General features: G+C 46.8%; 5 pseudogenes; all 5 read left to right on the forward strand.

The window, feature by feature from the left end:
- The first annotated feature begins 19,714 nt into the window (after nucleotides 1-19,714).
- On the forward strand, nucleotides 19,715-40,198 carry LOC119358285 (annotated as a pseudogene).
- A 947-nt stretch (nucleotides 40,199-41,145) lies between these two features.
- Nucleotides 41,146-42,331, forward strand: LOC119358287 (annotated as a pseudogene).
- A 1,655-nt stretch (nucleotides 42,332-43,986) lies between these two features.
- LOC119358288 lies at nucleotides 43,987-46,884 on the forward strand (annotated as a pseudogene).
- A 17,765-nt stretch (nucleotides 46,885-64,649) lies between these two features.
- Nucleotides 64,650-66,006, forward strand: LOC119358289 (annotated as a pseudogene).
- A 6,078-nt stretch (nucleotides 66,007-72,084) lies between these two features.
- Nucleotides 72,085-72,089, forward strand: part of LOC119358290 — a 547-nt pseudogene continuing 542 nt past the window's right edge.

Below are 72,089 nucleotides of genomic sequence, written 5' to 3' on the forward strand. Positions count from 1 at the left end.
CTGGTCATGAGTTGTGTCCCACATTGCACCCAATGTCCAGGAACTATCGCTATGGTTTTGAAAGATCATAAGGCTTCTCTGGAAAATGAAATATACACTTCTACCCCTTTCTAGGCGAGAAGTGGTTAATATATTTATGTATGTCCCAGATAGAAGGACATAATAATAGTCCTATCGAAACATGGGTTTTGGAAAGGACGTCAACATTTGATACAAACCAAGGCTCAATAATCGGTTTCATTTTATGGGACCAAAAATCACTGCTAAACACATGCAAGGAGAGATAAGTATTGTGACAATACAAGATACCGGGGGAACTCATGTGGAAGCACAAGAAGTGATATAAGGTAAGTTTGTATTATATGTTAGTAAGTACTATTCTATTGTCTTCCTCCTTTGGTACTTGCTTATCATTGACATCAACCTTGTCTTCTTTAAGATCAATGATCATATTCTGTTCATCCTCTTGATGCACGAGTAGACGATGGCCTATACTTTCAGCGTCCTCCACTAGTACTTGTGGAGAAAGCCTTAGTACACATCCTCCTCCTAGATTATTCGGTGGCAACTTACATGTTCATTATCCTCAACTGAACTACCACGTCGAGGAATACATCCTCGACATCCTCCTCATGCCCAGAATGTCAAGGCATCTCTCATTATCCTCCTCCTTGCACAAGAGATAAAGGCTTCATTTCCCATCATGCTCCCAATTTTGGGCTAGAATATGTTATGCCCTTAATAGATCATGGAAACAACAACGGTATTTCTCCTCACCAACAACATTGGATGTTTAGCGAACGATTTGAGAACGACTATATTGTAGCAGCTTCACAAAACTTGAGTCCACCCAGCTGTTCTACTCCTCGTCATGAGTTGTGTCCCATGTCGCACCCAGGGTAAAAAATTGGTATGGTTTGGAAAGATCAGAAGCCTTCTCTAGAAAATCAAACAACACTTTTCCCCCTTTCTAGGAGAGAAATGGACCACATACTTATGTATGTCCCGAAGAGAAGGACATAATAACAGTCCTAAAAAAATATGGCCTTTGGAAAGGCACGATAACAGTTGATACAAAGCAAGACCCAATAATCGGTTTCCTTATACGGAACCAGAAATCAACACTAAAAACAAGCAAGTGAGACATAAGTATTGTGACAATACAAGAAACTGGGGGAAATCATGCGGAAGCACAAGAATTGATATATGGTAAGTTTGTATTATCTGTTAGACCACATAATTGTAAGTCTTATTCTATCATTGTCCTCCTTTGGTACTTGCTTTCTCTTGGAAAGGCACATCACCAGTTGCTACAAACGAAGACCCAATAATCCTTTTCGTTGTACTAGACCAAAAATCACCACTAAACACATGCAAGTGAGAGACAATTATTGTGACGATACAAGAAACCAGGGGAACAAATGTTGCATCACAAGAAGTGATATATGGTATGTTTGCATTATCTATTAGACCACATAGTTGTAAGTCGTATTCTATCGTTATCCTCCTTTGGTACTTGCTCATCAATGACATCTTCCTCCTCTTGTTTCAGATCATGATTATACCCTCTTCGTGCTCTTCATGCATAGTAGATGATGGCCTATATTTCTGGCGTCCTCCTCTGGTACTAGCGGAGCAAGGATCATATTGTTCATATCCTCCTCATGGACTACTAGGTGACGATTACATGCTCGACATCCTCAACCAAGCTACCAGGTGAAGGGTTACATCCTCGACATCCTTCTCATGCCCCAGAATGCCAAGGCATCTTGCATTGGCATCCTTCTTGCGCAGGAGATCAAGGCTTGATTTCCCAACGCCCTCCCAATTTTGCACCAGAATATTTCAAGCCTTAATAAATCATGGAAATAACCACAGTATTTCTCCTGACCAACAACGTTTGATGTTTAGCGAATGAGTTGAGACTGAATATATTATTGCGGGTTTACAACACTTGATGCCACCTAGCGGTTCTACTCTTGGGCATGAGTTGTGTGCCATATTGCAACCAAGGTCCAGGAAGAATCGCTGTGGTTTTGAAAGATCGGAAGGCTTCTCTCTAAAATGAAACATACACTTCTCCCCCTTTCTAGGAGAAAAGTGGTTCATATATTTATGTATGTCCCATATAGAAGGACATAATAATAGTCCTATAAAAACATGGGTTTTGGAAAGGAACGTCAACACTTGATACAAACCATGACTCAATAATCCATTTCGTTGCATGGGACCAAAAATTCCTAGGAAAAACATGCAATGGAGAGATAAGTATTGTGACAATACAAGATACCAGGGGAGCTCATGTGAAAGCATGATACGTCTCCAACATATCTATAATTTTTGATTGCTCCATGCTATATTATCTACTGTTTTGGGAAATATTGGGATTTATTTTCCACTTTTATATTATTTTTGGGACTAACCTATTAACTGGAGGCCCAGCCCAGATTTGTTGTTTTATGCCTATTTCAGTGTTTCGAAGAAAAGGAATATCAAACGGAGTCGAAATGGAACAAAATCAACTGGAGAAGTTATTTTTGGAAGGAAACCTACCGGATAGACTTGGACCCTATGTCAGAAGATGAAGGAGGAGCTCACGAGGGTAGGGGGCGCACACGCATCGGTTCCGACCCCTAACTCAGAGCCTATTGCACCAATCGAGGATGAGCGGTTGGATGTCACCTCGGGGGCTTCGATCTCAAAGGCGATTGAGCCGAACGCTAGCCCCGCGCTCTGCATGATCCGTGACTCCGAGGATCCGGACTCCTTTCCGAACTCCGACCCCCCCGCGCCCCTGCCGATCGAATCCGATTGGGCACCGATAATGGAGTTCACCGCCGCAGACGTCTTTCAGCACTCGCCTTTTGGCGATATCCTGAACTCTCTCAAGTCTCTCTCTTTATCAGGAGAGCCCTGGCCAAACTAGGTCAGCGAGGATGTGATACGGACGATGAAGAAATTCAAAGCCCACCCACCACCCACTTGGTAGCCACTGTCGACAATTTAAACGACGTGCTCAACTTCGACTCCGGAGACATCGACAGCATGGATGACGATGCAGGAGATACCGACGAACCAACGCCCATAGGGCATTGGACAGCCACCTCATCTCACGATGTGTACATGGTGGACACCCCTAAAGTAAGCAACAACGAGGAAAAAGGGGATGGGACGAGAGATCGACTCCCCGAAAAGCAATCAAAGCGTCGGCGTAAACGCCGACCTAAGCCCCGCCTTGACAAAAACCCAGCCATAGAGCAGGACGAGCCGGTAGACAACAAGCAGGCCTTAGAGCAACCGTCCGAACAGGGCAACACGGATAGAGAAACTGAACATCCCTCCTCCGGCGAAAACGGCATTCCGGACGACCTCACGCCGGATAAACCTACGGAGCAGAAGAATCTCCACGAGAGGCTCGTTGCAACTGCACTCAGCCTAAAAAAGCAGAAGCGGAAGCTAAAAACAGCAGAAGATGCACTCCGGATTAGATGGAGCAAAGTAATCAATACCGCAGATAAATACGGCGACAGTCGCCGCACTAAAAGCTATCCTAAAAGAAAGCTACTGCCTGAATTCGACGAAGAGGCCCTAGAGCCCTCACATTCAAGAAATGAGAAAGCCACACGGTCGGATAGACGACCCCATAAAGCGGCAAGCGGTGCCGCACCTAAATCGGCATGCGACCCACTTAAGGATTCGCATCATGGCCCAGTCAGGTCCATTTATGGGCCAAGAAAGCAAGCTCTCGTAAGCAACGCTATGAAGCCATCATCAGAATTCGGCACACCCAAATACAGGGGCGCCGCACACCCCCTATGTTTCACCGATGAGGTCCTGAACTATGAATTTCCAGAGGGATTCAAACCCGTAAACATAGAGGCATATGATGGAACAACAGACCCTGGAGTTTGGATCGAGGATTATATCCTCCACATACACATGGCTAGAGGAGATGATCTCCATGCCATAAAATATTTACACCTTAAGCTTAAAGGGCCAACCCGGCATTGGCTTAAAAGCCTTCCCGAAAACACAATTGGAAGCTGGGAAGAGCTCGAGGATGCTTTCCGAGCAAACTTTCAAGGGACCTATGTCCGCCCTCCGGATGCAGACGATCTTAGTCACATAACTCAACAACCCGGAGAATCAGCTCGGCAGTTCTGGAATAGATTCCTCACTAAAAAGAATCAGATAGTCGACTGTCCGGACGCCGAAGCCTTAGCATCTTTCAGGCATAACGTCCGAGACGAATGGCTCGCCAGACACCTCGGCCAAGAAAATCCCAGAACAATGGCCGCACTAACAAGCCTCATGACCCGCTTTTGTGCAGGGGAGGACAGCTGGTTGGCAAGGTGCAGCCCCAGCGACCCAAGTACATCCGAAATTAGGGATGGAAACAGAAAACTGCGACGCAACAAGGACCGTCGCTGGACTAAGGACAAAAGTCCGAAGAGCACGGCAGTCAATGCAGGATTCAAAGGCTCACGACAAAATCAGGCAAAATCGCCCCCACGGGATAACAGGGACGATCCATCCAACCTAAATAAAATTCTGTACAGGATATGTCAGATACACAGTACTCCCGGGAAGCCTGCTAACCATACCCACAGAGACTGTTGTGTTTTCAAACAATCCAGCAGACTCAATGCCGAACACAAGGGGCTCGACACACCAAGCGAAGACGAGGACGAACCCCAAAAGCAGAGCACCAGGAAACAAAAGAACTTCCCACAAGAAGTAAAAACAGTGAACTCACTTCACATAACAAAACGTGCGGCGCCCGTAAAGGTACGCACCACACGGCCCATCCCCAAAGGGTCCTGCCACTGGTTGTCAAAACCGATCATCTTCGATCAGCTAGATTATTCTAGAAATATAAAGAATGTAGGCTGGACTGCCTTGATACTCGACCCAATAATTGGCGGACTCCAGTTTTCAAATGTCCTTATGGACGACGGCAGTGAACTAAACCTGATATATCAGGATACAATCCAGCACATGGGGATAAACCCAGCAAGAATCCACCGCAGCAAAACCTCCTTTCAAGGGGTAATACCTGGTCTGGACACCCATTGTATGGGTTTTCTCCGGCTCAAAGTCATATTCGGCTCTGCCGATAACTTCCGCCGCGAAAAGCTGACCTTCCATATAGTCTCGTTCTCAAGTCGCTATCAAGCACTACTGGGACGCGAAGCTTTCGCTCGCTTTAACGCAATACCGCATTATGCATCTCTTACGCTTAAGATGCCCGGTCCACGAGGAATCATCTCTTTGAAGGGGAAGCACTAAAGTGCGCCTCCCCAAGCGGAGGACTATGCGGACACTTTTACAGCCCCACAGCAAAATGGCCTCACCGGCCAAAAAACTTCGAAATAGGTCATTCAAGACCACGAACGCGGATAGACGAGTTCGGTGCAAAATCATCATTGATGCAGGCCTAGAGGCCACATACCCCCGCACTAGGGGCTCCACGCATATACAATAAGAGACAATAAAGCTCAATCTTATATATTTTACTTTACACTTTGTTTATTTTAAACTTTTTCGGCACGACCTATTTTCAACTCAGTTCCTCTCTTTTACAGATGAACGTCGTGCGGCGCCCGTCCAGGATACGGCACAATGGAGACACATGCGTAGACGTGCAGTAGGGACCCGTCCTAAAGGATTCTTTTTAGATTAAGACCCTGCGTAAACCTTTTTTACTGTCTCTTGTTGCTACACATCCCCTGATTTTTTCTTTCTGATATAACCAAGGAGGAGGCTGGCGTCTTGGCATGTGGCCACGTCAGAATTTTTGCACGTACCTGGACACTAGGGGCTTTTTTAATAATAAAGAGTGTTGTTTCGCCCGCACTCATAAAGACCGAACACCTTAGGGAGTGTTCGGCGTCGCGAGTTTTGGCATTATATGCATCAGCTCCGAATCATGTCTTTGGTCAGATGTTGGGTTGCCCGGCTCCTGAGTTCGGCTACCTTACGTTCCGCTCTATCGGCTAAGGTAGCACCAGGAGAACTACTGCGATTGTGCCCCGGTTCGGCCGGGCGAGCACCTGAGTAGAGAAAGCCGAAAACTGACTCTCATGATGTAGCGTGAGACTGGTCAGCCACTCGATGACCTATCGGAATCTATCGGATTCCTCCGCTTTAACGAAGGGCCGCTTCTCGGTCAGGAACATACGCGCCCCGAACTCGGGCGAGCGCAGTCGCCACCAAGGGGCTACCTAAATAGTCTCACTGTTAAGCTCCTATGGCTAAGTGAAAGTGTTAAAGCATTATAGTCCGGTTGCCTGGCCCGCTGCGCTATCACCTCCTTTGTAGGACCAGGATGTTGGGTTAAGTGTGAAAATGCGTCTTCTGCGAGCACCCCCGCACTATGTGCGTGGGGGCTGGAGCCAACGACTGCCATCTTTCAGATTTTGTATATATATATATATATCTTAAAACGGCCGCACAGGAGGTGTTCCCAATACTTGAAGGCACAAGTATAAAAAGGCCACTACAGTTTATCAAAATATTACTTTATAATTACATATGCTATCATAACATAGCATCTTTCGAGCACTGCGTCTCTATTACACGAGCGCCTTCAAGGACTTCCTGAAAATAGTGCTCGGAGGGTACTCGGCTTTTGTCCGAATCTCGGGACGCAACAATGGTGGTCTCCATCTCTGCCCAGTATGTCTTGACATGGGCAAGAGCCATCCTTGCGCCCTCTATGCATGCTGACCTCTTCATTGCATTAATACGCGGCACCGCGTCAAGGAATTGCTGCCCCAAGCTGAAATAACTCTTCGGCTCCGATCTCCCCGGCCACAGATGACTCATGACGTACTTCATGGCGAGTCCGGACAACCTATTCAGTTCGGCCCATTGAGCGAAACGATCATCCACTGCCAGCGGACGCTCTGGATTGTGAAACTGCGACCAGAAAAGCTTTTCCACTTCGCGATCTTTCTGATCTCGAAAGTGTTCGGTCGCATCAGCAGCACTCGCTGCCAAATCCAGATAGGTATCCTCCACACTCCACATCCGGTCCAATGGAGCAAACTTCGGATCGCAAAATTTCCTTCGCAGCATAAAGGGCTTTCCAGCCGCAATCTGTTTGGCCTGACGCAGCTCCTCCTTCGTAGCTCTCATCACAGAGCGCGCGTCCTTGGCATTGGCAACGGCCTTCTCTAAGTCCGTCTGTTTCGCCGGGTCTTCTTTCTCAAGAAGTCTGCAACGGTCTGCAGCACTCTTTAACTTTTCGGCCATCTTGACCATCTCTTCCTTGCTTCGGCAGTGAGCAACCTGTTCAGCTCTTAGCTCTTCAAGGGCTTTCTTGGCAGCCGCATCACTTTCTCTGGCTTGTTCTTTAGCTCGGGCAAGTTCTGCCCTAAGACTCTCCATGGCGGCCGCACCATCTGCGTCAAGCATACACATCGTAAGACACTGGCATAAAACTCTTCTTACCTGATGCCGCCCGAGGAATTACATACCTTGAGCCTCATCAAACCGCTTGTTGACAAGCGCGATGTCGGCATCTACCACGTCCAGTTGCCGCTTTAGTTCGACAAAATCATCAGTTCGGCTTGATTCCGGACACCCTGCCGCCTACATTCAAAGGCGACATCTTAGACCTGGGATTATGATCCTCCGCGTGCCGTCATTTCTTGACGAAGCGCAGAGTCTCAGGGGCTACTATCTACACAGGGCGCATCCTATGCATGCGCAACTGACAAAAGTGTACATTATCTAATGTACCTCAAAACCTGTCAGTACACTTTTGACGGTCTCATGCAATCCGCTCTCTGCAGATGAGATCCTTTCAATCACCGTGCCCATCAATGCACGGTGCTCCTCCGAGATAGAAGCTCGCCCCAGCAGAATCTTTAGCTCCTTCGGCCGAGCACCAGACGGTGCCGGACTTGTCCCACGACCTCTTTCGAAGGCCGGACGCAGAGAACCTCGGGGGGCCACATAGCTATCTTCCGCCCCTGCCGGATTCGGAGAAACCCTCCGCGACGACACCTTAGGGTCGCCCGCCTCGCTAGGCGGCACGACAGGGGGAGGCGTCCCACTCTCCATCATCTCCGGAAGGAGATCCCCCGAAGACGAGCTCTGCTGAGAAGGGCTGAGGTCCGAGCTACAAGGTAAAAATTCAGTTAATCTTCTCATATCTAAATCAAGGATTTCCCTCATCCCTCAAAAGGAAAATCTTTCTCTACTTACGGCTCGCTGGAGGGCTGATCCCCTTGAGGGCGTAGTCCGGCCAAGGAACTCCCCGGCGTCGGACCCTCTGACGAGGATTTTTTGCCCCGCTTCGAGGCCATGGTTTCCGGGTCATCAGAGGCGGCTCTCTTATTCCCCTTAGGAGAGGAATTGTCGATTCCTCCCTTCGGAGCAGCCTCCTTCGAGGAGGCCATAGTTTCCTTGTCCTCCCCCTTGCTTCCCTCCAAAGGCATTATCTCCAGCATCCTGACCAGCACAGGATCCGGCCTGGTTTCGGGAAGGGGAGCCGGACACCTGATCAGCTTTGCCTTCGCTATCCACTCCTGTTTAAAAGGACGGCTCTTTCAGGGGCAAGTTTATGACAATTATACGGATAGAAGGTCTGGGCACAAGGTTGCTTACTTGAGTATCCGGGCGATTGCAGCTTAGGCCTGCATCCTCGGTTAAATCCGGACACATCTCTCGTGATCCGAAGAACAGTTTATACATCTCCGTGGGTGTTGCGCCCATGAAATTCTGGAGAGCTCGCGGTCCCTCTGGATTAAACTCCCACAGGCGAAGGGAGCGACATTTGCCGGGCAATATTCGGCGAATCAGCATGACCTGCGTCACCTTGACCAGGCTAAGGTCTCCTTCCAAGAGATCCTTAATGCGTCCCTGTAACAAGGGCACGTCTTGGGGCAAACCCCAATCTAACCCTCTGTTAACCCATGACGCTAGCCGTGGTGGGGGACCCGAGCGAAAGGCAGGAAGCGCCACCCACTTGGTGCTCCGGGGAGTGGTGATATAAAACCACTCTCCTTGCCACAAGCCTAGCTCCTCTTGAAAAGAGCCCTCGGGCCATGGAGCATCATCATTTTTGCTTATAATAGCGCCTCCGCACTCTGCGTGCCGTCCCTTGATCATCTTCGGCTCCACTTTGAAAGTCTTGAGCCATAATCCGAAGTGAGGGGTAACACGGAGGAACGCTTCGCATACAACGATAAACGAGGAGATATGGAGGATGGACTCCGGAGCTAAGTCGTGAAATTCTAGCCTGTAATAAAACAGCAGTCCCCTCACAAAGGGATTCATCGGGAAGCCTAACCCCCGAAGGAAGTGAGACACGAACACTACGCTCTCGCCGGGCTGGGGACTGGGGATAGCCTGCCTTTGAGCAGGCAACCTGTGCGAAATTTCGGCGGTCAAGAACTTAGCCTCTCTCAACTTTAGCACGTCCTCCTCCGTGACGGAGGAGGGCATCCATCGGCCTTGAAGGTCGGAACCGGACATTGTTGAAGGTCTGAGACACCCGGAATCTGGAGCCTAGGGTGTTGGAACTCGAGGCGACGGGCGAACTTGTTTTGGGATTGGAGAAAAGGAGTAAGGCCCTGGTCTCTTTATAAGAGGTTGAATACCAGGAGCCCTCCCCGTAACCATTTGGGACTCGCCTTTAATCGAGAAAACATGCTAACGGGCACGGTTGGGTTACCCACGTCCGTATTGATGAGAATCCCGTAAAAGGGGGGTACACGATCTCTGCTTTGACAAGACGTGCCAAGGAAACCGCCTCGCAAAACACGCTAAGGTGGAAAAGTGAAAACGATTCGAGTGAGGGACTTGGCTGTAGTGTGTTGACGTACTGCGGAATACGTCAGCAGATTTGATTTGTGTTAATATTATTCTCTCTATGGCAATATGTGGAAGCTTATTTTGCAGAGCCGGACACTACTCTTGGTGTTTACAATCTTCTATGAAGGACTTGGAGGAGGAACCCGCCTTGCAATGCCGAAGGCAATTTGCACGCCGGACTCGTCGTCATTGAAGCCTGGTTCAGGGTCTACTGGAGTCCTGGATTAGGGGGTGTTCAGGTAGCCGGACTATACCTCCAGTCGGACTCCTGAACTATGAAGATACAAGATTGAAGACTTCGTCCCGTGTCCGGATGGGACTTTCCTTGGCGTGGAAGGCAAGCTTGGCGATGCGGATATTCAAATATCTCCTACCATTGTAACCGACTCTATGTAACCCTAACCCCCGGTGTCTATATAAACCGGAGGGTTGTAGTCCATAGACAATCAACTCCATATACAACAATCATACCATAGGCTAGCTTCTAGGGTTTAGCCTCCTTGATCTCGTGGTAGATCTACTCTTGTACTACCCATATCATCAATATTAATCAAGCAGGACGTAGGGTTTTACCTCCATTAAGAGGGCCCGAACCTGGGTAAAACATCGTGTTCCCTGCCTCCTCTTACCATCCGGCCTAGACGCACAGTTCGGGACCCCCTACCCGAGATCCGCCAGTTTTGACACCGACAGTGATCAACTTGCGGGTTCCACCCATGAACCTATGCATAGGGGTTGGCACACGTTTTCGTCGTGATTCTCCGATACAAACTTTGGGGCACTCATTGAGGTCCTTTGTGTTGGTTGAATATATGAATATGAGATTGTGTGACGCATATCGTATAATCATACCCACGGATACTTGAGGTGACATTGGAGTATCTAGGTGACATTAGGGTTTTGATTGATTTGTGTCTTAAGGCATTATTCTAGTACGAACTCTAGGGCTGTTTGTGACACTTATAGGAATAGCCCACCGGATTGATTGGAAAGAATAACTTTGAGGTGGTTTTGTACCCTACCATAATCTCTTCGTTCATTCTCCTCTATTAGTGACTTTGGAGTGACTCTTTGTTGCATGTTGAGGGATAGTTATGTGATCCAATTATGTTAGTATTGTTGAGGGAACTTACACTAGCGAAAGTATGAACCCTAGGCCTTGTTTCCTAGCATTGCAATACCGTTTACGCTCACTTTTATCATTCGTTACCTTGCTGTTTTTATAATTTCAGATTACAAGTACCTTTATCTACTATCCATATACCACTTGTATCACCATCTCTTCGCCGAACTAGTGCACCTATACAATTTACCATTGTATTGGGTGTGTTGGGGACACAAGAGACTCTTTGTTATTTGGTTGCAGGGTTGCTTGAGAGAGACCATCTTCATCCTACGCCTCCTACGGATTGATAAACCTTAGGTCATCCACTTGAGGGAAATTTGCTACTGTCCTACAAACCTTTGCACTTGGAGGCCCAACAACGTCTACAAGAAGAAGGTTGTGTAGTAGACATCAAGCTCTTTTCTGGCGCCGTTACCAGGGAGGTGAGTGCTTGAAGGTATATCTTTAGATCTTGCAATCGAGTCTTTTAGTTTCTTGTTTTATCACTAGTTTATTCTATAAAAGAAAACTATAAAAAATGGAATTGAGTTTGTCTCATACGCTTCACCTTTTTAATATCTTTCATGAGTATGATGGAAAGGATAATTGTGCTCAAGTGCTAGAAGAAGAAATCTATAAAATGTTCGGCACTAAATATTTGAATGGCAAGCATGATTGCAATGTTGTTAGTATGAATTCCTTGAATATCCATGATGCTAATGATATGCAAAGCCACAAGCTTGGGGAAGCTATGTTTGATGAAGATGATATTTTTTGTCCCCCAAGTTTTGATGAGCAAATTTATTATGATGAAAGCATGCCTCCTATCTATGATGATTATTGTGATGACACGTATGCTATAAATAATAATGATAACCATGAAACTTGTCATCTTGATCTTAATTTTCAATCACGTGATAGTTATTTTGTTGAGTTTGCTCCCACTATTATTCATGAGAAGAATTTTGCTTGTGTGGAGAGTAGTAAATTTTCTATGCTTGTAGATCATGAAAAGAATGCTTTAGGTGCTGGTTATATTGTTGAATTCATTCATGATGCTACTTAAAATTATTATGAGGGAGGAACATATGCTTGTAGGAATTGCAATAATATCAAGTTTCCTCTCTTTGTGCTTAAAATTTTGAAGTTTTGCTTGCATTACCTTCCTATGCAAGTTGATTCTTGTTCCCACAAGTTGTTTGCTCACAAAATCCCTATGCATAAGAAGTATATTAGACTTAAATGTGCTAGTCATATTCTTCATGATGCTCTCTTTATGTTTCAATTCTTATCTTTTATGTGAGCATCATTGAAATCATCGTGCCTAGCTAGGGGCATTAAACGATAGCGCTTGTTGGGAGGCAACCCAATCATCGTGCCTAGCTAGGAAGTCTTGTTGATCATGCTGTCAAAAACAGAAACTTTAGCGCTCACGAGAATTGCTGCCATTTTTTATTGGAGAGTGATATTTAGTTAATTCTTTTTGAAGATGATTAATAGATAAATTCCTCAGGTCCAGAAATTTATTTTCGAATTTTATGAGCTATATAAGTATACGTTTGATTCATATTACTACAGACTGTTCTGTTTTTGACAGATTCTGTTTTTCATGTGTTGTTTACTTATTTTGATGAATCTATGGCTAGTAAATTTTTTTATAAACCATAGAGAAGTTGGAATGCAGTAGGTTTAACACCAATATAAATAAATAATGAGTTAATTACTGTACATTGAAGTGGTGATTTATTTTCTTATACTAACGGAGCTTACGAGTTTTCTGTTAAGTTTTGTGTTGTGAAGTTTTCAAGTTTTGGGTAAAGATTCGATGGACTATGGAGTAAGGAGTGGAAAGAGACTAAGCTTGGGGATGCCCAAGTCACCCCAAGGTAATATTCAAGGATATACAAGAGCCTAAGCTTGGGGATGTCCCGGAAGGCATCCCCTCTTTCGTCTTCGTTCATCGGTAACTTTACTTGGAGCTATATTTTTATTCACCACATGATATGTGTTTTGCTTGGAGCGTCAATTTATTTTGTTAGGATTTGCTTGCTGTTATTTAGAACAATGCTTTGCATCTTTTATTTCAATAAAAGTGGCATTGATAGCCTTTACTATGCCTATGTTACAAGTATACATGTTGCTGTTTGAAAACAGAAAGTTTACCGCTGTTGCAATAATTCCCTAGAAAAGTAAAAATGTGATAAAATGTTGAAACCTTTTGCATATTAAGCTCTGATAAATTTAATACAGTGGTAATTTTATTTCATAATTTTTGGAGCTACGGAAGTATGGATGTTGCAGCATTCTTTACAGACTATCCTGTTTAGGCAGATTGCTGTTATGTTTGCATTGTTTGCATATGTTTGCTTCTTTAATGATTCTATTTGAGGATAGGACTATTAAATATGCAGAGGCATTTAGTATGCAATGTTGAATAATAATTTTAGTGATTTGCTACAGTAGAGTATGATAAGGTTTTGGAAATGGTTTATACTAACTTATCTCACGAGTCCTTGTTGAGTTTTGTGTGGATGAAGATTTTGAGATTTAGGGAGACCGTGATATGAGAGGAATTAAGGAGACACAAAAGCTCAAGCTTGGGGATGCCCAAGGCACCCCAAGATAATATCTCAAGAAGTCTCAGGCGTCTAAGCTTGGGGATGCCCCGGTTGGCATCCCACCTTTCTTCTTCAACAACTATCGGTTAGTATCGGTTGATCCTAAGTCTTTGCTTCTTCACATGATGTTTGCTATTTTTAGATGTAATTTTATTTTGATTTGCTTGCTGTTTTAATAGAATACCAAGATCTTAAATTATTAAATGTTAGAGAGTCTTCACATAGTTGCATAATTATTCGACTACTCATTGATCTTCACTTATATCTTTCGGAGTAGTTTGTCATTTGCTCTAGTGCTTCACTTATATCTTTTAGAGCATGGTGGTAGTTTTATTTTGAAGAAATAGATGAACTCTCATGCTTCACTTATATTATTTTGAGAGTCTTAAATAGCATGGTAATTTTCTTAAAATCCTAATATGCTAGGTATTCAAGAATAATAAAATTCTCTTATGAGTGTGTTGAATACTAAGAGAAGTTTGATACTTGATGATTGTTTTGAGATATGAGGATGGTAATATTAGAGTCATGCTAGTTGAGTAGTTGTGAATTTGAGAAATACTTGTGTTGAAGTTTGTGATTCCCGTAGCATGCACGTATGGTGAACCGTTATGTGATGAAGTCAGAGCATGATTTATTAATTGATTGTCTTCCTTATGAGTGGCGGTCGGGGATGAGCGATGGTCTTTTCCTACCAATCTATCCCCCTAGGAGCATGCGCGTAATACTTTGCTTTGATAACTTCTAGAATTTTGCAATAAGTATGTGAGTTCTTTATGACTAATGTTGAGTCCATGGATTATACGCACTCTCACCCTTCCACCATTGCTAGCCTCTCTAGTACCGCGCAACTTTCGCCGGTACCATAAACCCACCATATACCTTCCTCAAAACAGCCACCATACCTACCTATTATGGCATTTCCATAGCCATTCCGAGATATATTGCCATGCAACTTTCCACCGTTCCAGTTATTATGACACACTCCATCATTGTCATATTGCTTAGCATGATCATGTAGTTGACATTGTATTTGTGGCAAAGCCACCGTACATAATTCTTTCATACTTGTCACTCTTGATTCATTGCATATCCCGGTACACCGCCGGAGGCATTCATATAGAGTCATCTTTGTTCTAGTATCGAGTTGTATCATCGAGTTGTAAATAAATAGAAGTGTGATGATCATCATTATTAGAGCATTGTCCCAGTGAGGAAAGGATGATGGAGACTATGATTCCCCCACAAGTCGGGATGAGACTCCGGACGAAAAATAAATAAAAGAGGCCAAAGAAGCCCAAATAAAAAAAGAAAAAAAGAGTTCATAAAAAAATAGAAAGGCCCAAATAAAAAATTAAAAAAATGAGAGAAAAAGAGAGAAGGGACAATGCTACTATCCTTTTACCACACTTGTGCTTCAAAGTAGCACCATGATCTTCATGATAGAGAGTCTCCTATGTTGCCACTTTCATATACTAGTGGGAATCTTTCATTATAGAACTTGGCTTGTATATTCCAATGATGGGCTTCCTCAAAATGCCCTAGGTCTTCGTGAGCAAGCGAGTTGGATGCACACCCACTAGTTTCTTTTGTTGAGCTTTCATATACTTATAGCTCTAGTGCATCCGTTGCATGGCAATCCCTACTCACTCACATTCATATATATTGATGGGCATCTCCATAGCCCATTAATACGCCCAGTTGATGTGAGACTATCTTCTCCCTTTTTGTCTTCTCCACAACCACCATTCTATTCCACCTATAGTGCTATGTCCATGGCTCACGCTCATGTATTGCGTGAAGATTGAAAAGGTTTGAGAACATTAAAAGTATGAAACAATTGCTTGGCTTGTCATCGGGGTTGTGCATGATTTTGTAGGGATAACTTTCTTTGGCCATGTTATTTCAAAGAGACACAATTGCTTAGTTAGTATGCTTGAAGTATTATCATTTTTATGTCAATATGAACTTTTGTCTTGAATCTTTCGGATCTGGATATTCATGCCACAATTAAGAAGAATTACATTAAAATTATGCCAAGTAGCACTCCGCATCAAAAAATCTGTTTTTATCATTTACCTACTCGAGGACGAGCAGAAATTAAGCTTGGGGATGCTTGATACGTCTCCAACGTATCTATAATTTTTGATTGCTCCATGCTATATTATCTACTGTTTTGGCCAATATTGGGCTTTATTTTCCACTTTTATATTATTTTTGGGACTAACCTATTAACCGGAGGCCCAGCCCAGATTTGCTCTTTTATGCCTATTTCAGTGTTTCGAAGAAAAGGAATATCAAACGGAGTCGAAACGGAACGAAATCAACTGGAGAAGTTATTTTTGGAAGGAAACCTACCGGATAGACTTGGACCCTACGTCAGAAGATGAAGGAGGAGCTCACGAGGGTAGGGGGCGCACCCGCTGCCTCGTGGCCCCCCCTTCGGTCCACCGACGTACTCCTTTCACCCATATATACCCACGTATCCTAAAACTTCCAGAACAGAGATTAGATCAGGAGTTCCGCCGCCAGAAGCCTCCGTAGCCACCGAAAACCAATCTAGACCCGTTCCGGCACCCTGCCGGAGGAGGAAATCCTTCTCCGGTGCCATCTTCATCATCCCGGTGCTCTCCATGATGAGGAGGGAGTAGTTCTCCCTTGGGGCTGAGGGTATGTACTAGTAGCTATGTGTTTGATCTCTCTCTCTCTCTCTCGTGTTCTTGATTTGGCACGATCTTGATGTATCGCGAGCTTTGCTATTATAGTTGGATCTTATGTTTCTCCTCCCCCTCTTCTCTCTTGTAATGAATTGAGTTTCCCCTTTGAAGTAATCTTATCGGTTTGAGTCTTTAAAGATTTGAGAACACTTGATGTATGTCTTGCCGTGGATATCTATGGTGATAATGGGATATCACGTGATTCACTTGATGTATGTTTTGGTGATCAACTTGCGGGTTCCATCCATGAACCTATGCATAGGGGTTGGCACACATTTTCGTCATGATTCTCTGGTAGAAACTTTGGGGCACTCTTTGAGGTCCTTTGTGTTGGTTGAATAGATGAATCTGAGATTGTGTGACGCATATCGTATAATCATACCCACGGATACTTGAGGTGACATTGGAGTATCCAGGTGACATTAGGGTTTTGATTGATTTGTGTCTTAAGGTGTTATTCTAGTACGAACTCTAGGGCTGTTTGTGACACTTATAGGAATAGCCCACCGGATTGATTGGAAAGAATAACTATTAGGTGGTTTCGTACCCTACCATAATCTCTTCATTCATTCTCCTCTATTGGTGACTTTGGAGTGACTCTTTGTTGCATGTTGAGGGATAGTTATGTGATCCAATTATGTTAGTATTGTTGCAGGAACTTACACTAGCGAAAGTATGAACCCTAGGCCTTGTTTCCTAGCATTGCAATACCGCTTACGCTCACTTTTATCATTCGTTACCTTGCTGTTTTTATAATTTCAGATTACAAATACCTTTATCTACTATCCATATACCACTTGTATCACCATCTCTTCGCCGAACTAGTGCACCTATACAATTTACCATTGTATTGGGTGTGTTGGGGACACAAGAGACTCTTTGTTATTTGGTTGCAGGGTTGCTTGAGAGAGACCATCTTCATCCTACGCCTCCTACGGGTTGATAAACCTTAGGTCATCCACTTGAGGGAAATTTGCTACTGTCCTACAAACCTCTACACTTGGAGGCCCAACAACGTCTACAAGAAGAAGGTCGTGTAGTAGACATCAAAGCACAAGAAGTGATATAAGGTAAGTTCGTATTATATATTAGTAAGTCTTATTCTATTGTCTTAGTCCACTGGCACTTGCTTATCATGGACATCAACCTTGTCTTCTTTCAGATCAAAGATCATATGATGTTCATCCTCTTTATGCATGAGTAGACGATGGCCTATACTTTTAGCATCCTCCACTAGTACTTGTGGTGAAGGCCTTAGTACATATCCTACTCCTAGACTATAAGGTGACAACTTACATGTTCGTCATCCTCAACTGAACTACCAGGTGAACGGATACATCCTCGACATCCTCCTCATGCCTAGAATTTCAAGGCATCGCTCATTGGCATCCTCCTTGCGCGGGAGATAAAGGCTTCATTTCCCATCATGCTCCCAGTTTTGCGCAAGGATATTTTATGCCCCTAATAGATTAGGAAACAACAATGGTATTTCTCCTCACCAACAACATTGGATGTTTAACGAATGACATGAGACCGACTATATTATAGCAGGTTCATAGCACTTGTGTCCACCTAGCGGTTCTACTCCTCGTCGTGAGTTGTGTCCCATGTCGCACCCAGGGTCAACAGTTGGTATGGTTTGGAAAGATCATAAGGCTTCTCTGGAAAATGAAACATACACTTTTCTCCCTTTCTAGGAGAAAAATGGATCATATACTTATGTATGTCCCGAAGAGAAGGACATATTAACAGTGCTTAAAAAATATCGCCTTTGCAAAGGCACGCTAACAGTTGATACAAAACAAGACCCAATAATCAGTTTCCTTATACGGAACCAAAAATCAACACTAAAAACAAGCAAGTGAGAGATAAGTATTGTGACAATACAAGAAGCCGGGGGAAGTCATGTGGAAGCACAAGAATTGATATATGGTATGTTTGTATTATCTGTTAGACAACATAGTTGTAAGTCTTATTATATTGTTGTACTCCTTTGGTGTTTGCTCGCTTTTGGAAAAGCACATCACCAATTGATACAAACCAATACCCAATAATCCTTTTCATTGTATTGGACCAAAAATGACCACTAAACACATGCAAGTGAGAGATAATTATTGTGGCAATACAAGAAGCCGGGGGAACTGGTGTTGATAGCACAAGAAGTGATATATATTATGTTTGTATTATCTATTCGACCACATAATTGTAAGTCATATTATATCGTTGTCCTCATTTGGTACTTGCTTATCAATGACATCCTCCTCCTCCTTGTGTTTCAGATCAATGATTATACACTTGTCATCTTCTTCATCCTTAACAATGGCCTATATTTATGGCGTCCTCCTCTGGTACTAGCAGAGCAAGGATCATATTGTTCATATCCTCCTTATGGAGTACTAGGTGACAATTACATGCTCGACATCCTCAACCAAACTACCCGGTCAAGGGTTACATCCTCGACATCCTTCTCATGACCCAGAATATCAAGGCATCTTTCATTCACATCCTTCTCGTGCAAGAGATCAAGGCTTGATTTTCCATCGCCCTACCAATTTTGCACCAGAATATTTCAAGCCTTAATAAAGTAGGGAAACAATCGCGGTATTTCTCCTGGCCAAAAAAATCAGATGTTTAGTGAATGACTTGAGACCTACTATATTATTGCAGGTTGACAACACTTGAGGCCACCTAGCGGTTATACTCCTGGTCATGAGTTGTGTCCCATATTGCACCCAAGGTCCAAGAACAATCGCTGTAGTTTTGAAAGATCGGAAGGCTTCTCTGGAAAATGAAACATACACTCCCCCCTTTCTAGGAGAAAAGTGGTTCATATATTTATGTATGTCACGGATAGAAGGACATAATAATAGTCCTATAAAAACATGGGTTTTGGAAAGGGACATCAACAGTTGATACAAACCAAGACTCAATAATCGGTTTCATTGTATGGGACCAAAAATCACTACTAAACACGTGCACGAAGAGATAAGTATTGCGACAATACAACATACCGTGGGAACTCATGTGAAAGCACAAGAAGTGATATAAGGTAAGTTTGTATTATATGCTAGTAAGTCTTATTCTATTGTCTTCCTCCTCTGGTGCTTCTTATCATGGACATCATTCTTGTCTTCTTCAAGATCAACGATCATATGGTGTTCATCCTCTTGATGCGCGAGTAGACGATGGCCTATACTTTCAGCGTCCTCCACTAGTACTTGTGGAAAAAGCCTTAGTACACATCCTCCTCCTAGATTATTCGATGGCAACTTACATGTTCATTATCCTCAACTAAACTACCATGTCGAGGGATACATCATCGACATCCTCATCATTCCCAGAATGTCAAGGCATCTCTCATTATCATCCTCCTTGCGCGGGAGATAAAGTCTTCATTTCCCATCATGCTCCCAATTTTGCGCTAGAATATTTTATGCCCTTAATAGATCATGGAAACAACAATGGTATTTCTCCTGACCAACAATATTGGATGTTTAGCGAATGATTTGAGGCTGACTATATTGTAGTAGCTTCACAAAACTTGAGTCCACCTAGCTGTTCTACTCCTCGTCATGAGTTGTGTGCCATGTCACACCCAGGGTCAACAATTGGTATGGTTTGGAAAGATCAGAAGGATTCTCTAGAAAATCAAACACACACTTTTCTACCTTCCTAGGAGAAAAATGGATCATATACTTATGTATGTCCCGAAGAGAAGGACATAATAACAGTCCTCGAAAAATATGTCCTTTGGAAAGGCACGCTAACAGATGATACAAACCAAGACCCAATAATTGGTTTCCTTATATGGAACTGAAAATCAACACCAAAAACAACCAAGTGAGACATATGTATTGTGATAATACAAGAAACCGAGGGAAATCATGTGGAAGCACAAGAATTTATATATGGTAAGTTTGTATTATCTGTTAAACCACATAATTGTAAGTCTTATTCTATCAGTGTCCTCCTTTGGTACTTGCTTTCTCTTGGAAAGGCACATCACCAGTTGATACAAACCAAGACCCAATAATCCTTTTCGTTGCATGTCATGGGAAACCACGACCACCTATGGGACCATGAGCCCCTTTTGGTTCGGCGGGGGGAATTGGCATGTTGCATAAAGAGTGGAGACGTGCAACGCAGCACGACAGAGATCACATGGGCAGTTTTGACCCAGGTTTGGGCCGCCGTGAGGCATAAAACCCTACTCCTGCTTTGGTGGATTGATGGTGGATAATGGTGGAGAAATGCAGTGTTTTTGCCCCGCAAGGTTTCATTGGGGCGAGAGTGGCTACGCGTGTATGAATGTGTGAGGGTCCGAATCCTCTCTACGGTTACCATGGGCCTCCTTTTATAGATAAAGGGGTCACCACAGTGGCAAATCAGTCTTTTACACACTAATTAGATAGCACAGCAAACAATGGTATCATACCTAAATCTGCAGGCGGACACAGCGCATTAAATGTGCCACTCAATGTCACATCAGGTGCGCCTGGCAAGCCTTGCCGGGCTGTTTTTCCAGCTTCACGCCTGCTTGCTTGACACGCCTCAGGATGGGTGTCATTTGGAGGCATTTTCCGTAGGAAGTGGCTGCCATGTGGCAGGAAGCAGCCACTTAGTCACTTAGGAGCTTGACACTGCACTAAACGATGACTTGCGTCGTTGTGAGGTGCTGCGGTGGAGTGGTTTGCCTTCGCAAGCCCCGGCAAGCCTACCAGGATGATTTGGAAGCTTGCTTTTGGGGTAACCCCAACCTTGCCAGGCTCGCCTGCCCGGCAAGGGAGGTTTTTCCCTTAGCGATATCTTGCTTCTCTGGCTCGTCTTGGTCTTCTTGATCTGCACTTTAATCCTTCAAAGAGATGATCTCTTGTGCTTGGTCTGATCTTGGGTGCTGCAATCTTGTCCTTAGGCCCGTGCACAGTCTGGGCAACGGACCCAGGGTTTGTTGCACCGACAGGAGCCCCCGGGCTTGGACCGTACGCGCTGTCGGGCGTCGTCGAGGTAGGCCCCAACCAGTGCACAGGTAGGAGCATAGGGGTGGCTTCGCCCTTTGAGATTTTCTTTGCTTCTTCATTAACCTGAGCCTAGGCCAGTTTCCGGTTCTCCCGCGCGTCGTGTAACGCCAATTGCAATGATGGATAAAATGGGCCACGATCCGTGGAGTTACCCATGTCCTTTGTTCATGGGGAGGTAACTACCACCCCACTACTCGCCCTACTCCAAACGCCTCCGCCATGTGTATCGCATGCATTGCGCGAGGTTGGCTGCAGATGTGGAGGGCGCGGGAATGAGCGCCATGGCAGAAAGCCAGGCACCGTAGGTTGGCACAGGGGGTCGGCCTTGATTCTTCAAACCATTGATGGCGAGGAGGAACCGGACTGGACGAGTGGGGCGGCCACCTCTACGAAGAAAATCCAGCCCCTGCCACGACCGCCTATAAAAAGGGGGCGTGGTGAGAGACGTTCCTCCACACCTCCCTCCTTCTTCGTTTCTGCAATAGCCCATGTCTGTCATGGTGAGAGGTCGAGGGTCCGGCCCTCCCTAAGTGGCGATGAGAGCTTCTAATCGACATCGTCTCCCTCCTCCCTCCGAGGATGCGGGGATGGAGCCGGCTACGAGAGGAGGTGGGAGAGGACGAGGTCAAGGTCGACATGGCATACGAGGCCGAGGGGGACGGGGTGGCGCTCTGATTGCGCCCCCGCAGGCCGCCCCTCCCCCGATGGAAGGCCACATTGGAGACCAGCCCCTGGAGTTCGTCCTTAGGCTGTATAAGCCTCTGCATGGCCGCCTCTGCCTCCCTACTCCATTTGCAAGGGTGATGGAGCTTGAGCAGCCGCGAGCTTTGAGACAGCACATGAGGGGCTGCGGGAATGGCAACATACGGGTGGGTGTAGATTTCCCCGCCCCTCATGTCATGTACTTCCATCAAGGCTGGAAGACTTTTGCTCGTGCCCATAGCTTGTTGGAAGGGCACGTCCTCCATTTTATGTTAATGGAGGACGATTTCCTTTCCATCAAGGTTTTTGGGAGCTTGGGTGCTCGCTTAGGGTGCTGTGCGGAGAGCTTGACCAATGACGAAAGCTCCTCCTCGAGTGATAGCGACGAGGAGGGCAGTGACGGCGATGACGACGGCGTCGGCTGGGAGGGCGACGACTCTGACTCCGGATGAACACCAGCCGCACCGTCACTGTCAGGTGGCGGCACCAATATCTGCACCTGCATCTCCTCTCCGGCAAGGTGATTTGCCGGGGAGTTGGATGCAGGGGTGGGGATGGTGCTCCTGGCTCCTCCAGCAGCCTTCTAGCTGGTTCCCGGTAGGCTTCCTCGCGGGTTGCAACTTCGTTCACCCTACCGTGTCCTGCTGGCCCTGGTGGTGGCGGCTGACGGGTCGCCTCCGCCGATCTCTTCACGATCACCTTCGTCTGTGCCCACCTATCCCCGCCAGGCTACCTCTCCTGGAGCCCGACAGGGTCAGGCTGGGCCTCTTCCCAGGCACTCCTTTCGCCCTCTTCACCTCCTGTCGCAATGCCTAGGAGGAGAGGGACAATAAAGGGCGTCACGAGGCACTTATCTTTTTTTATCTTAAATCTATAGGCACTTGGCAAACTTTAGTTCAAATTATGTAATCTCTTTAATCCATGTTTGTGTTCTATAAGGTCTGTACTTGTCGATCAGCATATTAATGAAAAAGATAAACCTTGCCGGGACTCGTGCATGTAACATGTCCATGCAGAGGTGGGATGCATCTATACTTTTAAGTAAACAAGTTTCCCCCGATAAGCTATCCTGTCAGTACCCTCAGTTTTGTTGCCGCAGAGTTAGGCCTACCTGGCAAAAACCATAAAGAGGGACTAGCCCCCCGCCAGTCCTTTTCCATCAAAGGCCATTGCGACCATCCCGACCGAAGCAACGTTTGAGTCAAAGGATGAGAGCACCTACATTTCAAAGGGCATCGATGTTTTCTTATGCATAAGTCTTTACCTACAGAACACGTATGGATTAGGAGAAAGAACATATCTATTTGGCTTGCCGGGGATCGCAGTGTAGGCTTGTCTTCTCATCTCTTCTTGGGGACCAAGTCCACGGCAAGAGCCTGCAGTTTATGCAGATGAAAATGATGCCAGATGCGATCTTATCTACACGAACATGTGATGCTCATGATATGCTTATGCATGCATGCTATATGTCGGGGCCCCCTAGTGCTTCATTTATTTCTCTATAGCTCAAGGTCTGCGCCTGGCTTTGTACAAGGGGTCACATGCAACTGAGGCAAGGCCTATACAAAAGGGTGGTTGTCGGGTAGGGCCTGACAGCCACGCCTTACGGGTAGAACTTGCGGAGATTCTCAATATTCCATGAGTTTTGCAATTGAATGACATCTCCGATCTCCAGACGGACTGCGCCAGGTCTGGTGACTCGTACCACCCGGTAAAGGCCTTCCCACTCCGGTGTCAACTTGTTTGTACCCTTGGCGGACTGAACGCGCCTAAGGACAAGGTCGCCTTCCTCAAAACACTAGGCATGAACCTTGTGGCTATGATAGCGACGCAAGGCTTGTTAGTAGCATGCAGCACGTGTAGCAGCCTGAAGACGGTTCTCCTCCAGAAGCACAACATCGTCATGCTAGTGCTGCTCCTGCGCTAGTTCATCGTAGGCAAGCACTCGAGGCGACCCGTAAATGAGTTCCGTGGGGATAACTGCTTCTGCCCCACAGACTAGGGAGAAGGGAGTCTGCCCGGTAGCTCGATTTGGTGTCGTTCTGAGGGACCAAAGAACCACCGGAAGCTCGTCGATCCATCACATGCCGCACTTCTGCAGCCTTCAAATGTTCTTTTCTTGAGTCCTTGCAACACTTCAGCATTCACCCTCTCAGCTTGTCCATTGCTTCTGCAATGTGCAACAAAGGAAAATGAGATCTTGCTTCCGAGGGCATGAACATATTGCATGAAGGCGTGGCCCGTGAACTGGATGATGTTGTCAGTGATGATCTGGGCAGGGACCCCGAAGCGGCACACCAATCCTTTCAAGAACTTGACAGCTGACTGAGCAGTCACCTTCCTCATGGCTTCTACTTCTAGCCACTTTGTAAACTTGTCGATTGCAACGAACAAGAATTCAAAGCCCCCGACAGCTCGGGGTAAAGGGCCGAGGATATCGAGCCCCCAGACTGAAAACGGCCATGACAAAGGGATTGTCTGAAGAGCTTGGGCAGGCAGAGGGATATTCTTGGAATGGAACTAGCAGGCTTCACATTTGGTGACTAGTTCGACCGCATCTTGGAGGGATATGAGTCAATAGAATCCTTGCTGGAATGCTTTCCCAACCAAGGCCCTTGATCCAATGTGGGAGCCGCACATGCCTTTGTGTATTTCCGCCAGCAGTTCCTTTCCTTCTTCCTGGCAAATGCACTTCAATTTTACACTACTGGGCCTTCTTTTGTATAGTGTGTCATCGACAAACTGATACATACTAGCCCTTCGGGATACTCTTTCAGCTTCTTCTTGCTCTACGGGAAGTTCTCCGGTTTGGAGGAAATGAACTATGTGCCGTGCCCAAGTTGGAGCCTGGGGCTCGGCAATGAGGACTAGCGGCACCTCCTCCTTCATGGGAGCGCACCCCTCGACCACGAGGACCGGTGGTATGGTGGGAGGGGGTAGCTCAACAGCTAAAGGGGAGTTGTTCCCATCAAGCTCTCTACTAGGAGCCCCGGGAGGCTCTACCGAGAGAGGCTTGCCGGAGTCCAGATTCCTCCTCTTCTGAGACATTGTTGCTGGGGACACGGAGGGCTGAGTAAGTTGGAGAACAAAAGTTCCTGGTCCCATAGGAAGCTTCTGTGCAACGCACTTCGATAGATGATCAGCAATGTTGTTTTTCGCATGGGGCACATGCTCTATTTGCAATCCATCGAAGCGCTCCTCTAGTCTTCTCACTTCCTCGACATATGCCTCCATCAATAGACTTTGGTAATCCTTGTTGACTTGTCGTACCACAAATTGCGAATCTCCTCGAATGATCAGTTTCTTGATTCCCAACTCTGTTGCAATCCTGAGCCCGGCAAGGAGCCCTTCATACTCTGCAGTATTGTTGGTCACTTCCTCCTGGGGAAAATGCATCTGGACGATGTACTTCAGGTGCTCCCCAATGGGAGCAACAAGAAGCACACCAACCCCTGCACCTTTTAGGGAGAAGGCACCATTGAAATACATAATCCATTTTTGGGGTGCTTCCTTGTCGAGAATAACTATCTCCAGTACCTCTTCATCAGGGGTTGGTGTCCATTCTGCAAATAAACTCTGCCAGTGCTCTGCTCTGAATTGTTGATGTGCTTTCAAACTTTAAGCCAAAGTTGGATAACTCCAATGCCCACTCCACTATTTTGCCGGTAGCCTCAGGGTTTCGGAGTATCCTTTGCAAAGGGAAGCGGGTGACAACCATGATCTCATGGGCTTTGAAGTAGTGGTGCAGTTTCCTTGAGGCCATGACTAGGAAAAAATCAATTTTTGAACGCCAGAATACCTGGATCTAGCCCCCTATAATAGAGAGATGACGAAGTATACTGGGCGTTGCACCACTTTCTTCCTTGCCGCATCATTGGGGTTGACTCTGTTGCCATGCTCTTCTCTATCTTGACCTACGTCTGGCCTTGCCGGGCTGTGCTCATTCTCTCCCTTGGAAGGAATGCTGGCTGAGGCTACTGCTTCCTCTATTTCCTGCTGCCCCACTAGTGCTGCATTAACCACTTGATTAGTTGCCGCCAGTTATAGCAGCAACGACTCTTGTGGGTTGGGAGCAACCAAAGTGGGCACAGAAGACAAGTAGGTATTCAAATCCTGCAGTGCTGCGTCTGCTTCCGGAGTCCACTTCATGGGTCCCGCCTTCTTCAGAATTTTGAAGAACGACAAGGCACGCTCGGAAGACTTGGAGATGAAACTGCTAAGCGTGGCAACACACCCTGTCAAACGCCTCACATCCTTAACTATCTTGGGTGCCTGAATCCGCTTGATAGCCTTGATCTTATCGGGGTTGGCCTCTATCTCGCGATGGACACAAAGAAACCAAGTAGCTTGCCAGAGGGAACGCCAAACACACACTTCTCCGGGTTCAGCTTCAAGTTGATCTTGTGCAGATTAGAAAACGTCTCTTCTGAGTCCTGGATGAAGGTCGATCTATCCTTGGTCTTGACCACAATATCATCCATATAAGCTTCAATGTTCTTGTGCAACTATGATTCAAAACCAATCTGGACTGCTCTTGCAAAAGTGGACCTGGCACTCTTCAACCCGAAAGGCATTCGCACGAAGCCGTATGTGCCGCATGGGGTGATGAATGAGGTCTTCTCTTAGTCTTCCTAGGACATAAAGATTTGATGATATCCAGAGTACGCATCTAGAAAGGAGAGCAAATCACACCCGAAAGTAGAATCCACAATCTGGTCGATGCGCGGCAAGGGAATTGGGTCCTTTAGGCAGGCCTTGTTAAGATCCGTGAAATCTATGCAAAGTCTCCATTTTATGTTAGCCTTGCGTGTGACCACTGGGTTTGCTAACCACGTTGGATGTATTACTCCTCTGACCAAACCAGCTGCCTCAAGTTTCTTGATCTCCTCGGCAATGAACTACTGCCGCTCCAAGGCTTGCTTTCAGACCTTCTGCTTGACGGGTCAGGCATGTGGGCAGACACCAAGGTGGTGCTCAATTACCTCCATAGGAACATCAGGGATATTATATGGTTGCCAAGCAAACACATCAATATTCACCCGCAGGAAGGCAACGAGCATGCTTTCCTATTTGTGATCGAGGGTGCACCTGATAGTAAAAGTACCATCAGCGCCAGCCAGCCCTGCTGGGACCTTTTTCACATGGGGTGCAGCAGCCTTGGATCTCTTGCTGTTGGAACTCTCCGGCAAGTCATCAACAGGCGCAACATACTCCGAAGAGGTATGCTTCCCGGATTCCTTGCTAGCATCCCTGCTAGCCTTTTTCTTTCTTTTGCTTTCCTTGGCGGGAGCTGCGGCTTCAGCGGCCTCTGCCGCAACTGCGTCCCGGTACATCTTATCCACGCAAATAATTGTGTCCTTCTTGTCTGACGGAACGGAAATGACGCCCACCGGCCTTGGCATCTTCAAGGTGTTGTAGGCATAGTGGGATGCTGCCATGAATTTGGCCAGAGCTGGGCGCCCAAGGATTCCATTGTACAGAAAGGGGGGGTCGACCACATCAAACACAACCTTCTCAATCTGGTAGTTCAACTCTCCTCCGAAATGTCACTGGCAACATGATCTTTCCATTAGGATGAATCCTTCCGGGATTGATTCCTTGAAACGTGCCCGTGACCTTGAGCTCTTCCTCTTCTATCTGAAGTCTGCTGATGACTTTTGGGGAAATCAGATTCACCCGGCCCCGCCGTCAACCAACATCTTTGTGACTTTGAGGTTGCGGATTGTTGGTGAGACCAACAACGGCAAACACCCTACCGCGGTGGTGCGGTCAGGGTGGTCCACTTCGTCAAAGATGATAGGTGTGCATGACCACTTGAGTGGCTTCTGAGAGTCTGTTGTTGGCTCCACAACATTGACCTCACGTGCCCACTGTTTAAGCTGGCGGTGAGAGGAGTGCAGAGATGCACCCTCGTCAATGCACATGGCGTTAGTGGCCCTCTGGAATTCCTACTCAGTGGTTTCCTCTTCATCCCCTCCATCACTTTCATCCTTGTGATACTCCTTCTCACGGCCTTTGGCGGGTTTTCCTTGATTCTGAGGATCCTTGCCGGAGCGACTTGCTTCGCCGCCTCGACCCTTCACGCCAGTGCCATTCTGACCTTTTTCCTTGTCATGCTTCTCATACCCAGCCCTCTACTTCTTGATGAGCTATTCAACTTGATGGAAATCCTGGAGATCGTGGCCCTTGGTCCGATGAATCTTGCAGTACGGACCATCACCTTTCCCAGCCTTCTCGGCAGCCGCAACCTCCCGACAATCGGTGCATGCAGCAACTTCCTTGCCGGGGGCTTTAGCCTTAACCTTCTTGCTGGTACTAGGTGTGCGCGATCCCTCAACGGTTGTTACTGCCTTATCCTTGCGCCTCTTGTTATGCTTCTTGTTCTTCTTTTGGCTGGTGGCCTTGTCGTCATCCTCTGAGTCGATGTCGACGCCATCTTCCTCTCCAGGGAGTTTTCTCCCTTCCTCCACCCGAGCACACTTGTCCACCAAGGTGTAAAGCTCCTTCACAGTCTTGGGCAACCGAACATTCATCTTGGAATGTATCCAAAGGTTGCGCACGTTGGACTGGAACGCAGCTATCACAGCTGCCGGGTGGATATCTGGAATATTTATGTGGACTTGGCTAAACCTCTGCATGTACTTCCATAGAGTCTCTCCTTCCTTCTGCGGGAGAAGCTGCAAATCGCCGGGCCGCCTGGTTCTTGGTGGCCGCCCGTGAAGGCACCAATGAACTCATGGCACAGGTCAGCCCAGGTCGAGATGGAGTTCTCCGGCAGGTGCATCAGCCAAGACCTCACGTTTGGCTTGAGCGCCAAAGGGAAGTAGTTGGCAAAAACCTTCTCGTCTCTTCCCCCGGCAACTTGAATAGCGATGGTGTAGATGCTCAATGAGGGAGTCCTGGATTAGGGGGTCTCCGGACAGCCAGACTATTTCCATTGGCCGGACTGTTAGACTATGAAGATACAAGATTGAAGACTTCGTCTCGTGTCCAGATGGGACTCTACTTGGCATGGAAGGCAAGCTAGGCAATACGTATATGGATATCTCCTCCTTTGTAACCGACCTTGTGTAACCCTAACCCTCTTCGGTGTCTATATAAACCGAAGGGTTTTAGTCCGTAGGACAACAATCACAACATACAATCATACCATAGGCTAGCTTCTAGGGTTTAGCCTCTCTGATCTCATGGTAGATCTACTCTTGTAACACCAATATCTTCAACATTAATCAAGCAGGGCATAGGGTTTTACCTCCATCAAGAGGGCCCGAACCTGGGTAAAACTTTGTGTCGCTTGCCTCCTGTTACCATCCGGCCTAGACGCACAGTTCGGGACCCCCTACCCGAGATCCGCCGGTTTTGACACCGACATTGGTGCTTTCATTGAGAGTTCCTCTGTGTCGTCGCCGTTAGGCTTGATGGCTCCTACTATCATCGATAGCGATGCGGTCCAGGGTGAGACCTTTCTCCGCGGACAGATCTTCATATTCGGCGGCTTTGCACTGCGAGCTAATTCGCTTGGCCATCTGGAGCAGATTGAAAGCTACGCCCCTGGCCATTAGGTCAGATTTGGAAGTTTGAATTACACGGCCAACATCCGTGGGGACTTGATCTTCGACGGATTCGAGCCACAGCCGGGCGCGCCGCACTATCGCGATGGGTATGACTTAGATTTGCCACCTAACGATACCCCAGAGGCCGCGCCCACATCAGCTCCGACCCTTAGCTCGGAGCCAGCTACGCTAATCGAGGACGGGTGGCTAGACAACGCCTCAGGGGATGTAGTCTCAACGGCGATCGAGCTGAACACCAGCATAATCCTATGCACAGCCCATGACTCCAAGGTGCCAGACTCCTTTTCTGACTCCGAACCGCCCGCACCCCCGCCAACCGAATCCGATTGGGCGTCGATCATGGAATTCACCACCGCAGATACCTTTCAGCACTCGCCCTTTGGCGACATTCTGAATTCACTAAGGTCTCTCTCTTTGTCTGGAGATCCCTGGCCGGATTATGGCCAATAGGATTGGGATGCAGACGACGAAATTCAACGCCCACCCACCACCCACTTAATAGCCACTCTCGATGACTCAACCGACATGCTCGACTTCGACTCTGCAGACATCGACGGTATGGACGATGATGCGGGAGGCGAAGAGGAACCACCGCCATAGGGCGCTGGACGTCCAATTCATCATATGACGTATACATGGTGGACACACCAAAGGAAGATGACAAGGAACAGAATGACGCACCGAAGGCTTATTCCCTCGAGAAGCAGTCAAAGCGGCGGCGCAAGCGCCGCCCCAAATCACGCCTTGCCAGAAATAATGATAACACAGACCCAGCATTGGAGCAGGGCGAACCACTACCGGATCACGACAATATGGAGAATCAAACCGAACAAACCAATTCTGTCAAAGATAATAGTCCGGACGACACAACACCGGACAGGCACCCGGAGCAGCAGAATGCCCGTCAAAGGCTTGTTGCCACCGCGAGGAGTCTGAAAAAGCAGCAGCAAAGGCTCAAGGCTGCGCATGACACACTCCAAATCAGATGGAGTAAAGTACTCAACACAGTAGCAAAGTATGGCGACAATCGCCCCACCAAGAGCTACCCAAAGCGGAAGTTGCTACCTAAATTCGATGAGGAGGCCTCAGACCCCTCACAACCAAAAATCAAAACAGCCACCTGGTCGGATAGACGACCTCACGGCCAACATAGAGCGGCAAACAATGCCACCCACAAGACAATACGCGATTCACGCGAGGGCTTGCACCAAAAGGACATCGTAACCAGATCCATCTATGGACCACGCAAGTGCGCCCCAGCACACGATATAACACAAAAACATCTGAACAACGCGGTACACCTAGATACAGGGGTGCCGCACCCCCCCTATGTTTCACCGATGAGGTGCTAGATCATGAATTTCCAGAGGGATTCAAACCTGTAAACATAGAGGCATACGACGGAACAACAGACCCTGGGGTCTGGATCGAGGACTATATCCTCCACATCCATATGGCTCGAGGAGATGATCTCCACGCCATCAAGTACTTACCACTCAAACTCAAAGGGCCAGCTCGTCATTGGCTTAAAGGCCTCCCTGAAAACTCCATTGGAAGCTGGGCAGAGCTCGAAGACGCTTTTTGGGCAAACATTCAAGGGACTTATGTCCGACCTCCAGACGCGGATGCTTTGAGTCATATAACTCAACAGCCCGGAGAGTCAGCCCAAAAGCTTTGACACGGGTTTCTTACTAAAAAGAACCAAATTGTTGACTGCTCGGACGCCGAAGCCTTGGCAGCTTTTAAGCACAGCATCCGTGACGAATGGCTTGCCCGACACCTCGGCCAAGAAAAACCGAGAACAATGGCAGCATTAACAAGCCTCATGACCTGCTTTTACGCGGGTGTAGACAGCTGGCTAGCCCGATGCAGCTCCAACGACCCCAGTACATCTGAAGTTAGAGATGGAAACAGGAAATCATGAGGCAACAACAATAACAAACGCCGGAATAAAAGAGACAACACGAAGAGCATGACAGTAAACGCCGGATTCAAAAGCTCTCGGCCATGTCAGCAAAAGCCGCCTCCTAAAGGCGCCAGAGACGAACTGTCCAGCCTAAACAAAATTCTGGACCAAATATGTCAGGTCCATAGCACCCCTGGCAAACCAGCCAATCACACCCACAGAGAATGTTGGGTCTTCAAGCAGTCCGTCAAGCTAAACGCCGTACACAAGGGGAATGATACACCAAGCGAAGATGAGGATGAGCCTCTCAAGGAAGACACTGGGGAACAAATGAAATTTCCACCAGAAGTCAAAACAGTAAACGTGTTACACATGATCAATGGCAGAAACAAAACGACACTCCCAACAAAATACGCCCGAAGGCCTATCACCACGGAGTCCTGCCACTGGTCGTCTCAACCGATCACTTTCGACCATCGTGATTACTCAGCAAGTGTCCAACATGCAGGATGGGCTGCCCTGGTATTAGACCCAATAATTGACAGATACCACTTCACACGAGTCCTGATGGATGGTGGCAGCAATCTAAACCTAATATACCAGGATACAATCCGCGAAATGGGGATAGACCCAACAAAAATTTGCCATAGCAATATTACCTTTAAAGGAGTAATGCCAGGCCCAGGGGCTCATTCCACATCGCTCTGTTTCAAAGTGGCTATCAAGCACTACTCGGACACGAAGCTTTCGCTCGCTTTAACGCAATACCACACTACGCTTCCCTCACACTCAAGATGCCCGGTCCACATGGCATCATTACAGTGAACGGAAGTACTAAGCGATCTCTGCGCGCCGAAGAGCATGCGGCTGCCCTGGCAGCCGCACACTAAAAATTGCCTCATCAACTAAAGCATTTAGCAGGCCGTCACGACCTCGGACACGGCTAGACGAGTCCAGCGCAGCCATATGCAATTTATACCGGATCAATGATCACACCACTATTACAAATACAAGGGGCTCAACATGCGCAGACAAGTGGCAATTCTTACTTACCTAGAATTATACATGATTTCTTTAAACAACTATCTTTTTGCACGACAACTTTTTTCACCTAAGCTCCTCTCTTTTACAGATGATCATCATGCTACACCCGTCCAGGATACGGCACAACGGAGACACAGGCGCAGACGTGCAGCAGGGACCCGTTCCAAGGATTCTTTTCAGATTAAGACCCTGCATAAACCTTTTTTACTGTCTCTTGTTGATACATATCCACCGCATTCTCAGCACAGTTGAGAAGTATGCTGGCGTCTTGGCATGTGGCCACGTCAGAATAATGCACGTACCTGGACACAAGGGGTTTCTTACGAAAGGCACTATTTGGGCCCGGTTTATACCATAAAGACTGAATACCTTAGGGAGTGTTCGGCGTCGCGAGTTTGGCCTTATATGCATCAGCTCCGAATCATTGTCTTTGGTCAAATGTTGGGTTTGCCCGACTCCTGTATTTTGGTGCCTTATGTTCCGCTTTACCGGCTAAGGTAGCACCAGGAGAACTACTGCGATTGTGCGCTGGTTCATCCGGACGAGCACCTTAGTAGAGAAAGCCGAAAATTGACTGTCATGATATAGCGTGAGACTGGTCAACCACTCGGTGACCTATCGGAATGTTAGAATTCCTCTGCCTTAACGAAGGGCCGTTTCCCGGCCAGGCATGTACGCACCCCGCGATCGGGAGAGTGCGGAGCCACCAGGGGCTATCTAGTAGCCCCACTGTCAAACTCCTATGGCTAAGTGAAAGTGTTAAAGCATTATAGTTCGGTTGCCTCGCTCGCTACGCTATCACCTCCTTAATAGGACCAAGACGTTGGGTTAAGTGTGAACACGCATTTTTTGCGAGCACCCCCGCATTTTATGCGTGGGGCTTGAAGCCGACGGCTGCAATCTTTCAGGTTATACACAAGTATACATAAATGGCCGCACAGGAGGCATCATACTACTTTCAGGCAAAAGTATAAAAATAACCTTATAAAAAATTCATAAAAGCATTGTGCTTACAATGAGAATACATATCACTCAAACATAATATTTTTCGAGCACTGGGCCTCTATCAAACGAGCACCCTCGAGAACCTCCTCGAAATAGTGTTCGGCAGCCACCTGGCCTATGGCCGAACCCTGCACCGCAACAGTGGTAGCGTCCATCTACGCCCAGTATGCTTTAACACGGGCAAGGGCCATTCGTGAGCCTTCTATGCACGCCGACCTCTTCATCGCATTAATGCGCGACACTGCATCAAGGAACTGCTGCACTAAGCTGAAATAGTTGTTCGGCTTTGGCCTTTCCGGCCATAGCTGATCCGCAACGGACCTCATGGCGAGTCCGGACAACCTATTCAGTTTAGCCCATTCGGCTAGCTGGTCAGTCAATGAAAGCGGACGCTCTGGAACATGGAATTGCGTCCATAACAGCTTGTCCACTTCACGATCTGTCTGACCTTGGAAGTACTTGGCTGCATCGGCAGCGCTCGCCGCCAAATCCATATACGCATCTGCCAAACTCCATAGCCGATCCAGAGGGGCATATCGGGGATCTCCGAACTTCCTCCGTAACATGAAGGGTTTCCTAGCCGCAATATCCCCGGCTTCCCGCAGCTCCTCCTTCTTCGCTCTCATAGCAGAACGGGTGTCTTTGTCTGCCGCTGCGGCCTTCTCAAGGTCCGTTGCCTTCGATCGGTTTTCTTTCTCAAGGACCCGGCAACGGTCGGCAGTGTCTTTTAATTCTACGACCATCTTGGCCATCTTCTCCTGACTCTCACAATGTGCGGCCTTCTCGGCTTTCAACTCTTCGGCCGCCTTCAAAGCAGCCGCATTACTAATCCTTGCTTGTTCCTTGGCTCGGGCAAGTTCCACCCGCAAGGCTTCCACGGTGGCAGCTCCATCTGCAGTCACAACATATTAGAGATACTGGCATTATGCCGCTCTTACTATGTGGCGTTCACCGGATAATAACACTTACCTTGTGCCTCGTCAAGCCTCTTGTTAACAAGCTCGAGGTCGGCGTCTGCCGCATCCAGTTGCCGTTTTAATTGGGCACACTCCCTAGTCCGACTAGCCACCGGAGCTCCCACCACCTGCACATAGAGGCAGTTTGGTTATTGCCTGGGAATATGATCCTCTGTTCGCCGCCGTTCTTGGCGACAACTAGAGTCTCAGGGGCTACTATCTACACAGGGCACACCTAACATGTGCAGTACTATCACATATTATCTCATATACCTCCAAGCCTGTCAATAGACTCATAAAGGCTTCATGTAATCCGCTTTCAGCAGACGAGATTCTCTCCATCACCGTACCCATCACCGTACGGTGCTCTTCTGAGATGGCCGCTTGCCCCACCAACTCCCTCAAATGTCCGACCGCACACCAGACGGTGCCGGACTCTTTCGTATGCTCTCTTCTGGAGCCAGACACTGGGGACTTCGGGGGTCTACGGGATTATCTTCTGGCCTCACCGGATCCGGAGAGGCCCTCCGCGATGACACTTCGGGGTCGCCCGCTTCTGGAGCGGAGGAGTCCGGGGGAGGCGTTTCGCTCTCCATCATCTCTGGAAGAAGATCCCCCGAAGACGAGCTCATTTGAGAGGGGCTGAGGCCTGAACTGCAAGATAGATGCGGTGGTTATTTTCTCAGAGGAAAAAGATAGCATACCCTTGCTATTAAAATATTTTGGATCACTTACGACTCATTGGAGGGCTGATCCCCCCGCAGACTCTGTGCGGCAAAAACACCCCCCAAGGCAGGACCCTCAGTGGGAGACCTCTTCTCCCATTTGGAGGCTTCGGCTTTCGGATCCTCGGAAGCAGTCCTTTTCCTCCCCCGATCGTCCTCCTTCGTGGAGACACTCGTTCCCTCGGTTGGAGCGGATAGCGATGGGGGCCCGTGTCCGCCCGTATTATCTCCCTCGGTATCTTCCTTCAAGAGCTCCGGGCAAGGTGCGACCTCGAGCATCTTCTCCAATACCAGATTTTCCAAACCCTCAGGGAGGGGGGCCAAACACCGAATCATCTTCGCCTTTGTTAGCCAGTCCTGGTCAAAAGGCGAACTCTCAGAAATAACTTCGAATGAAAGACAGCGTGTTCAGCTAGGGGATTTCTTACTTGTTCGGCGGCGCGGTTACTGCTCAGGCCCATGTCCTCGGTGATATCCGGACATCCCACTTGAGGTCCGAAGAATGACTTGTACATCTCCTCGTGCGTCAGGCTGAGGAAACTTTGAATGGCATGTAGTCCCTCTGGGTTGAACTCCCACAAGCGCAGGGGCCGGCGTTTGCAAGGCTGGACTTGACGAACCAGCATAACTTGTATTACCGCAACCAAATTAAAATCTCCCTCGAAGAGATCTAGGATGCGGCTTTGCAGTATAGGCACGTCCTTGGCTGGACCCCAGCTTAGACCCCTGCTAATCCATGACATCAGCTGTGGTGGGGGGCCCGGGCGGAAAGCGGGGGCAGCCGCCCACTTGGCACTTCTGGGAGTCGTGACATAAAACCACTCCCGTTGCCATAATTTGAACACCTCTGGAAAGGAGCCTTTCGGCCATCGAGCTCCTGCCATCTTGCCTATTGATGCACCTCCGCACGCTGCATGTTGCCCCTCGATCATCTTCGGTTGTACTTGAAAGGTCTTGAGCCACAGGCCGAAGTGAGGGGTCACACGGAGGAAGGCCTCACACACGATAATAAATGTCGTGATGTGGAGAAAGGAGTCCGGAGCTAGATCATGGAAATCTAGCCCGTAATAGAACATCAAGCCCCTGACGAAGGGATCCAGAGTGAGGCCTAGACCTCGGAGGAAGTGGGAGACGAACACAACGTTCTCGTTGGGTTCGGGAGTAGGGACGACCTGCCCTCGAGCAGGCAGCCGATGCGAAACCTCGGCGGTCAGGTATCTGGCCTCCCTCAACTTCTTAATGTCCTCTTCCGTGATAGAGGAGGGCATCCATCGGCCTTGAAGGCTGGATCCGGACATGGTTGAAGATCCGGAGCACCTAACCTGGGCTTTGGGTGTTAGAACTCGAGGCGGGGGAAGGGCTTGCTTGAGCACGAGAGGGAAAAAGCAAAAACCTTGTCCCCTTATAAAGAGGGTGAATATCAAGCGTCCTCTCCGTAGCCATTTGGGACTTGCCTATAATCTAGGGGTCCTAGACACAGTTGGGTTACCCACGACCACATTAATGAGAATCCCATAATTAGGGGAACACGATCTCCGCTTCGGCAAGGTGTGTCAAGAAACCGCCTCACGTTATGTGTGGAGCTGGTTAAGAGAAACGGTTCGAATAATCACCGGGCCATGACATGACGTCATGCTGTCAAAACAAGCCAGTAAATTAGATTTGCAAAAAAATTATTCTCTCTGCGGTGGAATGTGGAACTTATTTTGCAGGGTCGGACACTATCCTTGTATTCAAATTCTTCTGTGATGTGTTCAGAGAAGGAACCCGCCTTGCAATGCCGAAGACAACTGCGCGTTGGACTCATCGTCATTGAAGCCTAGTTCAGGGGCTACTGAGGGAGTCCTGGATTAGGGGGTCTATGGATAGCCGGACTATCTCCATTGGCCGGACTGTTAGACTATGAAGATACAAGATTGAAGACTTCGTCTCGTGTCCGGATGGGACTCTACTTGGCGTGGAAGGCAAGCTAGGAAATACGTATATGGATATCTCCTCCTTTGTAACTGACCTTGTGTAACCCTAACCCTCTCCGGTGTCTATATAAACCGAAGGGTTTTAGTCCGTAGGACAACAATCACAACATACAATCATACCATAGGCTAGCTTCTAGGGTTTAGCCTCTCTGATCTCATGGTAGATCTACTCTTGTAACACCCATATCTTCAATATTAATCAAGCAGGACGTAGGGTTTTACCTCCATCAAGAGGGCCCAAACCTGGGTAAAACTTTGTGTCACTTGCCTCCTGTTACCATCCGGTCTAGACGCACAGTTCGGGACCCCCTACCCGAGATCCGCCGGTTTTGACACCGACACTCAAGAACTCTGTCGGGTTCAGTCTCCCATCATACTTCTTTGGTATCTCTGGCTTGAACGTGTGAGCTGACGGCCAATGAACTTGCCGCAGCTCACGAGTGAAGGAAGAGCACCCAGCCTCGAAGGGTAGGTATCCGCCTTCGTCGTGCGCGGGCTCGTCGACGTCGGGGCCATCGCACCCATCGGACCGGCGGTGGTTGTCGCGGCGTCGCTCGATGGTGAAGCGCGCGCCTTCCCTCTGCCTGTCCTCCGGGACTCACCGTCGTCCTTGACATGCTCAAGGATCAGATGAAGCCATCGAGACACCATCAAGCTCTTGGTCGTGCAGCACTCATATTGGTTGCTGCGGTGGGGATTGCACCGTGGGGGTGGCCCCTTCCGCATGGCCAGCTGCATGGGCTACCGTCATCATCTAGGGAGGCTGTGGAGGGCCAGCTTGCTGTGAGCCTCCAGCCTCGGTACAACCAATCAGACTCTGAATGGTGGCTCTCCACTCATCCATCTGATCAGCTGCCAGCGGAAATCTCAGCAGTAGCCGGGCCCGCGCCATGGCCTCCAAAGCGGTACTTGGCATAAGTGAGGATGATATAGAAGCAGCGCCGCCCGGCTCCTGACGGTGCCAGCAGTGGCGGCATCGGGCTCCCACCGTCGGGAGCCAGTCGCTTGAATGGTGTGGTGATGAGGTGGTGGCGTGTGTGCACCAATGACCCCGTTCGGAGCATTGGATGGCCAATTTGCTCTGGGGGGGGGTGCTACATGTCCTGCGACCGCGTCCACGGCAGGGGCGGCCGAAGGATTGCTATTCGCCTCAGGGCGAACGTCACCACCGTGGCTATGCCCCTCGGCTAGGCAGGGAGGGATAGAAGGAATTATCTCTCTACCCATACCTCATGGAGCATGGTCACCGGGATGTTACTGGCGGTGTCCTTCTCAGGTGCCTCTCGTTCCTGCTTCAGCCGCGGGGGAGCTGGTGACAACACCGCCTGCGAGCATGTCCCCCACAACGTCCACATCCTCATGAGTCCCCGCATTCCCTGCGGCATCGGCGGTCACAGGCAGCAGTGCCTTCAAGGTGGACGGGTGATCTGCGGCACGGGCTTCTTCTTGGGTGCCAAAGTCGAAGGAGCCGCTGATGATGAAAATGTCGATGAAGATGATGCGCTACTTACGCTCTCAGGTTCACACAAGTGACTCCCCCTAGCTGGCGCGCCAAAGATGTCATGGGAAACCACGGCCACCTATGGGACCATGAGCCCCTTTTGGTTCCGCAAAGGGAATGCGCACGTTGCACAAAGAGAGGAGAAGCGCAACACAGCACGACAAAGATCACACAGGCAATATTTACCTAGGTTCGGGCCGCCACGAGGGGTAAAACCCTACTCCTGCTTTGGTGGATTGTTGGTGGATAATGGTGGAGAACGCAGCGCTCTTGCCCAGCAAGGTTGCCTTGGGGCGAGAGTAGCTACGCGCGTATGAATGTCTGAGGGTCCGAATCCTCTCTACGGTTGCCATGGGCCTCCTTTTACAGATAAAGGGGTCATCATAGTCGCAAATCCGTCTTTTACACACTGTTAGATAGCAAACAGTGCTATCATACCTAACTCTGCAGGTGGACAGAGCACATTAAATGCGCTGTGGTGCGCCCGGCAAGCCTTGCTGGGCTATTTTGCCAGCTTCACGTCTGCTTGCTTGACACATCTTAGGACGGGTGTCATTTGGAGGCATTTTTCGTAGGAAGTGGCTGTCATGCGGCAGGAGGCAGCCGCTTTGTCACTTAGGAGCTTGACACTGAACTGATCGATGACTTGCGTTGCTGTGAGGTGGTGCGGTGGAGTGGTTTGCCTCCGCAAGCCCCGGCAAGCCTGCCGGGACGATCTGGAAGCTTGCTTCCGTGGTAACCCCAACCTTGCCAGGCTCGCCTTCCCGTCAAGGGAGGTTTCTCCCTTAGTGATATCTTGCTTCACTAGCTCGTCTTGGTCTTCTTGATCTGTACTTTAATCCTTCAAAGAGTTGATCTCTTGTGCTTGGTCTGATCTTGGGTGCTGCAATGTTGTCCTTAGGCCTGTGCACAGCCTGGGCAAGGGCCCCAGAATTTGTTGCACCGACATTGTACTAGACCAAAAATCACCACTAAACACATGCAAGTGAGAGATAATTATTCTGACAATACAAGAAACTGGGGGAACTCGTGTTGCAACACAAGAAGTGATATATGGTATGTTTGTATTATCTATTAGACCACATAATTGCAAGTCTTATTTTATCATTGTCCACCTTTGGTACTTTATTATCAATGACATCATCCTCCTCTTATTTCAGATCATGATTATACCCTCTTCATCCTCTTCATTCAAAGTAGATGATGGCCTATATTTCTGGCGTCCTCCTCTAGTACTAGCAGAGCAAGGATCATATCGTTCATATCCTCCTCATGGACTACTAGGTGACGATTACATGCTCGACATCCTCAACCAAACTACTAGGAGAAGGGTTAAATCCTCGACATCCTTCTCATGCCCCAGAATGTCAAGGAATCTTTCATTGGCATCCTTCTTGTGCAGGAAATCAAGGCTTGATTTCCCAACGCTCTCCCAATTTTGCACCAGAATATTTCAAGCCTTAATAAATCATGGAAACAACCACGGTATTTCTCCTGACCAACAACATTTGATGTTTAGCGAATGACTTGAGACCGATCGTATTATTACGGGTTTACAACACTTGAGGCCACCTAGCGGTTCCACTCTTGGTCATGAGTTGTGTCCCATATTGCACCCAAGGTCCAGGAACAATCACTATGGTTTTGAAAGATTGTAAGGCTTCTCTAGAAAAGGAAACATACACTTCTCCCCCTTTCTAGGAGCAAAGTGGTGCATATATTTATGTATGTCCCAGATAGAAGGACATAATAATAGTCCTATAAAAACATGGGTTTTGGAGAGGGCGTCAACAGTTGATACAAACCAAGACTCAATAATCGGTTTCGTTGTATGGGACCAAAAATCACTGCTAAAAACATGCAAGGGAGAGATAAGTATTATGACAATATAAGATACTAGGGGAACTCATGCGAAAGCACAAGAAGTGATATAAGGTAAGTTTGTATTATATATTAGTGAGTCTTATTCTATTGTCTTCCTCCACTGGTACTTGCTTATCATGCACATCAACCTTGTCTTCTCTCATATCAAAGATCATATGTTGTTCATCCTCTTTATGCACGAGTAGACAATGGCCTATACTTTTAGCATCCTCCACTAGTACTTGTGTTGAAGGCCTTAGTACATATCCTCCTCCTAGACTATAAGGTGACAAGTTACATGTTCGTCATCCTCAACTGAACTACCTGGTGAAGGGATACATACTCGACATCCTCCTCATGCCCAGAATGTCAAGGCATCTCTCATTGGCATCCTCCTTGCATGGGACATAAAGGCTTCATTTCCCATTGTGCTCCCAGTTTTGCGCTAGAATATTTTGTGCCCTTAATAGATCGTGGAAACAACAATGGTATTTCTCCTCACCAACAACATTGGATGTTTAACGAATGACATGAGACCGACTATATTATAGCAGGTTCATAGCACTTGTGTCCACCTAGCGGTTCTACTCCTCGTCGTGAGTTGTGTCCCATGTCGCACCCAGGGTCAACAGTTGGTATGGTTTGGAAAGATCATAAGGCTTCTCTGGAAAATGAAACATACACTTTTCTCCCTTTCTAGGAGAAAAATGGATCATATACTTATGTATGTCCCGGAGAGAAGGACATGTTAACAGTGCTTAAAAAATATCGCCTTTGCAAAGGCACGCTAATAATTGATACAAAACAAGACCCAATAATCAGTTTCCTTATACGGAGCCAAAAATCAACACTAAAAACAAGCAAGTGAGATATAAGTATTAATAATACAAGAAACCGAGAGAAGTCATGTGGAAGCACAAGAAGTGATATATGGTAAGTTTGTATTATCTGTTAGACCACATAATTGTATGTATTATTATATTGTTGTATTCCTTTGGTACCTGCTTGATTTTGGAAAGGCACATCACCAGTTGATACAAACCAAAGCCCACTAATCCTTTTCATAGTACTGGACCAAAATTCAGCACTAAACACATGCAAGTGACAAATAATTATTGTGAAAGTACAAGAAACTGGGGGACCTCATGTTGAAGCACAAGAAGTGATATATGGTATGTTTGTATTATCTATTAGACCACATAACTGTAAGTCTTATTCAATCATTGTCCTCATTTGGTACTTTCTTATCAATGACATCCTCCTCGTCTTATTTCAAATCAATGATTATACCCTCTTCATCCTCTTCATGCATAGTAGATGATGGCCTATATTTCTGGCATCCTCCTTTGATGCTAGCAAAGCAGGGATCATATTGTTCATATCCTCCTTATGGAGGACTACGTGACGATTACATGCTCGGCATCCTAAACCAAACTGCTACCAGGTCAAGGGTTACATCGTCGACATCCTTCTCATGCCCTAGAATGTCAAGGCCTCTTTCATTGGCATCCTTCTTGCGTAGGAGATCTAGGCTTGATTTCCCATCACCCTCCCTATTTTGCACCAAAATATTTCAAGCCATTGTAAATGATGGAAACAACTGCGGTATTTCTCCTTACCAAAAAAATTTGATGTTTAGTGAATGACTTGATAAGGACTACATTATTGCAGGTTCACAACACTTGAGGCCACCTAGGGGTTCTACTCCTGGTCATGAATTGTGTCCCATATTTCACCCAAGGTCCAGGAACAATCGCTATGGTTTTGAAAGATCGGAAGGCTTCTCTAGAAAATGAAACATACACTTCTCCCCCTTTCTAGGAGAAAAGTGGTTCATATATTTATGTATGTCCCGGATAGAAGGACATAATAATTGTTCTATAAAAACATGGGTTTTGGAAAGGAACGTCAACAGTTGATAGAAACCAAGACTCAATAATTGGTTTTGTTGTATGGGACAAAAAATCACTGTTGAACAGATGCAAGGGAGAAATAAGTATTGTCACAATACAAGAAACCGGGGGAACTCATATGGAAGCACGAGAAGTCATATATGGTAAGTTTGTATTACGTGTTAGTAAGTCTTATTCTATTGTCTTCCTCCTCTACTACTTGCTTATCATGGACATCAAACTTAACTTCTTTAGATCAATGATGATATGTTGTTCATACTCTTTATGCACGAGTGCATGATGGCCTATAATATTAGCGTCCTCCACTAGTACTTGTGGAGAAAGCCTTATTACATATCCTCCTCCTAGACTATTAGGTGACAACTTACATGTTCGTCATCCTCAACTAAACTACCAGGTCAAGGGATACCACCTCGACATCCTCCTCATGCCCAGAATGCCAAGGCATATCTCTCATTGGCATCCTCCTTTTGTGGGAGACAAAGGCTTCATTTCCCATAATCCTCCCAGTCTTGCACTAGAATATATTATGCCCTTAATAGATCATGGAAACAACAACGATATATCTCATGACCAACAACATTGGATGTTTAGCGAATGATTTGAGACCGACTATATTATAGCGGCTTCACAACTTGAGAGCTAGCGCTTCTACTCCTCGTTGTAAGTTGTGTCCCATGCCGCACCCATGGTCAACAATTGGTATGGTTTGGAAAGATCGTAAAGCTTCCGTAGAAAATCAAACATATAGTTTTCTCCCTTTCTAGGAGAAAAATGGATCATATAATTATGTATGTCCCGGATAGAAGCTCATAATAACAGTCCTCGAAAAATATGGCCTTTGGAAAGGCACGCTAACATTTGATACAAACCAAGACCCAATAATCAGTTTCCTTATACGGAACTGAAAATCAACACCGAAAACAAGCAACTAAGAGATAAGTATTGTGACAATGCAAGAAATCGGGGGAAGCCATGTGGAAGCACAAGAAGTGACATATGGTAAGTTTGTATTATCTGTTAGACCACATAATTGTAAGTCTTATTCTATTGTTGTCCTCTTTGGTACTTGCTTGCTTTTGAAAGGCACGTCACTAGTTGATACAAACCAACAACCAATAATCCTTTTCGTTGTATTGGACCTAAAATCGCCACTAAACAAATGGAAATGAGAGATAATTATTGTGACAATACAAGAAACCGAGGGAACTTGTGTTGAAGCACAAGAAGTGATATATGGTATGTTTGTACTATCTATTAGACCACATAATTGTAAGTCTTATTCTATGATTATCCTCCTTTGGTACTTTCTTACCAATGACATCTTCCTCCTCTTATCTCAGATGAATGATTATACCCTCTTCATCCTCTTCATGCATAGTAGATGATGGCCTATATTTCTGGAATCCTCCTGTGGTACTAGCAGAGCAAAGATCATATTGTTCATATCCTCCTCATGGACTACTAGGTGACGATTACATGCACGACATCCTCAATCAAACTACCAGGTGTAGGGTTACATCCTCGACATCCTTCTCATGCCCCAGAATCTCAAGGTATCTTTCATTGGCATCCTTCTTGCACAGGAGATCAGGGCTTGATTTCCCAACGCCTTCCCAATTTTGCCCCAGAATATTTCAAGCCCTAATATATCATGGAAACAACCTCGGTATTTCTCCTGACCAACAACATTTGATATTTAGGGAACGACTTGAGACCGACAATATTGTTGCAGGTTCACAACACTTGAGGCCACGTAGCGGTTCTACTCCTGGTCATGAGTTGTGTGCCATATTGCAACCAAGGTCTAGGAACAATCGCTATGGTTTTGAAAGATCGGAAGACTTCTCTGAAAAATGAAACATACACTTCTCCCCCTTTCTAGGAGAAAAGTGGTTCATATATTTATGTATGTCCCGAATAGAAGGACATAATAATAGTCATATAAAAACATGCATTTTGGAGAGGAACGTCAACAGTTGATACAAACCAAGACTCAATAATCGGTTTCGTTGTATGGGACCAAAAATCACTGATAAACACATGCAAGGGAGAGATAAGTATTGTCACAATAGAAGATATCGGGGGAACTCATGTGAAAGCACAAGAAGTGATATAAGGTAAGTTTGTATTATGTGTTAGTAAGTCTTATTATGTTGTCTTCCTCCTCTGGTACTTCCTTATCATGAACATCAAACTTGTCATCTTTCAAATCAATGATCATATGATGTTCATCCTCTTTATTCACGAATACATGATGGCCTATACTTTTAGCGTCCTCCACTAGTACTTGTGGAGAAAGCCTTAGTACATATCCTACTGCTAGACTATTAGGTGACAACTTACATGTTCATCATCCTCAACTGAACTACCAGGTCAAGGGATACATCCTCCTGATGCCCAGAATGTCAAGGCATCTCTCAAATGTGTCCTCCATGCGCACGAGATAGAGGCTTCCTTTCCCATCGTCCTCCCAGTTTTGCGCTAGAATATTTTATGCCCTTAATAGATCATGGAAAGAGCAACGGTATTTGTCCTCGCCAACAACATTAAATGTTTAGCGAATGATTTGAGACCGCCTATATTGTAGCAGCGTCACTACACTTGAGTCCACCTAGCGGTTCTACTCCTCGTCGTAAGTTGTGCCCCATGTCGCACCTAGGGTTAACAATTGGTATGGTTTGGAAAGATCGGAGGGATTCTACAGAAAATGAAACATACACATTTCTCCCTTTCTAGGAGAAAAATGGATCATATACTTATGTATGTCCCAGAGAGAAGGACATAATAACAGTCCTCGAAAAATATGGCCTTTGGAAACGCACGGTAATAGTTGATACAAACCAAGACCCAATAATCGATTTCCTTATACGGAACCGAACATCAACACTAAAAACAAGCAAGTGAGAGGTAAGTATTGTGACAATACGAGAAACTGGGGGAAGTCATGTGGAAGCACGAGAAGTGATATATGGTAAGTTTGTATTATCGGTTAGACCACATAATAGTAAGTCTTATTCTATTTTTGTCCTCCTTTTGTACTTGCTTTCTTATGGAAAGGCACATCAGCAGTTGATACAAAGCAAGACCCAATAATCCTTTTCATTGTACTAGACCAAAAATCACCACCAAACACATGCAAGTGAGAGATAATTATTGTGACAATACAAGAAACCGGGGCAACTCATGTTCAAGCACAAGAAGTGAAATATGGTGTGTTTGTATTATCTATTAGACCACATAATTGTAAGTCTTATTCTATCGTTCTCCTCCTTTGGTACTTGCTTATCAATTACCTCCTCCTCTCATTTCAGATCTATGATTATACCCTCTTATCTTCTAAATGCACAGTAGATGATGGCCTATATTTCTGACATCCTCCTCTGGTACTAGCAGAGCAAGGATCATATTGTTCATATCCTCCTCCTGGAGTACTAGGTGATGACAATATGCTCAACATCCTCAACCAAACTACCAAGTGAAGGGTTACATCCTCGACATCCTTCTCATGCCCAAGAATGTCAAGGCCTCTTTCATTGGCATCCTTCTTGCGCATGATATCAAGGCTTGATTTCCCATCGTCCTATCAATTTTGCACCAGAATATTTCAAGCCTTAATAAATCATGGAAACAACCACGGTATTTCTCATGACCAACGACATTTGAGATTTAGCAAACGACATGAGACCGACTATATTATTGCAGGTTCACACTTGAGACCACCTAGCGGTTCTACTCCTGGTCATGAGTTGTGTCCCATATTGAACCCAAGGTCCAGGAACAATCGCTATGGTTTTGAAAGATCCGAAGGCTTCTCTGGAAAATGAAACATACACTTCTCCCACTTTCTAGGAGAAAAGTGGTTCATATATTTATGTATGTCTCAGATAGAAGGACATAATAATAATCCTATAAAAATATGGGTTTTGGAAAGGAACATCAACAGTCGATACAAACCAAGACTCAATAATCAGTTTCGTTATATGGGACCAAAAAATCGATGCTAAACACATGCAAAGGGGAGATAAGTATTGTGACAATACAAGATACTGGGGGAACTCATGTGAAAGCACAAGAAGTGATATAAGGTAAGTTTGTATTATGTGTTAGTAAGTCTTATTCTATTGTCTTCCTCCTCTGGTACTTGCTTATCATGGACATCAACCTTGTCTTTTTCCAGATCAGCGATAATATGTTATTCATCCTCTTTATGCACGAGTAGACGATGGCCTATACTTTTAGCGTCCTCCACCGGTATTTGTGGAGAAAGCCTTAGTACATATTGTCTTCCTAGACAATTAGGTCACAACTTACATGTTCGTTATCCTCAACTGAACACCCAGGTCAAGGATTACATCCTCGACATCCTTCTCATGCCCCATAATGTAAAGGCGTCTTCCATTGGCATCCTTCTTGCGCAGGAGACAAATGCTTGATTTCCCATCGGCCTCCCAATTTTGCACCAGAATATTTCAAGCCTTAAGAAGTCATGGAAACTAGCACGGTATTTCTCCTGACCAATGACATTTGATGTTTAGCGAATGATTTGAGACTGACTATATTATAGCAACTTCACAACACTTGAGTCCACCTAGCAGTTCTACTCCTTGTCGTGAGTTGTGTCCCATGTCGCACATGTTGGAGATATGCCCTAGAGGCAATCATGTATGATGATATTTCCTATGTGCTTATGAATAAAGATAGTGCTTGGAGATTGTCAATGATGTGTATCAGCAAGTATGTGACTTGTTTGTGGGACTATGCACTATATGATGACTGTCCTAAAAGGTCCCTAGTCGAAAGGGTTATGTGGACGCACATCCGACTAGACTAGCATATGACATGGTTGATGGCTTGGTCTCACTAGCCATGAAGCATTGGATGCTAACCAGATAATATGGACTCGGAAGGGTCTGGTCGGATTCGACATAGTCGGATCCTATGTTGAATCCGAGTTGACATAAGGTCCGAGTCGGATAGACCCAACTATGAGACACAGCGACATGTCATCTGTGAGTCTCTAGTACAACATACGTTCTATGTCCTAAGACCTAAGATGGAGCATGTACTCGGGATGGTGACAGACCTGCTTTGGGCCGACCAAACGCTACTCGGTGACTGAGTAGTTACAAAGGTAGGTTTCGGGCTTCTCCAGACCCATGCTGCGAGACATGGTCGAGCAAGATGAGATTTGCCCCTCCGATCAGGCGAGATATACTCTGGGCCCCTCGTGTGATCCGACCAAGATAAGCATGGCCATGTGACAGGGATTATGAGATAATCTGGTTAGTGGTCGGCATCACTGGAACGAGAAAGTGGCCGGGCTAGCACAAGGATAACAGACTCGCCTTGAGCCCGACAACATATATCATGTCACAAAGGGAACATGAGTGTGACATGTTGTATAGGTTTACCTAACTAGCTTCATAGTCTACTTGGTGGTTGGCATGCCTTGCTAGAGGCTGCTACCAACCGTGTAGGTCGGAGGTGATCCGAACTATGACCAAGCAGACTTGAACCTAAGGGGTCGCGTGCTTAAGAGAAAGAACCTACGAGGTTGGATCCGAGGACACCGATCGGAAGTGATCCGAGCTGGACTTGGATCATCGCCAAGTAGACTTGTGGGCTTTAGGATTTGTGCGAGGCCCAAATGTTGAGCCCACGACGAGTGCCTATATATAGTGGGGGTTGGGCACACTCATGCGGTTGATCGCTTCGGCACTGTCACTAGTGTTTGCATGTGTTGCGAATAGCCATCTCCACTTGCCGCCGACTGTGTGATTGCACCTAGTAGTCCGCCGCACAGTGTTCCTCTTGCACGCGCGGATACCGCTAGAGGCGGTGCACTTGCGCCGCTCCGGAAAACTTGTACACGGGATCCACTCTGGTTGCTCGAGCGAGATCGGATGAGGAGGATACGACTTTGGATGCACTGCCTCAACTCTACTTCCACTGCACGGCACTGCGTGTCTAGTGGTAAAGATCTGTGATCCATCTCCCATAGCATGTACTTGGTTTTTTTGCATGTAGGTAAATTTTAATTTGCAGTTGACACACCCTACCATATAATCCAATAGCACCCAAGATCAACCGTTTGTATGGTTTGGAAATATTGGAGGGCTTCTCTGGAAAATGAAACATACACTTTTCTCCCTTTCTAGGAGAAAATGGATCATATACTTATGTATGTCCCGGAGAGAAGGACATAATAACAGTCCACGAAAAATATGGCCTTGGGAAAGGCATGCTAACAGTTTGATACAAACCAAGACCCAATAATCGCTTTCCTTTTACGAAACCGAACATCAACACTAAAAACAAGCAAGTGAGAGATAAGTATCGTGACAACACAAGAAACCAGGGGAAGTCATTTCGAAGCACAAGAAGTGATATATGGTAAGTTTGTACTATCTGTTAGACCACATAATTGTAACTCTTATTCTATCATTGTCCTCCTTTCGTACTTGTTGCTTTTGGAAAGGCACATCAAGAGTTGATTCAAACCAAGACCCAATAATCCTTTTCATTGTACTGGACCAAAAATTACCACTAAACACATGCAAGTGAGAGATAAATATTGTGAAAATACAAGAAACCATGGCAACTCATGTTGAAGCACAAGAAGTGAAATACGATGTGTTTGTATTATCTATTAGACCACATAATTGTTAGTCTTAATCTATCATTGTCCTCCTTTGGTACTTTCCTCTCAACGACCTCCTCCTCTTGTTTCTGATCAATGATTATACCCTCTTCATCCTCTTCATGCATAGTAGATGATGTCCTATATTTCTGGCGTCCTCCTCTGGTACTAGCAGAGCAAGGATCATATTGTTCATATCATCCTCCTGTACTACTAAGTTACGAGTACATGCTCGACATCCTCAACCAAACTACCAGGTCAAGGATTACATCCTCGACATCCTTATCATGCCCCAGAATGTCAAGGCCTCTTTCATTGGCATCCTTCTTGTGCAGGAGATCAAGGCTTGATTTCCCATCGCCCTCCCAATTTTGCTCCAGAATATTTCAAGCCTTAATAAATCATGGAAACAACCACGGTATTTCTACTGATCAACGACATTTGAGGTTTAGCGAATGACTTCAGACCGACTATATTATTGCAGGTTCACAACACTTGAGGCCACCTGGCGGTTCTACTCCTGGTCATGAGTTGTGTCCCATATTGCACCCAAGGTCCGGGAATAATCGCTATGGTTTTGAAAGATTGGAAGGCTTCTCTGGAAGATGAAACATACACTCCTCCCACTTTCTAGGAGAAAAGTGGTTCATATATTTATGTATGTCTCGGATAGAAGGACATAATAATAGTCCTATAAAAACATGGGTTTTGGAAAGGAACGTCAACAGTCGATACAAACAAGGACTCAATAATCGGTTTCGTTGTATGGCACCAAAAATCACTCTTAAACACATGGAAGGGAGAGATAAGTATTGTGAAAATACAAGATACCGGGGGAACTCTCATGTGAAAGCACATGAAGTGATATAAGGTAAGTTTGTATTATGTGTTAGTAAGTCTTATTCTATTGTCTTCCTCCTCTGGTACCTACTTATCATGGACATTAACCTTATCTTCTTTGACATCAACGATAATATGATGTTCATCCTCTTTATGCGCGAGTAGAGGATGGCCTATACTTTTAGCATCCTACACTAGTACTTGTGGAGAAATCCTCAGTACATATCCTCCTCCGATACTATTAGGTGACAATTTACATGTTTGTCATCCTCAACTGAACTACAAGGTCAAGGGATACATCCTCGACATCCTCCTCATGCCCAGAATGTCAAGGCATCTCTCAGTGGCATCATCCTTGCGCGAGAGATAAAGGCTTCATTTCCCATCATGCTCCCAGTTTTGTGCTAGAATATTTTATGCCCTTAATAGATCATGGAAACAACAATGGTATTTGTCCTGACCAACGACATTGGATGTTTAGAGAATAACTTGAGACCGACTAATTATAGCAGCTTCACAACACTTGAGTCCAGCTAGTGGTTATACTCCTTATCGTGAGTTGTGTTTCATGTCTGTGACTCCCCCGATTCAATCGTACACTAATCATGCACGCAAACGTGTACGATCAAGATCAGGGACTCACGGGAAGATATCACAACACAACTCTAAAACATAAATAAGTCATACAAGCATCATAATACAAGCCAGGGGCCTCGAGGGCTCGAATACAAGTGCTCGATCATAGACGAGTCAGCGGAAGCAACAATATCTGAGTACAGACATAAGTTAAACAAGTTGCCTTAAGAAGGCTAGCACAAACTGGGATACAGATCGAAAGAGGCGCAGGCCTCCTGCCTGGGATCCTCCTAACTACTCCAGGTCGTCGTCAGCGGGCAGCACGTAGTAGTAGGCACCTCCGGTGTAGTAGGGGTCGTCGTCGACGGTGGCGTCTGGCTCCTGGACTCCAGCATCTGGTTGCGACAACCAGGAAGAAAGGAAAGGGGAAAAAAGGGGGGAGAAAGCAACCGTGAGTACTCGTCCAAAGTACTCGCAAGCAAGGAACTACACTACATATGCATGGGTATATGTGTAAGGAGGCCATATCAGTGGACTGAACTGCAGAATGCCAGAATAAAGGGGGATAGCTAGTCTTATCGAAGACTACGCTTCTGGTCACCTTCGTCTTGCAACAGGCAGAAGAGGGTAGGTCGAAGTCCTCCAAGTAGCATCTCCAAGTAGCATCTCATAGCATAATCCTACCCGGCGATCCCCTCCTCATATCCCTGAGGAAGAGCGACCACCGGTTATATCTGGCACTTGGAAGGGTGTGTTTTATTAAGTATCCGGTTCTAGTTGTCATAAGGTCAAGGTACAACTCCAAGTCGTCCTGTTACCGAAGATCACGGCTATTCGAATAGATTAACTTCCCTGCAGGGGTGCACCACATTCCCCAACACGCTTGATCCCATTTGGCCGGACACACTTTCCTGGGTCATGCCCGGCCGCGGAAGATCAACACGTCGCAGCCCCACCTAGACAAAACAGAGAGGCCAGCACGCCGGTCTAAACCTAAGCGCACAGGGGTCTGGGCCCATCGCCCATAGCACACCTGCACGTTGCGTGGGCGGCCGGAAGCAGAACTAGCCCCCTTAATACAAGAGCAGGCTTACGTTCCAATCCGGCGCGCGCCGCTCCGTCGCTGATGTCTGAAGTGCTTCGGCTGATACCACGACGCCGGGATACCCATAACTACTCCCACGTAGATGGTTAGTGCGTATAGGCTCGTAGCCGACTCAGATCAAATACCAAGATCTCGTTAAGCGTGTTAAGTATCCGCGATCACCGAACAGGGCCAGGCCCACCTCTCTCCTAGGCGGTCTCAACCTGCCCTGTCGCTCCGCCTCAAAGATCCACACAGAGGGCCGTCGGGACAAAGGTCCTTTCAGCCCCCAATCAGTGAATCACTCGCGGGTACTCTTCGAGCTGACCCGACTTTAGTCACCATCTGTATAGTATGTATGTATGTATAGTATATACCCGTGATCACCTCCCGAGTGATCACGGCCCAATATTATAGCAAGGCAGACTGACACGAATGTAGGGCCAACAATGATAAACTAGCATCCTATACTAAGTATTTAGGATTGCAGGTAAGGTATCAACAGATGTAGCAACAATGTCAGGCTATGCATCAGAATAGGATTAACGGAAAGCAGTAACATGCTACACTACTCTAATGCAAGCAGTATAGAGTAGAATAGGCGATATCTGGTGATCAAGGGGGGGGCTTGCCTGGTTGCTCTGGCAAGAGAGAGGGGTCGTCAACTCCGTAGTCGAACTGGGCAGCAGCAGCGTCGGTCTCGTAGTCTACCGGAGAGAAGAGGGGGAAGAAACAATGAATACAATGCAAACAAATGCATATCGATGCATGACATGACAAGTAACGATGCTAGGTGTGCCCAATCGCGGTAGTAGGTGATACCGACGAAGGGGGGAAACATCCGGGAAAGTATTCCCGGTGTTTCGCGTTTTCGGACAGATGAACCGGAGGGGGAAAGTTGCGTGTTTGGTATGTTAGAGGTGTGTGGTGGACGAACGGGCTGCGTATCCGGGTTCGTCTCGTCGTTCTGAGCAACTTTCATGTAGAAAGTATTTTCATCCGAGTTACGGATTAAAAGATATGATTTTCTAAAGATTTAAATCATTTTCTGATTTTATTTAGTTATTTAATTCCAACATTATCCAAAACAGTGAATGATGACGTCAGCATGACATCAGAGTGATGTCAGCAGGTCAACTGGTCAGTTGACCAGTCAAACCAGACAGGTGGGTCCAGTGGGACCCACATGTCATTGTCAGGGATATTAACAGAATTCTAAAACTAACTAAATTGGGTTAATTAGTGGGTGGGGCCCGGTAGTCAGTGAGAGATTAGTGTTTAATTAATTAATTTAATTAATTAGCAATTTATCTATTTATTTTTATTCGTTTTAAGACATGGGGCCCGCATGTCAGTGGCAGTGGCTGCCACATCAGCGTAGTTGACCCGGTCAACTTGGCCAGTTGGGGCCCCAGGCCCACAGGCAGTGACCCAGGGGGTGGACCCCACACATGCCACATCAGCCGGCCGGCGTTTAGACACCGGCGAGTCCGTTTTCGCGGCGGCGCGGCTTGGGATAGTGGCGGGTTTCGCCCATAGGGCACCAAACCGAGCGGGACCGGTCGCGTTCGAACGGCAAGACGACGGCGAAGTGAGTGGGGGTGGTTGTAGAGGCGGTGGTGGCCGGAGTCGAGCGCCACGAGCTCGTCGGCGGTGAGGTGGTTCGGGCGCGAAATGAAGATGGCGACACCGCGCGCTTCGGGGCTAACGGGAAGGCCAGGGGGGAGCTGCGCGACGCGCTGAGCACAAAGGACTCGGCCCCGTGACCATTTGGTCACCGGAAGGGCGCCGGCGACGCGTGCAGGCGGCGGCGCGGTCGGGTGCTTCGGCGGTAGCTAGCTAGGGCACCGTGAGGCGAAGAAGGAGAGGGGGAGAGGACGGAGTGGAGCTCACCGAGTGGTCAAGAAAGACCCGTGGTGGCTTAGGAGCAGCAGAGCTCGCCGGGGAGGAAGGGGATCGCCGGCGGCCGTCGAGGAAGCAGACGACTCGATCCGTAGCCTGCGGTGCTCCTCGAGCTCGATGGCGAGGCGTAGCCGAAGTAGAGGTCGTCGACGCGTCTCGTGGACGTGCTAGCGAGGCGCGGGGTGGCCGGTGGCCGCGGTTATGGCGCAGCCATGGCGACGGCGGCGCTCGGTTACGGAGGGGAACGAAGGGAAGCGCGGTGGATCTGAGGGGGAAGGCGCAAGGACCGAGGGGAGAGTGGGGCGAGTGGGAGGAGAGACCGAAGGGCGCGGCGTCGGCGTCCTTATCCCCTCGCCTCGTCGCCGGCGAGGTGGGTTCGGCTGGGACGTGCCCTGTTCCGACCCGGGTCGGGGGAACAGGGGAAGGGGACGCGGTGTGGGAGCTGGGCCGGCTGGGCCGGCCAGGCTGACTGCGGGCCAGGGGGTTGGGCGGTGGCCGTGCGGGTGGGTTGGGCTGCCTGGTCCAGGGGGCTTCCCCCCCCTTTTGTTTTGTTTTTTTAATCTCTTTCTTTTATTTATTTTCCCTTTCTGTTTTATTTAGTTTTAGGGCATTTAGGCATTTTATAAAATGGTGTTTGCTTCACCATAATTACCAGTGCAATATTTGGCAACCCCCGAACATTTTCGCTTTGCCTTTTGAAAACTTAGGGTGTTTGTCACTAATTCATATTTTGAATTGCAATGATTTTGAACTACCACTTGATTAGCAACAGTAACACGGATGACATGGCATCATTAGAAGAGTTTTACTGTAGCCTAATTATCCGGGCGTTACAAATCTCCTCCACTACAAGAAATCTCGTCCCGAGATTTAGGAGGTAGAAGGAAACAGTGCGGGGTATTCATCACGCAGGCGATCCTCACGTTCCCAAGTGGCTTCATCTTCAGAATGGTGCGACCACTGGACTTTGAGGAACTTGATCGCCTTCTGGCGGGTGCGGCGTTCAGCTTGGTCGAGAATGCGGACCGGATGCTCTTTATAGGAGAGGTCCTGTTGCAATTCGAGCACTTCATGATCCACTGCTCGGATTGGGTCCTTGAAGCAGCGGCGGAGCTGTGATACATGGAACACATCGTGAACCTGAGAAAGGTTCGGCGGAAGCTCCAGTTGATATGCCACCTTTCCACGCCTCTCGAGAATAGTGAATGGGCCAATATAGCGAGGAGCTAGCTTGCCCTTGATCCCGAAGCGGTGAGCACCCTTCATTGGTGTAACGCGAAGATAGGCCTTTTCGCCAGGTTGATAGACCATGTCTTTATGATGACGGTCATAATTACTCTTTTGGCGTGACTGAGCAGTCTTGAGATTCTCGCGAATAATGCGGACTTGCTCTTCGGCATGTTGGATAATATCCGGACCAAAGAGTGGACGTTCCCCCGTTTCTGACCAGTTCAGAGGGGTTCGACACTTTCGTCCATATAACACTTCGAAGGGGGCCATCTTCAGACTAGCTTGATAGCTATTATTATAAGAGAACTCAGCATACGGGAGAGATTCCTCCCATTTCTTGCCGAAGGATATAACACAAGCTCGAAGCATGTCTTCGAGAACTTGGTTGACACGTTCAACTTGCCCTTGTGACTGTGGATGAAAAGCAGTGCTGAAAGACAGATGAGTGCCCATAGCTTCTTGGAAACTTGCCCAGAATCTTGAAGTGAATAAACTGCCACGGTCTGAACTGATAACCAGTGGAATACCGTGAAGCGAAACAATTCTGGACATGTAGAGAGTTGCAAGCTGACTAGCAGTGATCGTTTCTTTGACCGCCAGAAAATGTGCAACCTTAGAAAGTCGGTCAATGACGACAAGAATAGCATCATTACCCTTTTGCGATTTGGGAAATCCAGTAATGAAGTCCATCTCGACATGGTCCCATTTCCATTCAGGAATAGATATAGGTTGCAGAGTTCCAGCAGGCCTTTGATGTTCTGCTTTGATACGACGGCAAACGTCACATTCAGCAACATAACGAGCAATGTCTTGCTTCATGTTAGACCACCAGAATCTCTGGCGGATGTCTTGGTACATCTTTGTACTACCAGGGTGGATACATAGAGGCGTATCATGAGCTTCTTTCATAACCTCCTGAGTCATATTCAGGTTTTCCTTCTTACATGGCACCACTAGGCGGCCTTTGAAGTACAAGGCGCCATCATCAGCAATAGTGAAGGATGAGGGACTTCCTCCTTTGAGGTCTTGCTTAATCTTGTAGACTTCAGAGTCAAATCCCTGCATTGTCTTTATGGTGCCCACGAGATCGGGTTCAACAGCCAGGGTATAGAGGGAACCCTGGGAAACAACACGGAGATTCATCTTGCGGAACTCCGGAGGAGGGGGAGCGAGTGTACCCGGAGGCACAATATGGAGGTTTAGCTTTCTGAATTCTTCAACAAGTGAGGGCTGAACTTTGTGAACCTGGAGGTGGTTGCAGTAAGACTTGCGGCTCAAGGCATCAGCCATTACATTAGCCTTGCCTGGTGTATAGGAAATACCCAAATCAAAGTCTACAACAGTCTCCATCCATCTCTGCTGACGGAGGTTCAGGTCTGGCTGAGTAAACAGATACTTCAGACTTTGGTGGTCAGTGAAGATCTCGCAACGATTACCGAGTAGGTAATGTCGCCACTATTTTAGCGCATGAATGATAGCAGCAAGTTCGAGGTCGTGAACTGGGTAGTTCTCTTCGTGAGGGCGCAATTGACGAGAGGCATAGGCAACCACCTTGCGCTCTTGCATTAGGACACAGCCTAATCCTTGACGGGAAGCGTCGCAGTAAATGATGAAGTCCTTCTTAGTATCAGGAGGAGCTAGTACTAGGGCAGAAGTCAACTTGTCCTTGAGTGCCTGGAAACTTTCCTGACATTTATCTGTCCATTGGAACTTGACGCCCTTATGCAATAGGTTAGTCAGAGGCCTGGCAATCTTGGAGAAGTTCTCGACGAATCGACGGCAGTAGCTGGCGAGACCGAGAAAACTTCTGACTTGCTTAACGTTCTTCGGAGGAGTCCAATCGAGAATAGCCTGAACTCGTTCAGGGTTGACGGCAATACCATCCTTAGAGATGACATGCCCGAGATAGGTTACTTCGGGCAGCCAGAATTCGCACTTGGAGAACTTGGCATATAGCTGATGCTCTCGTAGCTTTTCCAGCACAAGACGAAGATGTTCAGCATGTTCTTCTTCACTCTTGGAAAATATCAGGATATCATCCAGATAAACCACGACGAACTTGTCGAGGTAATCCATGAATATATAGTTCATCAGGCGAGAGAAGGTGGCTGGAGCATTGGTCAAGCCGAAAGACATGACGGTGTACTCGTATGAACCATAACGAGTCACAAAGGCGGTCTTGGGGATATCCTCCTCACGAACACGGATCTGGTGGTATCCCAACCTCAAGTCGAGTTTAGAGAATACTGATGAACCAGCCAGTTGATCATACAGATCATTGATCCGAGGAAGAGGATACTTATTCTGAATAGTAGCTTGATTTATAGGACGGTAGTCTTGGACCAATCGGTTTGTCCCATCTTTCTTCTTGACAAAGAGAGAAGGTGCTCCCCAAGGAGAGCAACTTGGGCGAATGAAACCGCTTCGAAGAGATTTATCGATTTCCTCCTTAAGCTCAAGGAGTTCATGCGGCGGCATCTTGTAGGGTCGCTTGGCTATATGAGTAGTGCCTGGTTTCAAGTCGATGACGAATTCGACAGCTCTAGCGGGGGGAATCCCTGGGAGTTCTTCTGGAAAGACGTCGAGGAAGTCACGCACGACGGGGATGTTTTCAATGCCCTCGAGTGGTGCGGCGTTCAATGCATTCAATGCATAGAGCCTTACTTCGGCATTCTTAACCAGATGGGCATTGTAGCTTATTATCTCATCAGAAGGGTGTAGCAGATGGACGGTCTTGGTGGCGCAAACGATAGAAGCAGTATGCGCCTTTAACCAATTCATTCCCAGAATGAGGTCAATGCTACAGGACTTCAGTACGATGGGAGAGACAAGGAATTCCAGTCCTTCGATTTCTACAGGGACGTCGTTGCAAATCATGGAGGTTCGACATTGGCCCGCAGGAGTGTGTACTAATAGTGAAGCATTCATGTCCTCACATTTAATGTCGTGCAAGCATGCAAAATCTTCTGACATGAATGAATGCGATGCACCTGTATCGAATAAAACAGATGCAGGTACTGAATTTACGAGGAGTGTACCCATCACAGTAGCAGGCTGGTCTTGAGCTTCATTCAGATCAACGTGGTTGGCATGAACACGGCCATAAGACTTGGCATTGTTATTGCGGGTCTGGTTGTTTCCACGGCCAGCGGCTGGAAGGGCCAGTTGATTCTGATTCTGAATGCAATCCCTAGCACGGTGACCTGGTTGACCACACTTGTAGCACAGGCCATTATTGGGAGTGGGAACAGGAGCTTGGGGTGGCGGAGCTGGAAGCCTTGGCAGCCTAGTTGGAGCAGTAGGCAGACGAGGTGCAGCATAAGACTGCCTTGGGGCAGGTGCATTTGGACGGTACATGCTGTTCAGGATCCATATCTTACGCTTCTGCGAGGGCGGGCCCGAAGATGAGCCCGTGTCACGGTTGCGCCTTTGAGAGCTCTGGTGTTCTTGCAGACCAGTCTCAACATTGATGGCCTTATTCACCAAGGTGGCGAAATCAGCAAAGTCGTGCACTAGAAGTGCGAGCTTGATGTCAGCTTGAAGGCCGTCACGGAACTTCTCCTGTCTACGTGCATCAGTTGCAAGGTCCTCTTCAGCATAGCGAGACAAGTCCAAAAACTCTCGCTGATAAGCTTCAACAGTCTTGTTGCCTTGGGTGAGGTTTCGAAACTCACGCTTCTTCCGGTCCATGACTCCTTGTGGGATGAAGCGGGCACGGAAAGCAGCCTGGAAGTCTGGCCAGGTGATGATTGTTCCAACTGGCAGAGTACGCCTGTGGCTGTCCCACCATTGAGCTGCGGGTCCCTTCAGGAAGAAGGAAGCAAAAGTGACATAGCTGGCAGGGGCTACATCAGCAGACTCCATCTCATAGGTGATGTCACGGAGCCAGTCATCAGCATCAAGCAGCTGGGTTGAGCTGCGGTACACACTTGGGTTGAGGCGTATGAAATCCTGCAGAGTGGTTGTATTTGGATGCTGGTTCATATTGGGGCGAGGAAACTGAGCCATCACGTTTTCCATGAACTGGCGATTCATCTCAAGCTGTTGGATCATACCAGCCATGTACTCAGGCGGTGGTGGGAAGTTGCCACCACGACCACGACCAGCTGGTCTAACCATCCTGCTAATATATAACAGGGGTAGTTCAGTATTGAGAAATTTGCATAGACAAGGGTCATTCATGATGAAACATGCATAATGAAAGGAGCACGACAGCTACCACATAGATAGTCGGCATAACTTACAAAAGGGGTCGGACATCGAGTTCAGTACATAGAGTTCAGTACATAGATTAAGTCATCATAGGCGGCACGCAGGCTCGCGAGTGCATCTAAGACTAATGAGCAAGACTACATCAGTCCCAGGAGGTACTGTGAAGGTAGCTGTAACCTGACAGCTGGTAGTGAGGCAACGGATAGTCCTCCACGTCAGTGGCCTGGGGGCCGCGGATACTCTGGTGTAGAACCCGACGCTCAGGTGGCGGAAGAGGACCAAGTGCGGGAGAGTAGCCTCCCACCTCTGGCCATCCGACACCGTGGGGCATCACGGTCCTGGCTGGGTAGATCGCAGATCGCGGCAGCTGTCCAGACCGGACAAAGGGGTGCAACCGCGTCAGAGCCCTGTAAAGGTGCTGACGAGTGGTGTACAACTCGTGGCGAAGAGCTCTGTTAGCTCGGTCCAGCCCATCAGCATGCAGAACCAGGCGCTGATGGTGGAAAGGCTCTCGGGTGACGGTGGAGTAGGCGGCAGTGTAGTATCCCTCCGCACCAACATCAGATGCGATAGGAATGTGCCTGAAAGGGGAAGTGTCCAATGCCTGATACTTGCCACGAAGACGTGTTAGAGCAGCATGAGCAGCATCGTGGACTGCCATCTCGATGGTCACTCCAACACCATGAGCGGTGTGCAGCACAGTAGTGGACTCATACTCCCGAGAGTAGAGGTGGACGATGGCACGGTACTGCTCCTGGTTAAAGTCCTGGTACTCCTTGTAGACGGTGTACTCAGGGTGCCAGCGATAACCCAGATAGGTCATCATATCAGCTAGCACAGCAGGTGATCCTGAGGCTCCAATGGCCGCAGTGTGGCGCACGACCTGCCTCGCGGGTTCCATCTGAAAACAAAGATGTTTCAATGGAGTCAAATGACAACATGGGCACTATTCAAAATGCTATCCTACAGAATAACTATGGCTTATCCAACTTTGGGGTGAACGTGGTAACGGGATCCTAATGTCAGAGTTAGTAAATTCGTTTAACCCGAGTAGAAAAGAGTTCAAAGTCCCAGAGTAAAGGTCGAGGAGTAAAAGATCCTAGTACCACCCAAATGGCGACGTGGGCCCGTAAGGCTCACAGCCATGTTACTAAAAGTTTTGTAGTGACTAGACTCGACTTCGGCCAAGGAGTGTGGAAGGGGGATTCCTACAGGCAGTCGGCTCTGATACCAACTTGTGACTCCCCCGATTCAATCGTACACTAATCATGCACGCAAACGTGTACGATCAAGATCAGGGACTCACGGGAAGATATCACAACACAACTCTAAAACATAAATAAGTCATACAAGCATCATAATACAAGCCAGGGGCCTCGAGGGCTCGAATACAAGTGCTCGATCATAGACGAGTCAGCGGAAGCAACAATATCTGAGTACAGACATAAGTTAAACAAGTTGCCTTAAGAAGGCTAGCACAAACTGGGATACAGATCGAAAGAGGCGCAGGCCTCCTGCCTGGGATCCTCCTAACTACTCCAGGTCGTCGTCAGCGGGCAGCACGTAGTAGTAGGCACCTCCGGTGTAGTAGGGGTCGTCGTCGACGGTGGCGTCTGGCTCCTGGACTCCAGCATCTGGTTGCGACAACCAGGAAGAAAGGAAAGGGGAAAAAAGGGGGGAGAAAGCAACCGTGAGTACTCATCCAAAGTACTCGCAAGCAAGGAACTACACTACATATGCATGGGTATATGTGTAAGGAGGCCATATCAGTGGACTGAACTGCAGAATGCCAGAATAAAGGGGGATAGCTAGTCTTATTGAAGACTATGCTTCTGGTCACCTTCGTCTTGCAACAGGCAGAAGAGGGTAGGTCGAAGTCCTCCAAGTAGCATCTCCAAGTAGCATCTCATAGCATAATCCTACCCGGCGATCCCCTCCTCATATCCCTGAGGAAGAGCGACCACCGGTTATATCTGGCACTTGGAAGGGTGTGTTTTATTAAGTATCCGGTTCTAGTTGTCATAAGGTCAAGGTACAACTCCAAGTCGTCCTGTTACCGAAGATCACGGCTATTCGAATAGATTAACTTCCCTGCAGGGGTGCACCACATTCCCCAACACGCTTGATCCCATTTGGCCGGACACACTTTCCTGGGTCATGCCCGGCCGCGGAAGATCAACACGTCGCAGCCCCACCTAGACAAAACAGAGAGGCCAGCACGCCGGTCTAAACCTAAGCGCACAGGGGTCTGGGCCCATCGCCCATAGCACACCTGCACGTTGCGTGGGCGGCCGGAAGCAGAACTAGCCCCCTTAATACAAGAGCAGGCTTACGTTCCAATCCGGAGCGCGCCGCTCCGTCGCTGACGTCTGAAGTGCTTCGGCTGATACCACGACGCCGGGATACCCATAACTACTCCCACGTAGATGGTTAGTGCGTATAGGCTCGTAGCCGACTCAGATCAAATACCAAGATCTCGTTAAGCGTGTTAAGTATCCGCGAACACCGAACAGGGCCAGGCCCACCTCTCTCCTAGGCGGTCTCAACCTGCCATGTCGCTCCGCCTCAAAGATCCACACAGAGGGCCGTCGGGACAAAGGTCCTTTCAGCCCCCAATCAGTGAATCACTCGCGGGTACTCTTCGAGCTGACCCGACTTTAGTCACCATCTGTATAGTATGTATGTATGTATAGTATATACCCGTGATCACCTCCCGAGTGATCACGGCCCAATATTATAGCAAGGCAGACTGACACGAATGTAGGGCCAACAATGATAAACTAGCATCCTATACTAAGTATTTAGGATTGCAGGTAAGGTATCAACAGATGTAGCAACAATGTCAGGCTATGCATCAGAATAGGATTAACGGAAAGCAGTAACATGCTACACTACTCTAATGCAAGCAGTATAGAGTAGAATAGGCGATATCTGGTGATCAAGGGGGGGGCTTGCCTGGTTGCTCTGGCAAGAGAGAGGGGTCGTCAACTCCGTAGTCGAACTGGGCAGCAGCAGCGTCGGTCTCGTAGTCTACCGGAGAGAAGAGGGGGAAGAAACAATGAATACAATGCAAACAAATGCATATCGATGCATGACATGACAAGTAACGATGCTAGGTGTGCCCAATCGCGGTAGTAGGTGATACCGACGAAGGGGGGAAACATCCGGGAAAGTATTCCCGGTGTTTCGCGTTTTCGGACAGATGAACCGGAGGGGGAAAGTTGCGTGTTTGGTATGTTAGAGGTGTGTGGTGGACGAACGGGCTGCTTATCCGGGTTCGTCTCGTCGTTCTGAGCAACTTTCATGTAGAAAGTATTTTCATCCGAGTTACGGATTAAAAGATATGATTTTCTAAAGATTTAAATCATTTTCTGATTTTATTTAGTTATTTAATTCCAGCATTATCCAAAACAGTGAATGATGACGTCAGCATGACATCAGAGTGATGTCAGCAGGTCAACTGGTCAGTTGACCAGTCAAACCAGACAGGTGGGTCCAGTGGGACCCACATGTCATTGTCAAGGATATTAACAGAATTCTAAAACTAACTAAATTGGGTTAATTAGTGGGTGGGGCCCGGTAGTCAGTGAGAGATTAGTGTTTAATTAATTAATTTAATTAATTAGCAATTTATCTATTTATTTTTATTCGTTTTAAGACATGGGGCCCGCATGTCAGTGGCAGTGGCTGCCACATCAGCGTAGTTGACCCGGTCAACTTGGCCAGTTGGGGCCCCAAGCCCACAGGCAGTGACCCAGGGGGTGGACCCCACGCATGCCACATCAGCCGGCCGGCGTTTAGACGCCGGCGAGTCCGTTTTCGCGGCGGCGCGGCTCGGGATAGTGGCGGGTTTCGCCCATAGGGCACCAAACCGAGCGGGACCGGTCGCGTTCGAACGGCAAGACGACGGCGAAGTGAGTGGGGGTGGTTGTAGAGGCGGTGGTGGCCGGAGTCGAGCGCCACGAGCTCGTCGGCGGTGAGGTGGTTCGGGCGCGAAATGAAGATGGCGACACCGCGCGCTTCGGGGCTAACGGGAAGGCCAGGGGGGAGCTGCGCGACGCGCTGAGCACAAAGGACTCGGCCCCGTGACCATTTGGCCACCGGAAGGGCGCCGGCGACGCGTGCAGGCGGCGGCGCGGTCGGGTGCTTCGGCGGTAGCTAGCTAGGGCACCGTGAGGCGAAGAAGGAGAGGGGGAGAGGACGGAGTGGAGCTCACCGAGTGGTCAAGAAAGACCCGTGGTGGCTTAGGAGCAGCAGAGCTCGCCGGGGAGGAAGGGGATCGCCGGCGGCCGTCGAGGAAGCAGACGACTCGATCCGTGGCCTGCGGTGCTCCTCGAGCTCGATGGCGAGGCGTAGCTGAAGTAGAGGTCGTCGACGCGTCTCGTGGACGTGCTAGCGAGGCGCGGGGTGGCCGGTGGCCGCGGTTATGGCGCAGCCATGGCGACGGCGGCGCTCGGTTACGGAGGGGAACGAAGGGAAGCGCGGTGGATCTGAGGGGGAAGGCGCAAGGACCGAGGGGAGAGTGGGGCGAGTGGGAGGAGAGACCGAAGGGCGCGGCGTCGGCGTCCTTATCCCCTCGCCTCGTCGCCGGCGAGGTGGGTTCGGCTGGGACGTGCCCTGTTCCGACCCGGGTCGGGGGAACAGGGGAAGGGGACGCGGTGTGGGAGCTGGGCCGGCTGGGCCGGCCAGGCTGACTGCGGGCCAGGGGGTTGGGCGGTGGCCGTGCGGGTGGGTTGGGCTGCCTGGTCCAGGGGGCTTCCCCCCCCCTTTTGTTTTGTTTTTTTAATCTCTTTCTTTTATTTATTTTCCCTTTCTGTTTTATTTAGTTTTAGGGCATTTAGGCATTTTATAAAATGGTGTTTGCTTCACCATAATTACCAGTGCAATATTTGGCAACCCCCGAACATTTTCGCTTTGCCTTTTGAAAACTTAGGGTGTTTGTCACTAATTCATATTTTGAATTGCAATGATTTTGAACTACCACTTGATTAGCAACAGTAACACGGATGACATGGCATCATTAGAAGAGTTTTACTGTAGCCTAATTATCCGGGCGTTACAATGTCTCACCCAGGGTCAACAATTGATATGGTTTTGAAAGATCGGAAGGTTTCTCTGGAAAATAGAACATACACTTTTCCCCCTTTCTAGGAGAAAAATGGGTCATATACTTATGTATGTCCCGGAGAGAAGGACATAATAATAGTCCTCGGAAAATATTCCCTTTGGAAGGGCATGCCAATAGTTGACACAAACCAAGTCCCAATAATCCACTACACCACAGTACTGATGTAAGGACAGCAAAATTGCCGGGAGAAGGCTCTTTAAAGGGCAGACAAACTATCAGGATAGTGGTTCTCCCGGCAGATAGAACCGCCACGAGAACGGCCGTCGAGGACCAAAAATCACCATTAAACACAAGCAAGTGAGAGATAAGTATGGTGACAAAACAAGAAACCAGGGGAAGTCATGTGGAAGCACAAGAAGTGATATATATATGTGGTAAGTTTGTATTATTTGTTAGAGCACATAATTGTAAGTCTTATTCTATGGTTGTCCTCCTTTGGTACTTGCTTGCTTTTGGAAATGCACATCAATAGTTGATGCAAACCAAGACCAAATAATCGATTTCGTTGTACGGGACCAAAAATCACCACTAAACACATGCAAGTGAGAGATAAGTATTGTCACAATACAAGAAAACAAGGGAACTCATGTGGAAGTACAAGAAGGGGCATATGGTAAGTTTGTATTATCTGTTAGACCAAGTCGTATTCTATCGTTGTGCTCCTTTGGTACTTGCTTATGATTGACATCATCCTTCTCTTGTTTCAGATCAATGATTATACCCTCTTCATCCTCCTCGTGCACAGTAGAGGATGGCCTATATTTCTGGCGTCCTCCTCTGGTACTAGCAGAGCAAGGATCATATTGTTCATATCGTCCTCATGGAGTATTAGGTGACGATTACATGCTCGACATCCTCAACCAAACTACCAGGTCAAGGGTTACATCCTCGACATCCTTCTCATGCACCAGAATGTCATGGCGTCTTTCATTGGCATCCTTCTTGCGCAGGAGAGCAAGGCTTGATTTCCAATAGCCCTCCTAATTTTGCACCAGAATATTTCAAGCCTTTATAAATCATGGAAACAACAATGGTATTTCTCCTAACCAGAGACACTTTATGTTTAGCGAAAGGCTTGAGACCGACTATATTATTGCAGGTTCACAACACTTGAGGCCACCTAGCGGTTCTACTCCTGGTCATGAGTTGTGTCCCATATTGCACCCAAGGTCGAGGAACAATCGCTATGGTTTTGAAAGATCGGAAGGCTTCTCTGGAAAATGAAACATACACTCCTCCCACTTTCTAGGAGAAAAGTGGTTCATATATTTATGTATGTCTCGGGTAGAAGGACATAATAATAGTCCTGTAAAAACATGGGTTTTGTAAAGGAACGTCAACAGTCGATACAAACAAGGACTCAATAATCGGTTTCGTTGTATGGAACCAAAAATCACTCTTAAACACATGGAAGGGAGAGATAAGTATTGTGAAAATACAGGATACTGGGGGAACTCTCATGTGAAAGCACATGAAGTGATATAAGGTAAGTTTGTATTATGTGTTAGTAAGTCTTATTATATTGTCTTCCTCCTCTAGTACCTACTTATCATGGACATTAACCTTATCTTCTTTGAGATCAACGATAATATGATGTTCATCCTCTTTATGCGCGAGTAGACAATGGCCTATACTTTTAGCATCCCACACTAGTACTTGTGGAGAAAGCCTTAGTACATATACTCCTCCTAGACTATTAGGTGACAATTTACATGTTCGTCATCCTCAACTAAACTACAAGGTCAAGGGATACATCCTCGACATCCTCCTCATGCCCAGAATGTCAAGGCATCTCTCATTGGCATCATCCTTGCACGAGAGATAAAGGATTCATTTCCCATCATACTCCCAGTTTTGTGCTAGAATATTTTATGCCCTTAATAGATCATGGAAACAACAACGGTATTTGTCCTGACCAACAACATTGGATGTTTAGCGAATGACTTGAGTCTGACTATATTATAGCAGCTTCACAACACTTGAGTCCAGCTAGTGGTTCTACTCCTTATCGTGAGTTGTGTTTCATGTCTCACCCAGGGTCAACAATTGATATGGTTTTTAAAGATCGGAAGGCTTCTTTGGAAAATAGAACATAGACTTTTCCCCCTTCCTAGGAGGAAAATGGGTCATATACTTATGTATGTCCCGGAGAGAAGGACATAAAAATAGTCCTCGAAAAATATTCCCTTTGGAAAGGCATGCCAACAGTTGACACAAACCAAGACCCAATAATCCACTACACCACAATACTGATGTAAGGACAGAAAAATTGTCGGGAGAAGGCTCTTTAAAGGCCAGACAAACTGTCGGGATAGTGGTTCTCCCGGCAGATAGAACCGCCACAAGAATGGCTGATGGGGACCAAAAACCACCATTAAACACAAGCAAGTGAGAGATAAGTATGGTGACAAAACAAGAAACTAGGGGAAGCCATGTGGAAGCACAAGAAGTGATATATATATATGGTAAGTTTGTATTATTTGTTAGAGCACATAATTGTAAGTCTTATTCTATGGTTGTCCTCCTTTGGTACTTGCTTGCTTTTGGAAAGGCACATCAATAGTTGATGCAAACCAACACCGAATAATCGATTTCGTTGTATGGGACCAAAAATCACCACTAAACACATGCAAGTGAGAGATAAGTATTGTCACAATAGAAGAAAACAAGGGAACTCATGTGCAAGCACAAGAAGGGACATATGGTAAGTTTGTATTATCTGTTAGACCAAGTCATATTCTATCGTTGTGCTCCTTTGGTACTTGCTTATCATTGACATCATCCTTCTCTTGTTTTAGACCAGTGATTATACCCTCTTCATCCTCTTCATGCATAGTAGAGGATGGCCTATATTTCTGGCGTCCTCCTCTGGTACTAGCAGAGCAAGGATCATATTGTTCATATCGTCTCATGGAGTATTAGGTGACGATTACATGCTTGACATCCTCAACCAAACTACCAGGTCAAGGGTTACATCCTCGACATCATTCTCATGCACCAGAATGTCATGGCGTCTTTCATTGGCATCCTTCTTGCGCAGGAGAGCAAGGCTTGATTTTCCATAGCCCTCCTAATTTTGCACCAGAATATTTCAAGCCTTTATAAATCATGGAAACAACCATGGTATTTCTCCTAACCAATGACATTTTATGTTTAGCGAAAGGCTTGAGACCGACTATATTATTGCAGGTTCACAACACTTGAGGCCACCTACGGTTCTACTCCTGGTCGTCAGTTGTGTCCCATATTGTACCCAAGGTCGAGGAACAATCGCTATGGTTTTCAAAGATCAGAAGGCTTCTCTGGAAAATGAAACATACACTTCTCCCCCTTTCTAGGAGAAAAGTGGTTCATATATTTATGTATGTCTCGGATAGAAGGACATAATAATAGTCCTATAAAAACATGGGTTTTGGAAAGGAACGTCAACAATCGATACAAACCAAGACTCAATAATCCAATTTGCTGTATGGGACCAAAAATCACTGCTAAACACATGCAAGGGAGAGATAAGTATTGTGACAATACAAGATACCGGGGGAACTCATGTGAAAGCACAAGAAGTGATATAAGGTAAGTTTGTATTATCTGTTAGTAAGTCTTATTCTATTATCTTCCTCCTCTGGTACTTTCTTATCATGGACATCCACCTTGTCTTCTTTTAGATGAACAATAATATGATGTTCATCCTCTTTATGCATGAGTAGACGATGGCCTATACTTTTAGCGTCCCCCACTAGTACTTGTAGAGAAAGCCTTAGTACATAACCTCCTCTGAGACAATTAGGTGACAACCTACATGTTTGTCATCCTCAACTGAACAACAAGGTCAAGGGATACATCCTCGACATTCTCCATGCCCAGAATGTCAAGGCATCTCTCATTGGCATCCTCGTTGCACTGGAGATAAAGGCTTCACTTTCCATCATGCTCCCAGTTTTGCGCTAGAATATTTTATGCCCTTAATAGATCATGGAAACAACAACGGTATTTGTCCTGACCAACAACATTGGATGTTTGGCGAATGACTTGAGACCAACTATATTATAGCAGCTTCACAACACTTGAGTCCATCTAGTGGTTCTACTCCTCATCGTGAGTTGTTCTTTCATGTCGCACCCATGGTCAATAATTGCTATGTTTTTTAAAGATCGGAAGGCTCCTCTGGAAAATACAACATACACTTTTCCCCCTTTCTAGGAGAAAAATGGGTCATATACTTATGTATGTCCTAGAGAGAAGGACATAATAATAGTACTTGAAAAATATTCCCTTTGGAAAGGCACGCCAACAGTTGTATGGAACCAAAAATCACCATTTAACACAAGCAAGTGAGATATAAGTATGGTGACAAAACAAGAAACCGGGGGAAGTCATGTGGAAGCACAAGAAGTGAAATATATATATATATATATGTGTGTGGGGGGGGGGGTAAGTTTTTATTATCTGTTAGACCACATAATTGTAAGTCTTATTCTAACATTGTCCTCCTTTGGTACTTGCCTACTTTTGGAAAGGCACATCAATAGTTGATACAAACCAAGACCCAATAATTGGTTTTGTTGTATGGGACCAAAAATCACGAGTGAACAAATGCAAGTGAGAGATAAGTATTGTGACAATCCAAGAAACCAAGGGAACTCATGTGGAAGCACAAGAAGGTACATATGGTAAGTTTGTATTATCTGTTAGACCACATAATTGTATGTCTTATTCTATCATTGTCCTCGTCTGGTACTTGCTTATCATTGACATCATCCTTCTCTTGTTTCAGATCAATGATCATACCTTCTTCATCCTCTTCATGCATGAGTAAATGATGGCCCATATTTTTGGCATCCTATTCTGGTACTTGCAGAGCAAGGATCATATTGTTCATCTCCTCCGCATGGACTACTACGCAACGATGACATGCTCGACATCATCAACCAAACTACCAGTTCAAGGGTTACATCCTTGACATCCTCCTCAAGCCCCCGAATGTAAATGCGTCTTCCATTGGCATCCTCCTTGCGCAAGAGATCAAACTTCATTTCCCATTGTCCTCCCAATTTTGCACCAGAATATTTCAACACTTCGTAGATCATGGAAATAACAATGGTATTTCTCCCGACCAACAACATTTGATGTTTAGAAAATGACTTCAGACTAACAATATTGTTGCAGGTTCTCAACACTTGAGGCCACCTAGCTGTTTCACCTGGTCATGTGTGGTATGCCATGTCGCCCCCAAGGTATGGGAACAATCGCTATGGTTTTGACAGACAGAAGTCTTCTCTAGAAAATGTAACATACACTCTGTCCCCTTTCTAGGATAAATATGGTTCATATATTTATGCATGTCCTGGACAGAAGGACACAATAATAGTAATTAACAAATATTTTTTTTGGAAAGGCACATCAACAGTTGATACAAACCAAGACCCAATAATCGGTTTCGTTGTACAGATGCAAGGGAGAGATAAGTATTGAGAAAATATAAGAAACTTGGGGGAGTGATGTGGAAGCACAGGAAGTGATATCTGGTAAGTGTGTATTATCTGTTAGTCCACATACATGTAAGTCTTATTCTATTGTTGTCCTCATGTGCTACTTGCTTATCATGGACATCGTCCTTCTGGTCTTTCAGATCTTTGTTCATCCTCATTATGCACGAGTAGATGATGTCCTATATTTTTGGCTTCCCCCTCTTGTACTAGCAAAGCAAGGCTCATATTCACCATATCTTCCTCCTCGACTACTAGGTGACAACTTACATGCTTGACATCCTCAATTGAACTACCAGGTCAAGGCATCTTTCATTGGCATCCTCTTTGCATAGGAGATCAAGGCTTCACTTCCCATCATCCTCCCGGTTTTGCACCGGATTTTTTTATATTTCAAGCCCTTAATAGATCCTGGAAACAACAATGGTAGTTTTCTTGACAAACAACAATCGATGTTTAGCGAATGACTTGAGATCGACTATATTATTACGGGTCCACAACATTTGAGGCCACCTAGCGGTTCTACTCCTGGTCATGTGTGTTGTATAGTGTAGCACCCAAGTTTCGGGAACAATCGCTATGGTTAAAGTTCGAAAGGCTTCTCTGGAAAGTGTAACATACATTTTTTCTTCTTTGTAGAAAGGTTCATATATTTATATATGTTCCGGACAGAAGGACATAATAATAGTCCTTGAAAAATATGGTTTATGGAAAGGCACGTCGATAGTTGATACAAACAAAGACTCATTAATCGGTTAGGGTTGTACCAGACCAAAAACCATCGGTAAATATATGCAACGGAGAGATGAGTATTATGAAAATACAAGAAACTAGGAGAACTCATGGGGAAGCACAAGAAGTGATATATGGTAAATTTGTATTATATATTAGCCCACACATACATGTATGTCTTATTCTATCGTTGTCTGCTACCTCTTGAGCACTGCGTTGGTTTTCCCCGAAGAGGAAGGGATGATGCAGCAAAGTAGCGTAAGTATTTCCCTCGGTTTTTGAGAACCAAGGTATCAATCCAGTAGGAGGCTACACGCGAGTCCCTCATACCTGCACAAAACAAATAAATCCTCGCAAGCAACGCAAATAGGGGTTGTCAATCCCAATAAGGCCACTTACGAGAGTGAGATCTGATAGATATGATAAGATAATATTTTTGGTATTTTTATGATAAAGATGTAAAGTAAAATAAAGGCAAAGTAAATAGCAAAGGAAATAACTAAGTAGTAGGAGATTAATATGATGAAGATAGACCCGGGGGCCATAGGTTTCACTAGTGGCTTCTCTCGAGAGCATAAGTATTCTACGGTGGGTGAACAAATTACTGTTGAGCAATTGATAGAATTGAGCATAGTTATGAGAATATCTAGGTATGATCATGTATATAGGCGTCACGTCCGAGACAAGTAGACCGACTCCTGCCTGCATCTACTAGTATTACTCCACTCATCGACCGCTATCCAGCATGCATCTAGAGTATTAAGTTAAAAGCAGAGTAACGCCTTAAGCAAGATGACATGATGTAGAGGGATAGACTCATGCAATATGAAGAAAACCCCATCTTGTTATCCTCGATGGCAACAATACAATACGTGCCTTGATGCCCCTACTGTCACTGGGAAAGGACACCGCAAGATTGAACCCAAAGCTAAGCACTTCTCCCATTGCAAGAAAGATCAATCTATTAGGCCAAACCAAACTGATAATTCAAAGAGACTTGCAAAGATAACCAATCATACATAAAAGAATTCATAGAAGATTCAAATATTGTTCATAGAGAGACTTGATCATAAACCCACAATTCATCGATCTCAACAAACACACCGCAAAAAGAAGATTACATCGAATAGATCTCCACAAGAGAGTGGGAGAACATTGTATTGAGGTCCAAAAAGAGAGAAGAAGCCATCTAGCTACTAATTACGGACCCGTAGGTCTGAGGTAAACTACTCACACTTCATCGGAGGGGCTATGGTGTTGATGTAGAAGCCCTCCGTGATCGATGCCCCCTCCGGCGGAGCTCCAGAACAGGCCCCAAGATGGGATCTCGTGGATACAGAAAGTTACAGTGGTGGAATTAGGGTTTTGGCTCTGTATCTGATCGTTTGGGGGTACGTAGGTATATATAGGAGGAAGGACTACGTCGGTGGAGCAACAAGGGGCCCATGAGGGTGGAGGGCGCGCCTGGGTGGGTAGGCGCGCCCCCTACCTCGTGGCCTCCTCTTTTCTTTCTTGACGTAGGTCCAAGTCTCTCGGGTCTTGTTCGTTGAGAAAATCACGTTCCCGAAGGTTTCATTCCGTTTGGACTCCGTTTGATATTCCTTTTCTTCGAAACCCTAAAACAGGAAAAAAACATCAATTCTAGGTTGGGCCTCCGGTTAATAGGTTAGTCCCAAAAAATAATATAAAAGTGGATAATAAAGCCCAATAATGTCCAAAACAGTAGATAATATAGCATGGAGCAATCAAAAATTATAGATACGTTGGAGACGTATCATTGTCCTTCTCTGGTAATTTCTTATCATGGA

This window comes from Triticum dicoccoides, chromosome 2A, assembly GCF_002162155.2.
Source record: "Triticum dicoccoides isolate Atlit2015 ecotype Zavitan chromosome 2A, WEW_v2.0, whole genome shotgun sequence".
NCBI classification, from domain to species: Eukaryota; Viridiplantae; Streptophyta; class Magnoliopsida; order Poales; family Poaceae; genus Triticum; species Triticum dicoccoides.